At 38.5% G+C, this 69,936-nt stretch overlaps 7 protein-coding genes across 10 annotated transcripts in view; 4 read left to right on the forward strand and 3 right to left on the reverse strand.

Annotated features, from left to right (window-relative positions):
• The window catches only part of cdc23 (CDC23 (cell division cycle 23, yeast, homolog)), a 6,237-nt gene extending 4,795 nt beyond the window's left edge, over window positions 1-1,442 (forward strand). Inside the window, exons 14-16 of the mRNA XM_044370642.1 lie at window positions 1-13; window positions 515-634; window positions 723-1,442. The exon at window positions 1-13 is cut by the window's left edge and continues 66 nt beyond it. Of these exons, the coding sequence (XP_044226577.1) occupies window positions 1-13; window positions 515-634; window positions 723-875 (286 nt within the window). The 3' untranslated portion in view covers window positions 876-1,442. The remainder of the gene's footprint in view (window positions 14-514; window positions 635-722) is intronic.
• A 131-nt stretch (window positions 1,443-1,573) lies between these two features.
• On the reverse strand, window positions 1,574-9,159 carry kif20a (kinesin family member 20A). 2 transcript variants are annotated; one of them, XM_044370640.1, is made up of 18 exons: window positions 8,992-9,159; window positions 8,417-8,542; window positions 8,202-8,321; window positions 7,770-7,908; window positions 7,427-7,602; window positions 6,732-6,831; window positions 6,111-6,323; window positions 5,629-5,740; window positions 5,465-5,539; window positions 5,195-5,338; window positions 4,912-5,080; window positions 4,620-4,772; window positions 4,261-4,400; window positions 3,925-4,027; window positions 3,385-3,583; window positions 3,207-3,298; window positions 2,970-3,107; window positions 1,574-2,297 (listed from the first exon to the last, which is right to left on the reverse strand). In XM_044370640.1, the coding sequence occupies exons 1-18, from the start codon at window positions 9,157-9,159 to the stop codon at window positions 1,923-1,925; spliced, it is 2,742 nt and encodes a 913-aa protein (XP_044226575.1). In that variant the 3' UTR covers window positions 1,574-1,922. The 2 variants fall into 2 exon arrangements, with proteins under 2 accessions (XP_044226575.1, XP_044226576.1); XM_044370641.1 differs by lacking the exon at window positions 1,574-2,297 and adding an exon at window positions 2,444-2,470.
• A 1,987-nt stretch (window positions 9,160-11,146) lies between these two features.
• On the reverse strand, window positions 11,147-17,103 carry zgc:175280 (cationic amino acid transporter 2 family protein). The gene is made up of 12 exons (XM_044370643.1): window positions 17,016-17,103; window positions 15,176-15,546; window positions 14,909-15,064; window positions 14,529-14,685; window positions 14,238-14,371; window positions 13,915-14,137; window positions 13,521-13,657; window positions 13,324-13,426; window positions 12,107-12,240; window positions 11,849-12,015; window positions 11,507-11,615; window positions 11,147-11,396 (listed from the first exon to the last, which is right to left on the reverse strand). The coding sequence occupies exons 2-12, from the start codon at window positions 15,543-15,545 to the stop codon at window positions 11,254-11,256; spliced, it is 1,833 nt and encodes a 610-aa protein (XP_044226578.1). The 5' UTR covers window position 15,546; window positions 17,016-17,103; the 3' UTR covers window positions 11,147-11,253.
• Window positions 17,104-20,226: 3,123 nt separating this feature from the next.
• Window positions 20,227-24,960, forward strand: casr (calcium-sensing receptor). The gene is made up of 6 exons (XM_044371043.1): window positions 20,227-20,411; window positions 20,506-20,812; window positions 21,016-21,855; window positions 21,957-22,187; window positions 23,343-23,466; window positions 23,562-24,960. The coding sequence occupies exons 1-6, from the start codon at window positions 20,227-20,229 to the stop codon at window positions 24,695-24,697; spliced, it is 2,823 nt and encodes a 940-aa protein (XP_044226978.1). The 3' UTR covers window positions 24,698-24,960.
• A 4,261-nt stretch (window positions 24,961-29,221) lies between these two features.
• On the forward strand, window positions 29,222-35,820 carry b4galt4 (UDP-Gal:betaGlcNAc beta 1,4- galactosyltransferase, polypeptide 4). Its single transcript, XM_044370808.1, has 7 exons — window positions 29,222-29,302; window positions 30,840-31,373; window positions 32,169-32,401; window positions 33,653-33,840; window positions 33,963-34,085; window positions 34,224-34,328; window positions 34,446-35,820. Exons 2-7 carry the CDS (start codon window positions 31,112-31,114, stop codon window positions 34,573-34,575), a joined length of 1,041 nt encoding a protein of 346 aa, XP_044226743.1. The 5' UTR covers window positions 29,222-29,302; window positions 30,840-31,111; the 3' UTR covers window positions 34,576-35,820.
• Window positions 35,821-42,372: 6,552 nt separating this feature from the next.
• Window positions 42,373-57,088, forward strand: arhgap31 (Rho GTPase activating protein 31). 3 transcript variants are annotated; one of them, XM_044370479.1, is made up of 13 exons: window positions 42,373-42,671; window positions 42,911-43,467; window positions 46,719-46,821; window positions 47,407-47,551; window positions 49,330-49,412; window positions 49,509-49,616; window positions 49,836-49,978; window positions 50,063-50,273; window positions 50,480-50,601; window positions 51,021-51,077; window positions 51,228-51,878; window positions 51,985-52,133; window positions 52,625-57,088. In XM_044370479.1, exons 2-13 carry the CDS (start codon window positions 43,368-43,370, stop codon window positions 54,704-54,706), a joined length of 3,954 nt encoding a protein of 1,317 aa, XP_044226414.1. In that variant the 5' UTR covers window positions 42,373-42,671; window positions 42,911-43,367; the 3' UTR covers window positions 54,707-57,088. The 3 variants fall into 3 exon arrangements, with proteins under 3 accessions (XP_044226414.1, XP_044226416.1, XP_044226415.1); XM_044370481.1 differs by lacking the exon at window positions 42,373-42,671 and adding an exon at window positions 43,848-43,983 and having other exon boundaries at window positions 43,377-43,467; XM_044370480.1 differs by lacking the exons at window positions 42,373-42,671; window positions 42,911-43,467 and adding an exon at window positions 43,996-44,212.
• Window positions 57,089-62,592: 5,504 nt separating this feature from the next.
• gsx1 (GS homeobox 1) lies at window positions 62,593-63,979 on the reverse strand. The gene is made up of 2 exons (XM_044371302.1): window positions 63,482-63,979; window positions 62,593-63,372 (listed from the first exon to the last, which is right to left on the reverse strand). Exons 1-2 carry the CDS (start codon window positions 63,858-63,860, stop codon window positions 63,020-63,022), a joined length of 732 nt encoding a protein of 243 aa, XP_044227237.1. The 5' UTR covers window positions 63,861-63,979; the 3' UTR covers window positions 62,593-63,019.
• Between the last annotated feature and the right edge of the window lie 5,957 nt (window positions 63,980-69,936).

Below are 69,936 nucleotides of genomic sequence, written 5' to 3' on the forward strand. Positions count from 1 at the left end.
TTTCTCTTGTGGGGTAAGCATTTTAAAGTGTCTGAATACATATGAAAGTTTTGGACACCCTGTCGTCATACTTTTTTGTACTTTTGGTCTGAGGTCTTTCATGGTTTTGGCTAGGAATCTACGTTCTACTGAAAGGAAATCTCACTCCTACAGCATACAATGATATTTTAGACAACAGTGTGTTTCCAACTGTGTACCAGTAGTTTGAGGAAGACCCTTTCCTCTTTTCAACATGCCAATACCCCTATACACAAAGACAAGTCCATAAGGAAGGGGTTTTCTGAATCTGGTGCAGAATCCTGACTACAACCACATCCAACACATTTGGGATTAAATGGAGGGCAGACTGTGAGTCAGGCCTTATTGCCATCATCAGTGCCCGACTTCTCTCACACTCTGCTTCCCAGTAGAGTGAAAGTTGTTATAGAAACCTATGAATGCCCATGAGGTGATGTTCGTGTGTGCGTGTATTTGGAAGAAATCTATTTCTAAAAAAAAAATGTTGTCACCACAGGAGCAACTGGAACATGCTGAAGTGAGCACAGCCCTGCGGTACCTGGGTCAGTACTACTTCAAGAACAAACTGTACGATGAGGCATCTCTCTGCGCTCAGCGCTGCTGCGACTACAATGATGTAAGTGTCCCTACATAATCTGATCAGCTTGTTCTAGTTGCTGTAGTTGAGACACAAACACTTTAGTGATGGTCTTTTCTTTTTTTAGGCTCGTGAAGAGGGAAAGGCTCTGTTAAGGCAGATCTCACAGGTCCGAGATCAGATTGAGACGCCATCAGCAGATCTGTTTGCTCCTCTCTCTAACAACAACACTCCTGTGAGGAGGGTGTCTCCACTGAACCTCATCTCCTTCACGCCCTGACACTCACCCTCCTCTTCACTGGCCTTAAAACGGACAATTTGTGTATCCTGTGGCTTAAAAACGCTTGGCTGCTTGACAGACTTTGCCAAAAGAGCATGTTGGAAAGATTTTTTTGTTGACGCATACAGATTCATTAGTTGCATTAAAATTGCATTGGTTTATAAAATTTGCAATCTTGATCATTTTTGTCCAGGATAGAAGTTCTATGCTGCAAATGTGAAAACAATCCAAGCTCTTGCAATAAATTCTGGGGACAGTTAGCCTGATTTACATACTGCATTGGATTCAACTAGTCTCAGAGGTTTTTCAATAGTTTTAAACACACATGCAATTTTTATATAATTTAATTCTGGGTGTAAAAAAGCACAAACAAATACAATCCCTCAGAGCACAGACCCAGTGCAAAGAAAGGACACCTTGAACTATTTACATATATACACACACACACACACACAAACAATATGTAGAACACACACAAACACATCATGTTTTGATGTGCAGTCACATGATGCCTCAACACTGTATATATGTAAATAGTTTAAATAAAGCATACCAGCTTTGCAAGGACTCTTTGTATTTTTGTTTCATGTTGTACAATACATGAAAACAACAACAGCAGTGAATTAAATGTTACTAGTACAGTGAAAAAAATCTTTTAAAAATGCATCTTTCTTTAGTATTTAGACTACAAAAAAAAAAAAAGTTTTCATAGATTTTATTGTAGAAAACAGAAATGTAGTTAAAGGCATATAGGAGCTGCAGAAGCAGAGATGGTTGATTACACAAATAATCTTATACTGATTCTTATCATATAGTCCATAACTATTCACTACAGAGCTTAATAGCACCTCAATTGCCTTTGTTATACACTGCAACCTCATTTAAAGCATAACTGTTTTACTGGCATGAACATTATAACTGTATTTGGCATGACAACAGTGTGGTAACGACACTGCAAATAGTGAATATATATATATAAAATAAAACTATAAAAATACCATAAAGTTAACAGCAATTACACACTCGCTCTGAAGCTCTAAAGAGCTCTCAGTATTTCCCCCGGAGACTACGAGGGGTGGGGACAGGACTAGGAGGTGGAGACTGCTGGCGAGACCGCAAGATCCGTGAGTAGGGGGTAAGATTTGCTTCAGCAGCAGTGCAGCCGTATTTACGCGTCGGTGTGCGTGTCGAGAACAGAGACTGGAAAAGGGGCCGTTTTTGCGGAGGCCGGTTTTCAGTGTCACTTGGTGCGGCGGCCGCGCAGCCCCTCTTCTTGCATGACCCCGGTGTGGCGGAAGCAGCGAAGCCCGAGGGGGGCAGCTGGGGCTGGTCAGGCTTCATCTGAGCCAGGGTCTCTGCTTTACGCCTTAAATCAGCTTTGATCAGGATCAGGCCATTCTGGAGCTCCATCAGGATTTGGTCCTAAGAAGAAGTCAGCCAACAGGGTTAGACAAGAACACAGGGGGAAGTGAAGGTGATGGTGGGAGGTTGAGTAGTAAAGAACAGTGACGGGGGGAAAAAAAGCCACCCTAAAACATGCTCTAGCACAGTTATCACCTGGTGCAGATGTTATAAATCCCAGTTTAGTTTAAAAGCTGGTTGTGCATCAAGATTGTTAGTGAAAAGTAGAGGGAGAGAAAAAAAAAAGCAAAATTGAGAATTGCACTTTTAACAGATGCTTCTTTAAAAAGACTAATAATTACTGCTTCTCTAAGGTTAGAGCATCCATAATCAGCATCAAACTGAGCAGAACTATAATTACTGTCAACTCTGCCCTATTTGAAGTTTGGTTCAGGATTTTTTCAGAGTTACTTTATGTCTGCAGTAGAGAGCAAAACCTTATTTTACATTTTTTATTTGGAAACTGATCTTTTCCAACTAAAAATGATCATGTTAGATAGGAAGCCTTTAAGTGACATAATTCAACTATTTTGCTATGATACTTATTGTTTGTAAAGAATTTTATACCAATTGGTTTAGCTGAATGTTTTTAGGCACCTTTTTTTTTTTTTTTAGAACACAGAAGCATGGTTTTCAGAAAAGCTCAGTTTTGTTTTGTTTTTAAAATATAAATGATAATGATAATACATGTACCTGTTTGACTAGCGTCTCGTCTGCAGCGGTTAACGCCTGACGCAGCCTCTCCCCTCCTGTGTTGCGACAGCAGGCTCGTTCACCAGACTGCAGGTCTGTCCCGAGCCTTTGTAAATCCAGGCGCAGCTGTCGAAGATTCTGTTGGGAGAAAAAAAATCTGAATTTTAGCCTCTCTGAGGGTGGAGGATCTCACATGAAGTAAAAAGCGATGCTGCGTTTGATATAGTAGTTACTGACCCGTTGACCCTCCTCCAGCTTGCGGTCAGCAGAACTGGTGAGGGTGCCTGTTGAACCTGGGACTTCAAGCTGCATCTTCAGCTTTGTCATCTCTGTACAGGCAAGAACAAGACAGTCAACTACCATTAACAGTATCTTGACAACACATAATCAGAGCAGTCTTTCAGTCAGACCGTACCTTGTGTTGTGGTAAGCAGCTCGGTGCGGCACTGGTTGAGCTCAGTGCGCAGTGTAACTTCTATTTTCTTCTGAGTGGTGAGGCGCCGAGAACGTCGAGGCCCCTCAGAGTCTTCCTGTGGCACTGATGCAGGGACCGATTCAGTTACTTTATTCTTCTCAAGCAAAGCACTCAAAGCTTCAATCTCCTCATCACGCTCCTAAAAGACAGGAAGAAAAGAAAGAATTCATAGCACACACACTCTTATGTCTAATACAGAAAGGTATACAAATATAGATCCACATAGCTGCACTGTGAACATATGATGTCTTTGAATTACAAACTGATGTGTAAATTGTACAGAATGTTGCCTCAAAGTCAACCAAACAGAAAATGACCAGGAACAAGACTCTGACAGACAATATATGCAGTATTAATCACAGCACAGATCAATACCTATTCACAAACTAAATATCAAACAACTTTTGATTGCAGACCTTCATGGGATAGTTTTATTGTGTATTTTACTTTACAACTTAAAGCTGATCATTCAGTTCTCACCTTTAGCTCTTCGCTGTAGAATTTCTTCAAATGTTTCTGCAGACTAGTTATCTTGTCCTCACATCTCTCTTCAATTAGAGCCCTCTCTGCTTCCAAGGTCTCACTGCAGGGCGAGAAGACATCTCAACTTAGTATCTGCATTCATTTCAAAGCTCAGCATTTTCTTATTATTTTAACGTTACAACTTCCCATAGAGGGGTCGTTTTTCCTTTTGATAAAGAATACCAAAAAGGAATGGACAATGTTTGCTGGGTAATTTCTATTAAGAGGGAACTGCTTAGTTTTGCATCTAAACCATTGCTAGAAATACTTTTATTACATGTCCTCAACACACACCGGAAACCATCTTGCATTCCAGATATGACATCCATCATCTCAGAGACCACTTGCTCTCGCACATTGGCCTCAAGGACTTCTTTCTCTTTCCGCTGGCGCTGCACTTCTCTCTTCAGGACATCGATGGCCTGCAGCAGAGCCTTAATAAAGTACAGTCAGTTGTTAGTGTCTGTTTTTGAGACATTTTTAATGTGGTGCCTTCTAAACCCTCACTGCCTGGGTTTTAACTGATTTTAGTTGATCTTAAAGACATTATCTAAATGTGCAAAATTCTGTATGGCAACAGTTTGATTGTTTTATACATGTGTATAAAAGTGAAAAGTAAATATTTTGCTCTCACATATGATAGAAGATATTACCTCAGTATTTAACAAGGTGATATCTCCGTCTTCAACATCACTCTCGTCCTCTTCCTCTTCAATCACAGTGCTGTCATTACCATTTGCTGTTGGCTCACGCAGGAGAGAAAGGATGTAGGCCACTCTGGTCTTTGTGGATGGGCCATGGACAAGCTGAAAAGATATAAGGGATTTTTTTTTTTTTAAATTTCTCATCATTTTCTTTGATCTTATCCCTAAAGACTAAATCAGTCACTCTAAAAAAGGAGTTAAATAAACAATATAAGTTTTTTTTTGTTGTTGTTTTTTTTACCTGGGTGGCAATAGCTGAGAATTTGAGGGCTTGGAGAGTCTCATCATAGATGGAGGCACATGGATTGATGTTGACCACCATGCTGGAGGTTCCTCGGCCACAGAAGAATCCCTGCAGCACCCGGGTCAGTTTACTGTCCCTGAAGGGTACCACTTGAGGGGGTCGTGACCTGTGGATGTTATGAAGAAATTTTCAAAATGTGGCTCTTTCTCAAACAGCTCATTCCAACATAATAAAAACTGATAAAATATTTGTTCAACACAAGTTATGGTCTGGCACATACTTGTTGTTCTGATTGTGCCTCAGAGCAGCAATACAGCGTCCCAGTGTTAAAAGGGAGGTGTTGATGTTGTTAGCCTCCTTCATCCTCTCACCATTACGCTGCTCCTTACAGCGTTCAGACCCAGCCAGATCGCACACAGTCAGTCTACAAAGGAGACAGTAAGAGACATTGTTTGATCACGTTTTACAAATGTGAAGGATAGAAGTGCTCAAAATAAACCAAAACTGAGATTTGGGGACATTTAAGTAGGTAACAATAGGTTAAACATACTCGCTGATGTGCATCGTCTGGCCTGAATTGACCTCTGGGCGGACGTGCAGGACACGGATGGAGAAAATGCTGTGGCTGAGAGGATGATAATAGATTCAATAAGTGTTAGTCGTACAAATCTGTCAAAATAAAGTTTGAAAGGCAAAAGTTTAATGTGCTCCTACCTGCGGCTTGAGTTCTGGTTGAGATGAGTGCTGGCGAAGCTCTGGTTACGACGTCCAGCCCTCAGAATCCTCCAAGCTTCCTCAGCACTGCGGACCTGGATCCAGTTCAGGTCTGATATAACAAGAGGAAGTAGATAAAAATTGTATTCCATCAATGTAAAAAAGCAGCAACAACACAACATGTTTTATGTTTTACTGTACTGATATTTAAAAGACCCATATTAAAATCATAACAAAGCAAAGATACTGCGTCATCATCATCTACTGCAGTGTTTCTTGTAATGTGGTGTTGCACTCGCACCCAAATGGGGTGTGAAAAGACTGCAGGTAAAGTGCAGAAAGAGCCAGTTTACAGTTTTTAACATCATTTCCTGCTAAATGAACTGTAAAGCGCCACTGAGCTTCAAGAGGCTGAAACTGATAATATACTAAACAGTTTATTGTACTACAAAACTTTATTTCTGAGAATGAGTCAATGTTACCCTTCACATAGGGGTTGCCCTGCTTGTCGTCACTAAGCCGCAGTGTGACTCTTTTCCTGGGCTGCATGGAGGGTGCAGCATCCAGTAGGTCATACAGGAACTCGTTGTAGATCTCATAGAAGGACACCCAGATAGAAAACTGCACCCCTGCCTCCAGGTCGTCACCTCCGCTGTGTGAAAGGCTGTCAGGCTCCAGACAAACACTGTCAGTGTCTGCAGGGAGAAAATCCAAAATGTGCCATATTTTAGAAGACAGTAAGAATATTAAGAATCTTCCACTATACACATGTATCTCAACACATTAATGGTGATATCCCTCAATGAAATACATTTTTAAGAATTAAGAAGAGGACTTAGCATGTTGTTTTTTTTTTTTTTAGACACAAGATTAAACATCGCCTTGCAATGAAAACCAAAAACATTATCACAATTTATCATATTTTATACTCACTGAAACACTTTGTGGGGCTGTGTTCAATTGGTTCAATCAAGTATGAATTTAACTGAATGTAAATTGACCTTGTTGTCTATGTGGTGTGTATGCAATTAAGTATATAGAGCTCCAGTCACAATGAGTCATTTTAGTAGCTATAACTGCAACACTCAAACCGTCCTCCTTACCTTCCAGCTGGGTAGCAATGTTACTTGTAGAGGAGAGTCCTCCAATGCCGCTGTCCCAAATCGTAGTGGTGCCACCTCGACGAGAAGTCTGGTTCTCATCCTGTAACACACAAGAGGAGTTCATCAGTACATACAGTATCTATGTGTAAGAACTCAGAAAAGTGTTTTGCTTATTGTATTAAGGGGAAAAGTTTCTCTGTGGTCACCTTAAACCTGAATTTTAAGACGTGTACATACGAGCATGATTGGTGACATTACAACTAGTCTAGAGGCCAATTACAGTCCAATAAACAACTTACACAAGTGTGATGTAGAAATTTGACACCTCCAGCGCACATACACTGAAAATGGACTTTTAAGTGATACAAGAGAGTTGTAAATGTAATTTTACACTTAAAAAGCTGTGTGAGAGTCACGTCATCATCCAAACACTCCCCATAGTGCACTCATTTATCCAACACATCCAACGCATCTAGTTTGGCTCAGTCGATTCTAGCTGGATATTTCACAGGCTTAAAACATAATCAAAACTGAGTGCAGGTTTTAACCGACTGAACAAGATGGAATCCTTGTTTATGTCTGAGTTCAGGATGAGTTATTCAAAATGACACTTTGCAGTGAGAGAAAAGGCCAGGAGTGCGAGGCAGAAATATACAAAGATATATTAGACCTTTGGAGAAGGTTCTTCTGTTTACCTCTTTAAGCAGAGAGTTTCTGCGGATTTCCTCCACCCTGACCTCACCGGGGTCCAGATGTCTTACATCCTGATACATGACAGGCTTCAGGTCCATGCCACCGTAGAGACGACCCTGCAGTTTTCTGAACAGAGACGCTAAAGCCCGTGGCAGGAGGCCAGCCTCTTGACCAGTCCCTGTGAGTCAAAGTCAAGTTTTTTTTTTAAAATGTTTACATTTTAGGTACTTAACTGATCATGTAAGCACTAAAAGCTATATCAGCATCTACAACAAACCCAACTCACAGAGCCGCAAACACTACCATTACAATCAAACCAGTACAAAAAAAAAAAAAAAATCTTACCCTGAATGGTGTAAGTCTTTCCAGAGTTGGTGACACCATAAGTGTAGAGGAGGCGGTTTTCTCCTTGAAGCACATCTTTTACCATCTTCTTCATTGAACACTCATAAAACTGTTGCTGTGTCGTCTCTGGTCCAAAGATCTAATACAGATGGGTAAAAATATCTTTATGTAAAGATTTCTCCAGCGTTAGGCCTCCTTAGCTATTACTGACATTCATAGTAATCTTAGAACAGTGACTACATACAATATTTACCAGCAATATGATCAGTTCTGTTGATTTAATAAATAAATGAACAAACGTGTTAGGCATATCATTCGTCTCCATCCAGGTCACCAACAAAATTAGTCTTTTTTCCACATTTTTCTTTTTGTTTTTATAAAAATCAGCATCAATAATTATATTTACTGCAGGTAAACATGTGACTCTCTAACCTTTGAGAAGCTAAACTTGTGAATGCTCTGAGTGACGCCCCTCTCTGCAGTCCTCATGTTCTGAGAGTCCTTCGGAGCTTTGAGCAGAAGAGTCTCTTCATCTTGGACATTCACACAACCCTACAAGATGAGTAAACTCTTAGCAAACAGTATAAAAAACAAAACAAACACTAGAGGAAATGCTGATAGCTGCAACGTTGTGATCAAAGTCTGACCTGTTCTTCTCCCACTTCTCTCTCTGCCTCAGTAAGTGGCCGAATGCGCAGATAAACCATCACTTTCTCTGAGTTCCCTTCACCACCGCTTCCTTGTCTCACCACTGCAGGTTTTCCTGCCAGTTTCTGGAAACATGGATTAAAAACATTAGAGCTGAAACAATCAATTAGCCAATTAACAGAAAATTAATGGGAAACTCTTTTGATACTTAAAAGCAAAACAAGCAATCTGAAACGTGACCTTTGGTTTTACAGAATAGTGCTTGTCATTTTTCAATACATATATATATTTTTTAACATTTTAAAGACTTAAACATTTAATCTGAAAAATAAGCCAATAATTAAGATAATCAGTAGTTGCGGCCTTAAAACACATCAATGCTTTGTAGGTTTCAAAACATTTAACAAAAGGCTTCACAAATGTTCCCCCAGGTAGGACATTCATTTAATATATCTTCTTAGGTCTTGAGAATACACACTATGCATTTTGGTGAGAGATGATGAATGTAAACAAACCTGATTTGTTTACAATGAAAACTCACAGCACACAAAAGCATACTCCCAACTCCTCTCACCTGTTCTGTGATGGACGGCCGAGTGTCCAGACCCGGAGAAATGACAGAGATCTCAGGTAGACGTGGTCTGGCCAGGCTTCCGAGCTCTGCTGCTGTGGACTCAAACACAGCCATTTCCTCCTCCTCGTCAGAAGGGCATCCACACGGGGAGGACAAAGACAGCGCCATGCTGAACAGTTACCTGTTGCAAAGAAGTGTTCATGAGTAAGTATGAAGTAATTACCTGGCTGTAAACCAGGAGATGCATGTATAGTCATCTTGTAATGTGCCTTTACATATAGCCATCAGGATACATACAGAATACATGGAAACATGTTTATTTGTCAGACTAAAATGTTTGATACAATTAAGCATTGAAATAATTGCAGCAGCTCACTCACAGATGATTAGCAAAAATAAAGGTGTGTCAAGAGAGAGTTGAGAAAACACATAGAGACTGCATGAAGAATACTTCGCCCTTCAAAGCCAAATAGTATCTGCTTGAGTAGCCAAACAGGAACAGGATTTCCCGGGCTATCACCTGCCCTGACAAGTTTAGTTTAGGTGCAGAAGAATTGCACTACAGACGGCAACAGATTCCGCCATCTTGCGGCGCCGCCATTACTGCGGCTGTACACACAAGATACTTCCCCAAATCTTTAAGAAACTGTCAATGACAATTTTACTGTCTTTTAGGTATGTAGAGTATTGATAAACCTTATCATGACGTGGCCAGAAGTCAGGTTTGACTGTTTGAAACCAGAGTATCCCTTTATCTGCAAAAAACTCAACTGTCCTGGCAGTTAATGAAATAGATTTCGAAGCTTAATGTTAACCTTACAAATGCAGTTTATTCTCGCTCATATTAGCTAACCTCAATTATGACCGTTTCAACCTGTGTTATGTGGTCACATGAACCAAACATATGAATGTCGTTACTGTTGGCTAACGTTATCTCTGTATTAGTCCAGTCAGCATTTATAATTTGCTTTATTTGTCTAATTTTTACACCGTCGTCGTGCCTAGCAGGTGTACTGTTGTTTAACATGCAAACGACACAGCTTTAACCAAAAGTTAATGTAACTTACCTCGATTTCCAAAAGTGCTACTAGCAACCGGTTTCCGGCAACTTATCTAATAAATGTTCTTATGTTAACTATGCAAAGTCGCTAAAGCTCATGTACTTGAATTAACTGGCTAACCCTAACCTACAGCTTCGTCTCGGTTTCGATGCGCTCTCTGAGCTGACCCCCAGCTGAGTTTATTTTTTACCGGACTGCGTTTGGTTTTTGAACAATGCGCTTCCCCTGCAGAGCGAGTCGCTGATTGGCTGAATCGCTCTGTTCTCCGCTGTCTGCCATCTGATTGGCTGCCATGCATGGACGTACGAACTCACAAGGTGCTCTATGTAAACTGTTCCTCCTTGAACAAAAAGTCGGCCTTCATGGGTTCCTGTCACATGTTGTAAATTAATATAACGTGTTTTTCAAAATTTGTGGACGTGTGCTCACTTGTTAACTTGTTACCTTGTTCTTATAAGACATTCATGTGGCTAATAAGGTTCTCACACTGGATTTAAGTTATATAGAAAAGAAAGACAGAAAAAGAAAGAAAGAAAGAAAGAAAGAAAGAAAGAAAGAAAGAAAGAAAGAAAGAAAGAAAGAGAAAGAAAAAGAAAGAAAGAGAGAAAGGGGATATTACACTATCACATTATCTGGTAAATGAGAGTGACAGCAGATTGTCCATTCTTATAATACTTCTTCCTCATTACTTTGATGTATAATTCCTCCTCATTACTTTGATGATATGTACGTATGTATGTATGTGTGTATGTGTGTATGTATGTAATAACAGAGTCTGGAGGCAGGAAAGACTCACTTGTAGATCTTAAAACTTAAATTTTCAAGTTTATTTCATGTGCATATAACAAAATGTTACATCTGATAATGGAAAGTGATACAAATATATCAAACAGCGTTGTATAACACAGGATTAGACTATACGTTAGGAGTTTGCATACAGTGGACTACCTGTGTCAATTATAAAAGAAAGTCAGGGAACTTTACCACAGTCATCTCTTTGACCAAATGTGGTATATTAATTACATATTGCAAGAACTAGATTTAGTGGCAGCATTTACCTCCAAGATAAATGTTATCTTTTGGCTCTCTTGATCTTAGAGTAATGTCATTTAGTGGAAATAATTCAATTTTTGATTAATATTGGCCAAGTTTGTATTGCCTGCTGAATGTTTATATCCATAAATCAATCCTGTCACACCGTTTAGCCATCAAAATCTTGTCCAGGTTCAAAGTTTTGCTCCATAGTGGTGGTGATGTTGTGAATACTGACACGGTTGTGTGAATTTTGAAGCCTTTGTTTCTGCACACTGTGATGAACACCATAACCAAAGTAGATTATTAAACCTGTTCAAAGAAAAATCACATCATCTGTGTTAATGCTTTGATTATTAAGTCATTTTCACACACTTTGCTTTAATGAAAGTTTACAATTTATAGTGATATTGTTCACATACCTACTGCCATCCACACAGCATAGCGGATCCATGTATCTGATCCAAGTTGAACCATTAAATAGATATTGACAAAGGTGCTAAAAATAGGAAGCAAAGGCACAAAAGGAACCTGAAAGAGCAGAAACACCATGAAAGGTAAAGCAATAAAGATGACACAGTCTCCATGTTTGGAACTTTACAACTGCAAGAAATGTACTCAGTTTTTTCTGTTAGGAGGGATTTCCAACACTCAGTAATCAAAGTTAATACTTTCCTTATTGTCTCTTCACTGACTGAAATAATTACTGAACTATGTTATTGTAATGTTCTCCCAGAAAAACAGCCCTTAAGATCATGGCATACCATGAAAGCAGCTTTTGTTCTACTCTGTGGTTGTCTGCAGATGATCAGGATAATGAGGACCAGCATCAGTATGATCACAGAAACACAGAGCAGACTCCACCACTCCAGGGCCTGCAGGGAGTCCACAGCCCCGGATATGAAGATGCTTAAGATGATGGCTAGAAAGACTGAGGAGAACATTGTAAGTTCCAGGAATTATTGACAATAAAAATCATCTGTATACAGAACAATAAGGATGATGTGAAGAAGATCACTTACTAATAAAAACAGCTAAAACAGACAGATTTTTTGATGTCCGTGTGGTGGCTTGTGAAGGAGGACATAATATTCCACTGACTGTAAATGGTTCTGGTTTGCTCAAACTCGACTCCTCGCTGAGATCTGCTTGGTACCTATAAAAGTGAGGAGATATAAATAAATTGGGTTGATATAACATTTTCTATTTCTGTATATTGATACAGGTATCTTCAACTTTCTTGTTTCTTTTTTTTGTCCTGGTTCAATTTATTTAAATCCCTGCCTGTAATATAGTTTATGTGCTATTAATGCTTCCAACACACATTACGTCAATCTTATCTTATTTAATGATCCTTAATCAGCCCCTGTGGGCATTGAAATGGAATACAAATTGCATTGTTAATGCAGAAACTGTCTCAGACAGCTGCTAATGACAGTGGATCAGAGTGTACTATTAGCTCATTAACCAGTAGAGTTTCACAACAGCTTTGCAAAACAGAGAGAAACTTCCTGTTTTGTTAAACTCTCCACCTCTTTAAATCTTTAAATACTGTTCTAAATGTTCTTGCAGACATTTCTTGATCATTGTTTCTTGTTCTGCTATCTGATTTCATTACATTCAGTTTCATTTGGGGATTTTTGGGGGACATTTTTGGGGATTATTTCCTTGGAAATTGTGCACAATACAGATGATTTAACATATTGTCAAGTAGTACTGTGTAAGTATTATCAACCATTATTTTGATATAATGCATATATTATGTGTCAAGTCTATAATAATAAATGTCTCATTAATCCCTGAGGCAAAGAATTTTTTTTAAAGCATTTGTAAAGTGAATATTGTTATGTTTGACAAATACATGACCTAATTCTCTGAGAATCTTACCAGACATACTATAATCCACACAAAACTTATACTGTAAGACCGTCAACAGGCATTGAGTTACACATGAACAACAGCATTTTCTCTTGTTCTCACCATTTAACCTGCTTAAAGCTTTGTACATGTGCTATATAGCCCTGCCAGGTGTTTCCACATAGGCATGTTTTGTCACCCACACACACAGACACGCACACACACACACACACACACACACACACACACACACACACACACACACACACACACACACACACACACACACACACACATTCCATTCATATAAATATAAGCTTTTTCACAAACAAAAATAGTAATAACAACTTTCATTGTCCTAAGTATTTATGATGAATCATACCTTAATATGAGAATACATATTGCAACAAGAGTGTAGGCAAAGAGTGTTCCAATGGACATCATGTCAACCAGCGCCTTCAGGTCAAACAATAACGCCATGATAGCTGCAAAGTCATAAACCAAGAATAATTAATATAGATTTAAATAATTTCCTCTTCATCGTCATAAAAAAATACTTCAGATTTTCATGAGTTTTACCTGCTACAACACCTGAGGCCAGTGTAGCTATGACAGGACTTTGTCTGTCACTCATTTTACTGAGAGGTCTGAAGAGAAGTCCGTCCCTGGCCATGGCAAAGAGAACACGGGGCATTGGGAACATGGAGCCTAGTAGGCTGTGGGGAAAAAAACCTCTAATGACTCCATCAATAACCATCTGCTAAGTTGTTTCTGTTTTAATGTGTAATATTGATTCCAATGTTCTTAATTTAAATTATGTACTGTACTGCAGGGATTTTCTGCTGATAAGCTTAAAATACAAATGAACTACCCTACAAACTGAAAATGAAATTAAGTTGAAGTAAAGTAAAACAAGCTAATTTTTCTTTGATTTGTGGAGTTGGGTTTGTAAATGGCACATTGTGTGTCATACCTTGTTGACAGTGCACAGAGGGATCCCACAGCCACTGCATACTTTGCAGGGCCCCAACCAATGTATGTAAAGGCCACAGGCAGTGGGCTGTTAACACTGAGCAAATAGTACGGCATCATGAGAGTCAGGGCAGCAGACACACCAAAATAAGCCAGGAAGCAGATGAGGAGGGATGCCACGATACCAAGAGGGATCGACTTCTGAGGGTTCTGAACCTCCTCTCCTAAAGAGCAACACATTTGATTTTATACTAAGTCTTTTGTGTTATATTGTAATATGCCGTTTAGTCTTGCAGTGTACTGTATCTGTGTCAATTCATTTACCTGTTGTAGCAATGCAGTCAAATCCAACAAATGCATAAAAGCAAGTGGCTGCTCCTGCTAATGTTCCCTCAAAACCAAAAGGGAAAAATCCCCCACTGCCATATCTGGTAGTTCCATTCAGTGATGTATGGTTTCTGCAAAGAATAGACATGTCATTAAGTAATAATTGATTGATAACTACCCACATTTAGATAGATAGGTCACTTATCTATATTATTAAGAGGTGACTGTGTGGAACCAACCATGCTTTTTTCTTAATGGTACAGTATATAGAAAAATAGGAGTCCATACTCATATGCATTTAGGAGAGAATCTTCACCAATGTACCAGTTGTCGATGTCTCCCTTTATGAAGCCAGAAAGGATAACAAACAGCAACACTAGGATGTTAACTGCTGTAAAAACCTTGTTTACAATGGCAGACTCTTTAACACCAAATGCAAGAATCCCTAGAAAGGAAACAGAAAATATACAGCTGATCCTGACTGTAAATACAGCGGAGACTTGTTTGTCAAATATAGAAAGATTATTCAATAAGCATCTCTAGTGTACTGCAAATAATGATCATCTACTAATTGTGTCATTTTCATTAATTTCTTTAAATAAATGAATTACAATTGTACATTTTTACATTTGGAAACAAGTCATAGAGGTTTAGATTGTGAAACTTGCCTGCCAAGAGCATTATGAGGCCAGCTGCGAAGAAGTCTGGGTAAGGAGCTAATCCAGGTAAATCCATCGCAGCCTGTTTGCCCAGAGACTTGACAATGACATTTCCAATGAGGTCATCAAAGGTTCCACTCCACGCTCTGGCTACGCTTGATGTCCCTTAAAAACAGAAAACAAGCAGGAGACACAATATTCACAGAAACAGAGGGGTGTTATGAGCAACCATAAAAAACAAATCTATTTATTTTAGACTTGAGGCTCATTTATTACCTATGACATAAGACAGCAACAAGTTCCAGCCAGTGATAAAAGCCCATATCTCTCCCACAGTCACATAGCTGTAGAGATAGGCCGAGCCAGTCTTGGGAACACGAGCTCCAAATTCAGCATAGCACAGTCCCGCAAAGACTGAGGCCACTGCGGCTATCAAGAAGGAGATTATGATACTTGGCCCAGCCACTGCTCTGGCCACTTCTCCTGACAGCACATACACACCGGCCCCCAGTGTGCTGCCGACCCCCAGAGCCACCAGGTCAAGTGTGGTCAGGCATCGTCGAAAGTTGGACACCTCTCCTTCAGGCTCCAGAGGTTTCCTGCGTGACAGGCTCTGCAGGAATAGCAGTATCTTTGCACCAGACATCCTATTAATCAAAACATTTTGGATTCAGTGTGAGGATTACTTAAGACACAAAATGGGATTGTAGATTGACACAGGGGTGGAGCATATATTTAAAATTTAAGATTTTCAAAAGACAAACCATAAAGAGTGGTTTGAACAAAGGAGAGCTTGTGATTTTAATCACTTTAAACAACCGACTTAATAACATTTTCTGTTCAAAAGAGGGAAACTTAACTTATTCTATCTCTACTTCTTGAAGAAGCTTAGGTCCTTCAATGTGTGCAGCAAGATGTTGCATATGTTGCATGTATGCATATATGCAATTTTCTTTGCAGCCATCTGTTGTGGCAGCAGCATCAGAGCCGGCGACTTTAAGAAACTGAACAAACTTATAAAGAAGGCAGGCTCTGTGCTGGAGTTGGTCGTGGAGAGAACGATGTTGCACATAATGGACAACACTACACACCCCCTACACTCCTATTCCTCCACTGAGTGGAAAAGCACGTTTTACATTTAATTTGCACATTAATAGCCATGTCTTGCCTTAAGGTTTAAAATTCTATTTGTATTAAACTTTTTTATTCTACTTACTTTTATTTAGTACAGTACCTTTTGTATATACTTTTGGTTATTCACACACACACACACACACACACACACACACACACACACACACACACACACACACACACACACACACACACATCTATCTATCTATCTATCTATCTATCTATCTATCTATTGCCCCTATTCAAAAAAATTGCCACAAGTAAGCTCATTTACAAGTAAAATATCTTCCTAATTTTATGGATTTGTTTCATTCCAAATCATTTCATCATTGCGCTGACAAATCTTGAATCCAAGTTTATTTCCAATCAGCTATTGGTATTAATGTAACCACAGATACAGTTTATAATATTATGTCACAAATGATTGTAAGTGTGAGAGGCACACAGGAGAACGTTTTCATAATTTCTCATAACACAACCACGTGATTTTTCTGTTTGTGTTGTGCAGCACATGGTCTTTGAACCTACCAATTACTATGAAATAAACAAGATCACCTTTATATCATATACAATGAGCTATAAGCATAGGCACATACAAATGCATACTGTAAATGAACCTTATGACAAAGTACAGTTCCTGCACAGTAAGTGGTATTCATTCCCACGAACCGTCAAGATATAAATATTGTTTGAGAATATAAGAGTTTTACTCGTCCTTGTCAGACAGTGATTATTTCTTGAATAATCACATTATTCAAGTGTCATTAGTGAGCTAATTAAAACAAGACAAGAATAAAGGAGTTAAGTATACATGTATTATCTTACTGTTTACATGATTTATTGATGATTCATCTCTGACTAAATAACGCATCAGATAATAACCTTTCCTTTTAAAATGATGCATATATTGAATTGACCAAACTGATACTAGCTAACAAACTATGATCACATCCAGTATACTTATTAAGAAAGACATCCTTACCTTTTGAGCTGAACGCTGCCGTGTGTGCGACTGTGTTTTGATGTGTCTCAGACCACACTATTTGTGAGGATAAATCCATTCACTGTGGACTCTTCACAGCTCGACATTTTTTACACATTATGTTACATTTCAGACATACGTGCCACTTCGGAAGAGGAGAGGATCAGAATGATTTGTTGGAGGGCACTACTGGCATGTCAGACAGTAACATACATTTCATAAAGCAGTTGACAAAACATTCAGTGTCTCCATGTATGTGCTGCTGATATGATGGAGGCCTATAAACCAGATTTTGCTTCAATTCCTCATCAAAGTGCTCAGAGGCCTTTTTGAAATGGTCAGTAATTGCTAACATATGACTCCTGTATGAATTTTCATAATGAATGAGTTAAAAAACATTCTCACTTGTGAGTCATATGAGAAAGTGTGGAGAATGGTTAGTAATACCATGATTGACATTTAAAATAAACCAAAAAATAAAGATTTTATTTTATACAATTTTTGATGTTGTACCTGGAATATTAAAAGGCAACAAATTAAAGCAGTGCACAAAATGACCATTTACTGCCATTTAGTTTAAATTAAATACTTGTATAAAATATTGCTGTCACCTTGCTTTAATTAATGAACCTATTAAAAGGGCTCATAAACAAAAGACTGTGCAGGAGTGTCATACAATGTGATTTATTTGTTATGTGAAGCCAGAGAGCATTTACCAAATCATTATAATTAAATTTCATTTTATTTTATTTTGGCCTGAAAACACTGATGTGAAAACAATAAAACACACCACATAGTTCAACAAAGGAGGGTTTCTAGTATGAGTTCATGTTTTGTCTTTTCACTAAAAGTTAGCCTAACTTTATAAAGAATGGAGATTTTGCAGCTGTGTTCATTACAGAAATCTACAACAATCCTTCTACTAAAATAATTTGTGTGTGTGATTCTTCATCCGCCACATGAGGGCAGTATTCTCAGCTCTGCTGATACAGGGTCTGAAAACATTTTATGATCTCTGAATCTCCTGCTGCTAACAAAACTGCTCTATAGGAGTTGTTCTGATTCCAGGTTTGCTTTATAGTTTCTTATTTATTTAATGTGATTCTTGTATAGCTGAAGGGCAAGACTTCCTCCAGCTGTAAAGAAGTTTCATGAAACAAAGAAAAAACTACAAAGCAGATTTAGTGTGCAGACCTTTAAGATCTCTCATGCGTCTGAGGTCTCGTGGACACAGCGTTTGGTTGGGGCACAGATAAGTCAACATGTTGTAAACTGAAATAGTTTTTACTGGAGACATCTGCTCAGCAACAAATTGAAGACTCGTTCATCAGAGCATAAGAAGACAACTAATTGTTTGTATAACATAACGATGCAATCCATTGCTTCTAGGGGTTCCTGGCATCATGAATTAAACCTGCATGCCTGGAACGATGATCACTGCATGTCAAGCACATGCAGACAAAGGCACTAAGAACGACTGAATAAGAAGGGCAAATTTTTAATTTGTGGGTACAAAGAGTACTGAGAGTTTTTTTTTCCATTAATATAGTTAACATGGTTATATTGCACTGTGACACTCAATTTGAGATGTGTTTGAAAAGAGTTTTTCCTTGTTTGATTAAACAACTGACTGAAAACTTGAAGTAAGCCTTCATAAAATGTTGGTATTACCTTTTGGACATGTATGAGAAGGAGAAAAGATTGTTATATTTGAAAAATTACAGAAACACCTGTTTCTTTTATTTCATATTCTAGTTGTTGTCAATGAAGGTAGCTAGTTTGCATGATTGTATTGTTGTAATGCAGCAACAATAGTGGATAATTGCTAATTAAAGTAACCTTCCCTACTCATTCTCATTCGCCACTTTTGGTTGTGGTGATTTTAGTTCAGGGGGGAGTGAACTGTGAGTAGACTTCATTAGCTGAAGGAAATGGACTACCCCTCTCTCTGTTAATGATTCATATGGAGAAAGAGGTCCAGAAACTAACACCATTGTCCAGTGAATTCATTCAGCACCTGGGATATATTGGTTAAAGGCCCCAAAATTCATAGCTGCAGATTGACTGTACTTAAATAACACTCAGGAGTTCAAGCGGTAAGTTCTGTCCTGTGTTATTTTCCATGTTCAATGCTTTATTTGTTTCAGCCTACTTTGTGAGTTAAAAAGAACAGAAGAACTATTTTATAGAATCCAGCATTAGTCAGCGCACTTTATGATTAAGGGTATTTTACTGATTTTACTTTGCTAGAAAACATTAGTATGTTTTAATGTATTTGTATCAATTTGGAACAAAAATGAATTATATTAATAAATATTTGTATTTATTTATTTATTTTTTGGTAATTTACAAAGGTAAAACTTGGCAGGACAGTGAATACCAACTGGATGCTGGATATGAATATGTTGTAGAGTATTTTCCTTTGTTATGAAACCCCCTCTACAATACTTCTTTTGGAAATTAATATTTTAATACAAAATGAGCTTTCCATCCAAAGCAATGGCAGTGAGAAGTTGAATAAAAATTTTAGAGTTATGGTTTTAGAACTTCTCTATAATGGTTAATATGGCAGTGAGTGACTTTTGTAGACGTTACTTCATTATCACAGCTCTGCCCCAGCATTTTTCCAGGAGTATTAGTCAGATGCAGCAGGGCTGCTATAGCTTTTCTCCATGGTGACTGGGTTCACTGGCCACAGCAGCATGAGACTGAGCATTTACAGGAAGGAGGGTCATTAGAGTGTGACTTCACTCTCAGCTCATGTAAATCTTGCGTCTATTTCGGTTCAGATGGATATTTCAAGCAGTATGACGACCCTCTAAATGAATGTGACATACAATCTTTTGAATGTTAAATTTCATCTCTTTGTAGAGACGTTATTAGAGAAGTCAGCTCCTAAAAAAATCTAAACTCTTAAAAAATGAGTCCTGCAAGGTAAAAATAGCCTCAGGTCATGTTGGCCTCTATCGCCTTCTGTTCCTGTCTAGATGGGAAAGTTGCACCCTGCTACAACAATTATTTTTATACCTTGCTGAATTATCAAGAACATAACATGTTTTTTTCTCTTTCTTCCTTCAGTCAAATATTCCCATCAGTGCAAACATGAATAACACAAAACAACACAGCAGGCAGATTGATGAGAGAAGATAATATTTAGAGTATCTTCAATCTGGGGAGTTGTAGGGAATAATCCTACCCAACAGAAAAAAAGATGCGATTTGTTCTGTATTATCTGATACTGTTGGGGTCCAGTTATGTCATTTCAACTTATGGACCCCGTCAGAGAGCACAGATGACTGGTGATATTTTGCTTGGAGGTCTTTTCCCCATACACTTTGGTGTTGCATCCAAAGACCAAGACCTCGCAGCCCGGCCAGAATCCACAGAGTGTGTCAGGTAAAATTTGTGACTGGTTAACATGTTGGCAAAATGCATTTCTGGAAACTGAGTGTGCTCAACTCATCTAAATCCATGCTACGTTGTTTTGCAGGTTCAATTTTCGTGGGTTCCGTTGGCTCCAGGCCATGATTTTTGCAATTGACGAGATTAATAACAGCAGCACTCTCCTGCCCAACATCACACTGGGCTACAGGATCTTTGACACATGCAACGCGGTTTCAAAAGCCTTGGAGGCCACCCTTAGTTTTGTTGCCCAAAATAAGATTGACTCCCTGAATTTAGATGAGTTTTGCAACTGCACTGATCACATCCCATCAACCATCGCAGTAGTAGGAGCAGCTGGATCTGCTGTCTCCACAGCAGTTGCAAATTTACTGGGTCTTTTTTATATTCCTCAGGTGAGTAAGTCAATACTCCACCTCAGGCGTGGCCTTAAATCAGAGCAAATGTTACATGGCAACCCTGTATCCTGAAAATGATGTTCACACACAATACATTTTCACCTGATTATACTTTTTACAGGAAACATACAGTCTCCTGGATTATGTGTTTTATGAAGATGACAAACTTTATGGATGACATGAAATCTTTCCTGTTTCAGATCAGCTATGCCTCTTCCAGTCGCTTACTGAGTAACAAGAATCAATACAAGTCCTTCATGAGAACCATTCCTACAGATGAGTACCAGGCCACAGCCATGGCAGACATAATTGAGTACTTTGAATGGAACTGGGTCATTGCCGTGGCCTCTGATGATGACTATGGACGCCCAGGGATTGAGAAGTTTGAGAAAGAGACAGAAGAGCGAGACATCTGCATTCACCTAAATGAACTTATTTCTCAGTACTTTGAGGATCATGAAATCCAGGCACTGGCTGACAGAATTGAGAACTCAACAGCAAAAGTTATTGTTGTGTTTGCCAGCGGCCCAGATGTGGAGCCTCTAATCAAAGAGATGGTCAGGAGAAACATCACAGATCGCATCTGGTTAGCCAGTGAAGCTTGGGCAAGCTCGTCCCTTATTGCTAAACCAGAGTATCTTGATGTTGTGGCTGGGACTATTGGCTTTGCTCTAAAGGCAGGACGCATATCTGGCTTTAAAGAGTTCTTGCAACAAGTCCAACCAAAGAAAGACAGTCATAACGAATTTGTCAGGGAGTTTTGGGAAGAAACCTTCAACTGTTATCTGGAAGACAGCCCAAGACTCCAAGAAAGTGAGAATGGCAGCACTAGTTTCAGGCCTTTGTGTACTGGTGAGGAAGACATCACAAGTGTTGAGACCCCATACTTGGACTACACACACCTTCGAATCTCCTATAATGTGTATGTTGCAGTTTATTCCATCGCACAGGCCCTGCAGGACATCGTCACCTGCACACCTGGACATGGACTTTTTGCTAACAATTCCTGTGCAGATATAAAGAAAATGGAAGCATGGCAGGTAAAATGTTGTGCATTTACCCACTACCAAAGCAATTAAAGACTTTACTTAATCAATTTATTAATATGTGAATCATCCAAATGTGTGGTTCTGCTTCACAGGCCCTGAAGCAGCTGAGACATTTGAATTACACCAACAGTATGGGGGAGAAGATGCACTTTGATGAGAACGCAGAGTTGGCAGCAAACTACACCATTATAAACTGGCAAAGGTCTACTGAAGATGGCTCTGTTGTGTTTGAGGAGGTTGGATACTACAATATGCACACCAAGAGAGGAGCCAAATTGTCCATTGACAAGACAAAGATCCTGTGGAATGGATACAGCTCTGAGGTATGTCATTCACACTGTTTTGTATGTTCCCATTAATATACTCTGGTGTTTGCTGGTGTGTTCTTCATTCTCTAGACATGATCTCCTGCAGGTAAGCATGTAATCACAGTGAGGAAAGAAGACTTAAAACTTGCTGATAAACAGCTGTTCTGCGGCTGCAGACAAAAGCATCCTCAGTCCATGGATTTAAGGTTGCATTAACAGACTTTTTTGTCCGCTTGGCGGCAATGAAACAAGCTGTAAACACAACATTAAACATATTATCAAAGGTCAAAGATGATGGGAAACAGGTACCCATTAACACATCCAGTAGACACAGACCAACATTAGCATTCACTGGAGTCATGTTGGTGTCCACCCGATGAATTAAAGTTTAATATTCACTCTTCTTTTAGCTCTGTTTTTTGGTCTCTGCCAACTTTTGAGAAAATTATCAGGCTCTTTAGCTAAATGCTCTAAGAGAAATAACTATATTTCAGTGCTAATTTTTAAATTTATTTTCTGAATATGAGAACCACAGGAAGAAAAGAAAATACTGTGTTCTGTAAGACTTTATTAAATAAACTTTCATCTCAACATTAGCACCAAATAAAATCAGTCATTAATTCCATTAAAATAAATCCATCAACATAAAATATAGTTTCATTTCCAAAGTGCCCATTTTTATGTTTGAGGCAGATTATGTCCATGTCTGAACAACACATCAGCTTGTATTCTTCTGACTAACTAAATGCAAACCTCATTTGGGAACATCTGGGAATCGTTTTGCTCAGTCTATGGCAGTAATTTTTGTTGGCGGGTGAGATTTGTCCATCTTCCACCTGAATGCGTGCCTGAATCCTTGCTGAATGTGATGACGTAAGTTACCATGACACAAAATGCAACAATTGGTCCAAATCACAAGAGGTCTGTTGTTTTGGCCATTTCATGTGAAAAAGTTGCAGTAATTTAGCAAAACTCCAAGATCTTGCAAATATTGCGGAGATTTCTTGAATTTACATTTATTATTGCAATCGCAAAATCTCAATTTCCTGCAGCTTTTGGGAAGTGGAACCCTGGTTGTTTTATTTTTATAGAAAATCCTGGATAAATTATAATTGAACACATATTTACATTGTTTATGTTTATTTTTTCTGTCTGTTTTATATCTCGCAGGTGCCATTCTCAAACTGCAGTGAGGACTGTGAACCAGGCACAAGAAAGGGGATCATAGACAGTATGCCCACATGCTGCTTTGAATGCACCGAGTGCTCAGACGGAGAGTACAGTTATCATAAAGGTACTGAGAAGCCAGACATTCACAATCTCATTTCTACTACTGTTACAACTTATGAATGTTGCAGTTCTAACACAAATGACTTCTTATTTATACAGATGCCAGTGTTTGCACCAAGTGTCCAAATAACTCCTGGTCCAATGGGAACCATACATTCTGCTTCCTGAAGGAAATCGAGTTTCTTTCCTGGACAGAACCATTCGGGATAGCTTTGGCCATATGTGCAGTGCTGGGTGTTGTCTTGACAGCTTTTGTAATGGGAGTGTTTGTCAGATTTCGCAACACCCCAATAGTGAAGGCCACAAACCGAGAACTGTCTTACGTCCTTCTGTTCTCACTTATCTGTTGCTTCTCCAGCTCTCTCATCTTCATCGGAGAGCCGAAGGATTGGATGTGCCGTTTGCGCCAACCTGCCTTTGGCATCAGTTTTGTTCTTTGTATTTCCTGCATCCTTGTGAAAACAAATAGAGTGCTTTTGGTATTTGAAGCCAAGATCCCAACAAGTCTCCACCGTAAATGGTGGGGATTAAACCTGCAGTTTCTTTTGGTGTTTCTCTGCACATTTGTCCAAGTAATGATATGTGTGGTCTGGCTTTACAATGCCCCTCCTTCCAGCTATATGAACCATGACATTGATGAGATTATTTTTATCACCTGCAACGAGGGCTCTGTGATGGCTCTTGGGTTTCTTATCGGCTACACGTGCCTCCTGGCGGCTATATGTTTCTTCTTTGCATTTAAATCACGAAAACTTCCAGAAAACTTTACAGAGGCCAAGTTCATCACTTTTAGCATGCTCATATTCTTTATTGTTTGGATCTCATTCATTCCTGCCTACTTTAGTACTTATGGCAAATTTGTTTCAGCTGTGGAGGTCATTGCTATACTTGCATCCAGTTTTGGGATGCTGGCCTGTATTTTCTTCAACAAGGTCTACATCATTCTCTTCAAACCCTCCAGGAACACTATCGAGGAAGTCCGATGCAGCACGGCAGCCCATGCTTTCAAAGTGGCTGCCAAAGCTACACTAAAACATAGCACAGCATCAAGAAAAAAGTCCGGCAGCATTGGTGGATCTTCTGCCTCCACTCCGTCCTCATCCATCAGCCTCAAGACAAACAGCAATGACTGTGATCCACCCTCAGGAAAGCATAAGCCAAGGGTGAGCTTTGGCAGTGGAACAGTTACTCTGTCCTTGAGCTTTGAGGAATCAAGAAGGAGTTCTCTGATGTGATAGTGTATGCACCAGTAATCCCATTAATATCGTGTATTTTGGACTTCATTTTGAAATTTATTTACACATAGACCTTTTCTTTTTCCCATTTTTCTCCTATTTTGTCAGAAAGATGACATGTTACTTGCAGGAAAACAATATCAGTCCAGCTAATATATTGTACTGGAATCCTGTGACTTTTATTATTTTAAGCCTAACATTGATGTACACTAAGCCAGATATTAATAATACATATTTTGTACAATTAAAAACATTACATTAGATCCTTACCTTGTTGTTTTTTGTGTGGAGGGTTATTCATTCATCCATCAAGAAAAATACTTAAGTATATTCTTATGGAATCCAAAAACAATCAACACACGGCACTTTTACATGATAATATTGTAAAACAAAAATAAGAGTTCTGAAATCCTGCATCTTATGTTTGACAAAGCCCACCTGACCTCTATTTTATCCATGGCTCTAGGGATGGCAATGTTGGGATGTCAGTCGGTCCACCACTTTGGTCCAACTATTGAAGGGATTGCAATGAAATTTGGTACAGAAATCCATAGTGCACAGAGGATGAATCCCACTGACCTCGCTGATTCCCTGACATTTATGATTTTGAGTGAAATGTCTCAACAACTAGCTGGATTTGGTACAGACAGCCATGTCACCCTCAGGTTGAAATGTAATTCCCTTTGGCGATCCCCTTAATTTTCATCTAGTGTAATCATCTGGTCAAAATTTTAATTTGTCCAATTATGACCAAATACCTGCAAAACTAATGACTTGTTTGTACTTAGTGTTTAGTGCTAATTTTAGCTAACGCACAACGATTAACATGGTTCACATTCTATCCGCTAAGCATCAGCATATTAGCATTTTCATTGTCAGCATTCAGCTCAAATCACTGCTGTGTCTAAATACAACCTCCAAGAGCAGCTACACTCTTCTTATTTAGGTGTAACTGACATTAACTCAGGGTAAATGGTGCAAGGTTGTTGAAGACCAGATACATAAACATAAATCAAAGCTTGGTTAGGACAGACAACTCAGGCTCACTGACAAATCAACTGTGTAGTTAATACAAAGTGTTCAGCATGTAGGCCTGATGAATAATATGGGACAACATTTGACCAGAGGACATTTCAGGCTATTTAATGGGACAGATATAACCAGAGGATGTATGAGTCACACCATACACACATAATTACAGGATGAAAGCAGAACATAGAATACTAAGTGATTACGCTTGTTACAGTCACTCACAAGATAACAAAAGAAATGGAAGTATAGTCTTTCAAAAACAGGCTGTCTGTCAAGGTCAATTGCCAAGTCAATGCCATCTTATTTGGGGTGTCTTTGGTTAGAACTAAATTTCAATTGAACTTTGTAAAGAAAAGAAAACAAAGACTGCAAAGAAATCTATTATTAACTGTAATAAACATGAACCAACATGTCAGTAAAAATGTCCAAAGTCCTCTCAGAAATAGGTAAACTGAAAAACCCCAATAGTATAATAATAATAATAATAATGAACATGCTGATAGAGGAGGTCTGCAGGACATTTTGCTGTAAATGTTTTAGAGAGATTTCTCTGCTTGCTTATCACAAGTCTCTGACAACTGCAAACAGTGCAGGCCTGTCTCACATGTTAATGTCATTCCCAGTATAGGCCTACACTACACAGTCATGCCCTCACAGTATGCAGGAGGTAAAGAGAAGAGGGAGGAGCAGCTTGAGGAAGGCTCTATTCAAATTTAAATACACTCTATCTGACCGTCAATTGTGAATAAAACACTAAACTGTGACAATTTCCTGAGTGGACAAGACTCTACGAAGATCTTAGAAATTTACACTCTCAAAGATGGCTTGTTTCTCCTCAAGCTGGATATAGATACAGTAGCAGTCAAAAGTTTGGACTTTCTCATTTAAGTGAATGGGAAAGTGTGTCCAAACTTTTGACTGATACTGTGCATTTACTCAAATACTATATACTTCAGTACAATTTTGAGGTACTTGTATTTTATATCCCTATTTCCATTTTATTCTGCTTTATACATGTTACTAGTTAACTGCAGTTTCATATTTTACATAAGAGGTAATGTGATCATCTTAGAAAATATGCTGCATTGTTTAAGAATTAAACTAGCACATAAAACAGTTAAAATAATGTTCATTATGACTAGCTGTAACATTTAGACTTTACACATTACAGTAATGCATCAGTAATATCAAAACAATGTATACATATTTAGTACAACAAACAGGGCATTCTGAATTACCCTAAGTATATTTATCTACTTCTGTATTAAATTAAATAAAAAACTGAGTTTTTCATCAACTCTGTAATTCTTCTAATGAATTATCCAGCAAATGCTCCAGTAATGAGAGTTAAATTATTATCTCTTGTACAGTAGGTTAAATGTATTAATGTGAATAAAAGAAAGCCAAGGCTTGTGTATTTATAGCTCAACAACGCCATCCTCGGAATTGCAGCAAAGGAAAAACTGCAAGGAAAAATCTGTAGAAAAATCCACCACATGCAACGGGAGGGGCGTGAGGTCTTGAGCAGCTGCACAATCAAGCCACAAAATTCTCCAAGAACAAGGAACAGGACAAAAAAATTTAAATCAAATCAGGTGCCTTATGGAGATGGAAAAGCCCTTCAAGTAATATATAATAGAATTAAACCAAGAGGAAACACAATCTTGAGTTAAATGAAGGGTAATAAAAACAGTACAAAGCAGAATCCATTGACTCAAGGAAAGTAACTAATATTGAACATCGTATAACTTTATGACAAGGATCTTTCCAAAAAGAAATTCTCAGCAGCTGAAGGAAACTCTGTTAAAAAAGAAAAAGGAGGGCAAAGGGCTTTTGAGGAGTGCAGGACTCCCCATGTGGCTCAACAGGAGGATGACATGCTGAGACATCCAGGATCATGGCTGACCTGAAGCAGACTGAAGAGCAGCTGGACAACTACCTCCTCCTTTAGCAGAAGGAAAAGACCTTTATCCACAGAGCCACAGAGGGAGCCCAGCAGAGAGAGCAGCATGTTGTCCATGTCTGATCTGCAGGATGGGATGAGACGGATATTCTACAAAATAACCAGGGAACATTGCTGGGAACATTTGTCACAGCCCCTGGTCCTGGCAAAGAAGGAGAGGAAGAGGAAAAGTCCACTTCCAACAAAGGCTCTGACAAAGTCCTGCAGTTACTCAAATGTGCAAACAAAAACTTTTTTCCACAACTCAAAACTCCAATATATGGCCCATTCAGTTTCAAATTCCTTTCACTGCTTTACTTGAATAATCACTATTATAATCAACAATTATTAAGGCTATTGCTTTTACATTTCATTTCAATAAAGTACTGGGAACATTGAAGGGAAAGCTAGGTAGAGATAAAACAGTTGACAATTTAGACAAACATATTTGAATCGATCCATATGATTTACATATCGCTAAAGTCAGATTTACATGGCCTTATTAGTGTTACAAATGGCTCAGTTAAAATGTTATAGATATGTATTATTTTGTTGCCATGCTCAGCCATATAACCTACAGTATCTACTCAGTACTGATATTGATTAAAGGGTGTTCATTAACATGGAGGCAAGGATGACTGTTGCAAAATGTTTAGGTGAATATAAATTGACTCGTAACAACAATATGTAGTGGCGGACTTGCAGTTTTGCCCCCAAAATGGACATATGGCTATATTAGAAGTGTAGCAAACTGTCATGAGGAGCGAGGACCTTTATTTTGAAAACAATATACCGGAAGTATTTATACAACACATACCACCATAGATACCACGCGCTGAACTTTATCAAGCTACCTAAAAAAGAACAACCTTTTCCTGTTTGTCGACGCTGCCTTCAAAATCAGAGCACTTCCAACTACTCACTGTGTTAAAATAAATAAATAAATAAATAAAACGGGTACAAAGACATCCTAAGGTATTTCTTACTAAACTCTGAACACATTTTTGACTATCTTTTGTAGACTATTTTGATATATATCACAGTTTAACACAAAACACAGACCAGCACATATCCTGGGCCAAAAACAAGGTCAACATCATTAAAACAAATTTTGGCAGAAATGGAATATAGTATGGAACATAATATTCATAAACATGTTTTAATTAGTGTATAATCACCTGAAAATAAGAATTGTTGTATTTTTGTTAGCTTAGAATGAGCCCTTTATATCTACATAGGGAGCGGGTCCTCTTCTAGGGAGTCCGCCATGTTGCACCACCATCTTTCTACAGTAGCTTCTACAGTAGCTCAGAACTGACAAACCTTTCACGTTTTCGCAGCCACCATAGGTTCACCTACACGCTTGATGACACTGAACCCTACACACGGCACCTTTGAGGCTATATTCTTTGCTTCCCAATATCCTGTTATGGTCAATGTGAGTTTCATCTGTGAGCTGTGCGTGAGGTTTTATTGTGAAAAACACAGCGGAAGTGCGTGTATTTATGTTGACCTCACAGGTTTTATTGTGGAAAGACACATAGGCAGGTAGGTGTATTTATGTTGACTTGACAGTGTTGTCGCTTGCTACTGCGTTGACAACCTGGACAGGAGTAACGCTAGCTTGAAAGGTAAGATGTGCCAACCAATATATTAATAATTTCATTAAAATGGAGCAGATGACAGACTCAGGCTCGTACACACTGTGCTTGTCATACTGTTTTTAACCTTTCGACTGTTAATGCTAATATTTAACTTTAATATCAGTTTAAAGAAACTCCACACATCCGCGTTCGTCAGCTGCCGTTAGCTAACAGCCAAGTTAGTTCAGCCAACTCGCTTTTACTCCATAAAACATGGACAGTATTTAGGAGAAGAAGGAGCTGTCGATGATGTGAAAGGTAACTGTGTGTCCTGTCTAGTGTCTTTATACGAATAGAATAAGTATTATGGTTGTTTAGAGCTAGCCAACGTTAGCTCATCAGTCCTCAAAAATACACGACAGACACGCTCAGATGATGGAGACAACCAGGGGAGATCATGTCAAAGCTTTTAGTTTTAAGTTTTCCTGCTAGATACAACAGATAGTAAACACTGGACAACGAACACTAATAAGCTAAAATGAATAGAAGTAGCTTCACTAGCTTATGTGTTTTCTAGTCGCTGGTTGTTCGTACGTAAATTTAGCCAACGTTAAAATACAAACCAGCCCACAAAACCTGCCTTCAGTTCAGTGTTTTTTTTTTTTTGTTGCCTTATTGTGTTTGTATTGTTAAGTAAGATTAACCAGTGTTTTGGGTTTTTTTGTTTTTTTAGAAGGCAACTGTTCATGGTCACTGTTCTCTGGTGTATAAACTGGGCAGCTTTGTTATACAAATATGTTGAGACGTTTAGCCAATTAATCAATAATTTACACAGAAATATAATGACGTGCAATGTTGATTACTAGTCTTTAGTGTAAGTCATTTATCACGTTAAAGGGCCACACATTCTCTGCTTCCAGCTTCTCAAATGTGATGATTTGCTGATTTTCTCAGACAAAACAATAAATTTGAAGAGGGTCACCTTGGACTCTGAGAAATTGACATTTTTCACTATTATCTCGCATTTATTTGACCAGTGATTAATTAGTCTCTCACTAAAATAAGCAACAGATTAATCGACAACAAAAAATAATAGTAAATTGCACCCTTACTTAATATGAGCTAACAGCGATCACATGTGAGAGTTCCGTTTCATGGAGGATATTTGATGAAATAAAAACAGGAGAGGAGAAAGGTGTGGTAAAACAGCCCTGCAATATAATACTAAACTTTGTCAGGGGACACAGACAGGTGTGTAGTTACTCAGTGTTACATTACCTTTGAGGAAGCCTTGTCAATACAGTGTAACAGATTAAATGACTCTGAACACAAAACTAAAGAAAAGAAAAATGGGCAACGTGGAATAAAAAGCTCCAAACAAGTAACTTGGTTTGTTTTCTAAGATAACATCTCATCGGGTGCTTTTTGTCCTCGTATGAAAGGTAACAGATATATCTCTTTCAAAACCAGAACCTGCCCTTTCAGGATGCAGTTTTACACGAGAAGTCGAGATAGTATGAGTGATTACTGTGCAAATATACCCATTCTCTGCGGTAACATTGTTCTCTCTTTATCAATTTAACAGTTGACGGAGATCTCAAGTTTTTGTCCTCACCTCCTGAAACTGGATTTTGAGAGTTCAGCGATGGATTTTCACCAATAAGTTTTCCTTACTTCATAGTGATCATCATATATTGATTTGTAATTCAGCAGCATGTTTCATCGCCATGGGATGACTGGTCAGTGAAACTGTGGCTGTCAGTATTTTGCTGAGATGTCCTGCACGGAGGAGATATCTTAAACTATAACTAACAGCATCGACAGTCAATACTTTTATCGTTTTCACATCAGACAGCCATGGGCTTCTGTTCACCCGTGTGCAAGATTTTGCGGAGGGGGAAGTACTTTGTGCTGCTCCTTCTCTCGCTCTCGGTATTGGCATGGATTGCAACGTTTTCAGGTGAAACTGTGAAATCAGTTCAGGTTTCATCTGCGACAACACAGACTCTTGTCAAAGGAGACAATCTGAGAGATAAAGTTAACGCCCAGACGCCAACGCAAGATCGCTTAAATACTCCAGCGTCAAAAGTCGGATGCCCTCAGGAGTCACCACTGCTACGTAAGTTTAGGTTAAAGACATGACAGACTTTCCGTGTATAGGTTGTTATGGTTTTACTGGGTTTAATATTTGGCTAATTAAAAGAAAAAATGTAGTCATCTTCTTAGAGGTAAATTAAATATGGCTGCTTGCTATATAGGAACGGTGTGTTTGCAGTTTCTGTAAATTCTCCACAAAGAATCTACTAGTCTTTCATCACTAAGTAGATGAAAGACTAGTAGATTAAATAAGTTCATTGCTATCTGATAAAAAACAGACAAGGGTTTGTGCCAATCAATAATCTATGATTAGAATCACTTTGATGTGCTTAGTTTCTCAAAAATAAAGCGATGGTTGAAATTGTGGGATGCATAAACAAAAATGATGAGAACAACATTTAAAAGGATGTAAGATAATAGGATTAAAACTGGGGAATCTATTGTTTAATTTATTTTAATTTGTCATTTAATTTTGTGTTATACTTTTTTATGCTAAATATTTTTACTTATAAGAAGAAAATATGTTAAATTAATCTACAGTTCAGGAATTTTCCCCAGTGTTTCTCAAAACATGTGTGAAACGCAGTTGTAGGTGCTACATGTTATCCTTCCTGTTTCCTGTATAAGATCAACAAGGAAGCAGACTAGTTGAAATTTAACGGTTAGAAGAAGTTTTTAAATAGTTTATTCTGCAAAGCCTCATTTAAATCTGATACTGTGCACATGAATTATTCTGATTATTGTTTATATTGAATCATGTTTAAGACACACATGAGGCTCAGATTTCTGATTAAATTGTTTAACTCTGTTTCTACAGAGGGGGCTCTGAAGCTGTCTTTTGAATCCTCTCTGAAAATGAAGGACGTGGAGAATGGGAACAAAGGAGTGACTGAAGGCGAGTATGAGCCCCCAGACTGTACAGCGAGGCAGAGCGTAGCCATACTCATCCCTCATCGCAACCGAGAGAGACACCTCCTCTACCTCCTGCACCACCTGCACCCCTTTCTGCAAAGGCAGCAGCTGCACTATGCCATTTATGTCATCCAGCAGGTATCGCTCTCCACCATGCTCAGTCTTATGTCACAGTTTTCATGTGAAAGAAATTATTATAATATCAGGGTTGATGCTTGTTGAACTGACATGATTGGCTTATCTCATCAAGAGACTGCATTGAAGTTGAAAGTTCTTATTTTATGATTTATATAATTATTAGTGTTAGTAATTGTTTTAGTGGAAGTCATTGCAGTTAAAGCTCATATCTGAAACCATTTAACTTTTAGTTTTCTCCTTTTAACATGTTTGCTAACTTTCCTCTAAACCAGTTTATTGACCAAAAAGTGAAAATTTGCATGAATGTACAGAATATTGGATAATTCTTAAGAAACTGATTATCAGTCCCGGTAATGTACTGTCAATCAAATAGAAATAAAAACATGTGAGACCAAATGTGATGTGACTGCACCTAAACATAAAACTTGAAAGGAGAATGAAATTGGCTTGTGTAGTGTTTTTCTCCAAATAATTGAAAATCTGTTTTAGCTGGTAGTTTTCATATCAGTGCATCTCTAATGGAGACTTAAAACGTGTAACACTTGTAGGCTTTAAATATACAACGAGTCATTTCCAGCAAAAAAAAACAAAAAAACACTGAAATTGCTGCTGGAAACAAAGATACAAGTGAGCCAAAACATTTTCTCATGCCAAAGGCAAATCTTCTGCAACTAAATAACATTCTTAGTACTTCAAGAGGAAATGATTTTTTATGAGTTACCAGAAGGAAAACTATGGTGCAGGTAAATACTGTACCTAAGGGCTGCGTGTATATGTGTGTGTGTGTGTGTGTGTGTGTGTGTGTGTGTGTGTTATGAAAGTATGTTTAAAAAAAAAAAAAAAAATAGACAAGCAAATCAACAGTGCATCAGTGTTCACACACAGCCACATATTTATCCAAATTAGTTTGTTTCTTTTGTGCCTTCATGTATGAAGCGCTTTATGTTTTGGTGTCTGGTATATGGAATAGAGCACATTAAACCACATTCACTTGCTAAGCATACTATTTTCCTATAATATCCTGAATATGAAGACGCCATCTCTACAATGAAAGTTACTCAAGAACAAGACTGACCCTGTACTTTGAACCTCCTACTTATTAAAACATTTGCATTTTTTTATTGGATAACATAAGGAAACATTAGATGTAATAGAAGACCACATAAATCCACACTGAACTTTGAACAGCACCCAGTCTATAAAGTACAATAGCAGATTGTAATTTTTATTGTTCTCTGTTTTTTTTTAAAGGCTGGTGATGCAACTTTTAACCGTGCCAAGTTACTGAATGTTGGGTATTTGGAGGCACTGAAGGACTATAGTTGGGAGTGCTTCATCTTCCATGATGTGGATCTGGTTCCTGAAAATGATTATAATTTATATATCTGTGACAAGCAGCCCAAACACTTGGTGGTTGGCCGGAATGCAACCGGGTACAAGTAAGTATATGATGAAGAGTAAATTCCTGTAAGTCATGAGTCAATGGTTTAACTTTATATTTGTTCTGATATCATTTTTCAACCAAGAAATGTATTTTTTCTTTATATTGTTCCATTCTCAGGCTGCGTTACAAAGGCTACTTTGGGGGAGTCACAGCCATGACCAAAGACCAGTTTCTTCAAGTGAATGGTTTTTCAAACACTTACTGGGGTTGGGGCGGAGAAGATGACGACCTTCGCATCAGGTGAGACAAAAACAAGTGATGGAAACAGTATTTAGGATTCGAAGTGTTTGTTTCCACCCATGTATAGCACATGTGGTATACTGTATATTCCTTCATTCATTCATTCATCGTTACATGTGGGTCTGCTGTCTTGCACAGGGTTGAGCTGCAGAAAATGAAGATTGTGCGGCCGCCAGCTGATATAGCTCGCTACACCATGGTGTTTCACAAACGAGACAGTGGCAATGAAATAAACAAAGACAGGTCAGTGAATGTAGAGATGGGAATCATTTGTTATACTTGTTTCTATATGTTGTGGCTGACTTAAATGTATTTGTTTTGTGCTGCTTCATTTCTTTCTTCTTATTTTTTACCTTCCAGGATGAAGTTGTTAGGACGAACACCACAGGTATGGAAAAAGGACGGACTCAATAGCTGCTCATATAAGACTATGTCATTAGAAAGGCTGCCTCTTTATGTGAATGTTACTGTGGACATTGGTAAGCCGTAGAGTTGAGATTTCAAACAGGAAGCCCTGCTGTGACCAAAAAAACCAAACATTTTATGGTATATATTTTATAGATTATGTTTAGGCCCTTGAGTGCAGAAAAGTTACTACATATGTGCAGGATTATAGCACATATCAAGCACACAAAATGCACATTGTTTTGTTTACATATTAAAATTAAGCTCAGCTGGCGACCGCAGTCACTGAAGAAGTTGGCCGGCTCGTCTTTGCACAGTTTTGCACATCATGCTGCCTTCATTTATTCATATCAATACCAGTTTTACTCCAGGATTTCCTTTTCATGCAGCCTGCCAAAACATGTTTGAAAGAAAAGATTGGCTTCGGCCAAACAGAGAAGTTGGCTGATAAACTAGTCTTTGTATTTGAAATGTATTGCTAAAACACTCAGCTGTCAATCTTTGATTAATATATGCCTTATTATTTGCCTCAGCATTAAACATGCTGACATTTTTATTTATATAAAAGCCTACAACATGTGGACAATGTGTATTTTGTGTGCTTTCATTTGTGGATGCAGTGACTTTCTCTAAAACACTGCACACCCATTGTCCACCCACACAGGTGTTGTCACTGATTTTGCTTAGTAAGACCTCTTCTGAGGACTCTGTGGGAGTTTATTGACTGTGATTAATTGCGTTCCTCATGCTCATGTTAAATTTGACACTCCTGTTAAGGAAGGACACTTTGCACCTTTAATATTTCTACTAGTACATAATGTGTATTGACCTCACACATTTCCCAGCTCCTCCCAACTTTAACCTGCACAGAGGTCTGGTCAGCCACATAACCGAGAACACCCGTGAGAGTGTGCAGAGCCTATGAGCTTAAAGTTAATGATTAGGTTTGATTCAAGGCTGCTTGAACTCTTACAAGCAATGAGGCGTTTATTAGGTAGCTGAGTAGAGATGTTTGTTTTATTGAGACTGATATGTTAACTACAAACTGTAGACAATGTGTAATATTGTGTAAAGAGAACACTGGACCAGTTCATAAAATTATATAAAGCTGTATTAATTGATTATATTTTTTTACCACTAGGTGGTAGAAAAACTCACAACAACAGAGCCTTGTGATACTGTTGGTGTATCACATATTAGAAAACTATTGCCTTCTTTCAATAACTATAGAAATTGGTCATCCTCGTTTACTTGAATATTAACAACTCTTAATTTCCAAATGAAAATAGATCTCAACAAATTGATCCAAGTTAAGTAGAGTTATGAGAAATGGCACATCAAAATCACATCAAATTGAGGAAGTGTTTTCAGGTTAAATTAATGTGAAAATGTTGGTTAGTTAATGTCCTGTTAAAGACAACAACAAGACAAAAATGCCAAACTCAAAGCCAACGCTACAAAAGGTTTGCTGTTTCTGGTGTTCTGTTGATAGAAGACACCTTTTTAAAAGATGAATGAAAGACTAAAAATTCCCCATCTAGCAACTTCTGTCCAATGCAAGACCTCTATTTACCGTAATTGTTACTGATTTTTATCACAAATTAAGTGATAGAAGATGGAAACGTAATTACTTTGAGAAAAGAGTAATGATATATAGTAGTTTTGCATCAGTCCTACAGCAGACAACAGGTGTGCATAATGCTTAAAGGCATACTGCGTAGGATATGTCCATTGCTGATTGTAAACACAACATTCAACGACACCAGAAGCTCCCTCAGTCAAACAGACACAGACTGAGAGCAGAGGGCAGAGTCTCTGTAGACACAGACACCACCACACACTTTTAGTTGGTCATGAGTGATGATTGAGAGGGATTATTTTTGTACGAGTCTATACATTGTTTTTAAGGAAAGTCCTACACAGTGTACCTTTTAAAGAAACAGAAATTCTTTCAGGTTTTTTTTTCAGAAAACTCAAGGACCATTGAAAAGCAATAAAAATATATGTAGGGCTGATCATATCAAGTGATATTCTGTTGAAATATGTTATAATGAAAAAAGTGATCATGATTATTCACAGCAGACATGTTGATGTGTCTTAGCAGGAAACACAGGTGTAAGTAATGACATTAACGATGGCTCAGGGACCTGGTTAGCTGAAATGAGATGCAGTCATCATTAAAGTTATTAATTACACCTGTGCATTTCCTATTATGACATTTCAAAATGTCCGCTGTGAAAAAGTCCTGTTTTGAAAAAGTCCTCTGGCTAAATAAACCTATAAAATAATAATAATTATTAGCGTTACACTAAAAAGGCCTTGGTTGCCTTTATTTACGGAACTTAAGGACCTTGACCGTCCTTGGATGTTTTTTTCTTGAAAAGTAGTTTTTTGAGCCATAATGATACAATATGATTTCTTATACTGCATGTTTTTATATAAGGCCTTACATGCTTGATTTTTAAAGGAAGATTTGATGGGTGGTGGATTCTTATTTATTATTTTTAGTTTCTAAATTATAATCACAGTCTTTTAGAGACCAATCAAAATGACCTTATCTTACTATGTAGTATGTGAAGAAATTTAAGTTTAGAGAAATCTGCATAGTTATGCTCTCATTATTGCATGTGTCTGATACACTCATATCAAATGTATTAAATAAATGACTTCATTTTACTTTGTTTATATTTTACGGTAGTGTAGCTGCTGGTATGTTGCGACTACAGTATGTTTTGACTTTATTTATCTGACCAGCAAATCATACTCTCTTCAAGACTGAGCAATATTACTAACTGACAAAATTTGTTAGTTTACATGAGCCACTCCTTGTTATATATGCATATTCATTACCGTTAGACTAGAGCTTCATAGTAACTACATTTTTTTTCGAAATTTTCTGTGTGTGTGTGTAAACTGTTGATGAAGTGAACTTCCCTTCATGAAGCTCTTGAAGGAGACTTAGCATTGTTAAAGATATACATTTTTAAATACCAGATTACAAGTTTTCTGTTACTGGTGGTCTGACCGTCCATTAATTTCATGGTCGCATCTCCACGCCTGAATGAATGTCTTTGATTTTTTGTTTTTTCTACTGTGGGTTCAAAACTTTTATATGTGAAAATAATGTAAGTGCACAAGTTAAACTACAACTTCTCAATACGATATTTCGTTAACGTTTTTTTTGAATTTGTGCTTTATATGAACAATTTTTAAATGAAATTAAATGTGATGCCATAATTTGGGGGGGAATCTTTTTGAATGTTTGTGTGTTGATTTTGGATGATGTCATGTTTTGTTTGTGTTTATGGGAGAAGACAGATCATGGCAGAGATGAGAGATTGCATTTCACTACTAAATGATTATTTTCTCTCTAGAACACATGTACAATAAATCGTATTTTTTCTTATCAGTTGTCTTATGGTTTTATGCATTTCCGCTTTCCAATTTTGGTTTATCTGATAGTATATGCTCCTGATTATTTTGTTTTGTTAGTGACAACCATGAGTGCATAAGGATGGCAATGTTTGGGATATATTGATGGTGCAATAAAATATTTGTTATAAATATTAATGATATATATTCATATTTATTATTATTTACTTTCAGTATGTTTTATATCCTTGTTTTTTTTAATAATGCTTCAGATGGGGGTATCATCAGTTCTGTAATTTAAACCACACATCACACTTTTTTTAGGAGCCTAGTGTATTGTCCTTGTGTTCTTTTATTACACTGTATGTGTCCAGTGGTAAACAAATAAAGACCAGTAGACAAAGAACAGCTTTGCGTGCAGGAAAGCACTCAATGTGAAAGTCAGCAGTGACTTCATTGATCCTGAACATCTTTATCTGGAAATGTAAGTTATGACCAGACCCAGACCACCACTCCCTGCCCCACTCTCAAATTCCTTTCTATGGATAGTTTCAGGGTTCAAATGAACCCCCTCTAAAAAGTCTCTCCCTGCTTATTTGGAATGGCATAAATAACTTATGAAAGGTATGATACAGGTTACATAAAAGAGGCACAGTCCCACAAGGATGGCAACAGACTGCAGTGCAGGGATCTGACCACTGGGGGGCCTTGAGAGCACAGTATCCATTATTGCAAACATGAGTGAAGTCTCTTGTTAATTACTGAAAGATTGATTCTATTTACAGGCAATTCGTGAACATTAGCCTTAATGCATAACGATAACCATATGATTAAGTTCTGTTTGGCTGAAAAATTGGACAGCACAGGAGCAGACCATTTAAGGGAAAATAAACAAATCTTAGCAAAAAAAAGAGAAAAGAAATGAAAACACATTTTTAAACCTATGTCAGTCTGATGTGACAGTTTTTTGACTTTCAAAAAACAAGGACAGAAACCTGTGGATTTATTCTGTATGATTCTTATAATTATATGATTTGACATGATTAAATAGGGAGTTGTTGTGATATTTAATTCTCCAGGCTTTGAATGTGAGTGCACAGTGATGAATGTTTCCAGTTTCAGAGTTGGCTCGAATTGTAAGAGGGCTTGAACACTGTCCATTATGAGTCAGCATCATCTTGGGCAATAAAATCAGCTCCTCATTTTTAAAAGTAGTTTACTCTCCTTTATGGAGTACTCAACACTTAAATTATCAGAGGATTATACTGTGTTTTAAATATAGACAGTGGTATCCCAAACATGAACTGTCACCATGCCTTCATTGCGTAATGGTGCAGTTTTATTTGTTTGGAATCACACAGTAACCGCATTATTTATAATGTCACAATGCCAGCCCACAAATTTCTGTCAAAATTTAGGCTAGCTGTTTGAGGCATGAGGACAAAATGTTTCCTGCACTCTTGACGTTATGTGTTGCATATCAATACAAGAGAAGAAGCCAGAAAAATAATGCAGGCATGAAGCTGCATGTCACACTAGATTTGCATGTCTGCTGGAAACTTGGTTTGGTTTTGTAGTAAACTGCATTTTTTTTTAAATTATATATTTCACACATCTGTTTTGGTGCAACTGAAATAAGAATGAGCCAAAATGTTATAAGAAGGGTGCAACCAAGTGAAAAAAAATCGACTTGCATCAGTCAATCCTGGATTTATTCTCTTTAAACTCTGAACACTTTTTAATGAGATTATTTCCATCATGGAGTAGAGTTTTTCATCACAAGTATTGACTAGACTGTTCTGCTCTATCTCAGTGAATAACATGAACTGTATTATCAATGAAATACATTATCTTCATCTTCAAATCAACAACAAAGGAATATTTTGTAATTTGAATCACTTTCCCTGATTATTGCATAGTTTCCACTCCCTCACATTTAGCAGAAGCTAAATTGTGCTGCAGATCTACCAAGATATTGCATCACAGTGAGGACATGTACTAAAATTAAGGACAAAAGTAACCCCTTATTATTCAGATCTTCTCAGCATAGACTTCTTTTTTTTTTTTTTACCCGTGCAAAGAAAGAGCGGGATGTCTGAGGCTTTGTATGGACAGAATGATGTCATCTCCTCTTCCTATGGTGCAGAAAGAAAGCTTTGTCTTGTCGAGGCCAGGCCCGGTCATCTAGCTCACATGTGACATTCACAAAACACTTTCAGCACAAAAATATCAACTCTACAAGATAGAACACTGAGATCTACTCTACAAACTAGTCCATTCAGATATGCTAAAAGAATGCCAGTGGTGATGTGTGCTGTATTGTTCATGCTTGTAAATATAGTAACTCTTGTACACAAGAGTGTATGAATTCATTGGTGGGATGTAAATGTCTTGTAATTGCAATAATGTATGGGAAAGAAATACGTACAAGATTGAATATAAAATCCAGACTTTATCTAGACTTTAGTTGAGTTCACACATGTTCTCAAAAGATTCAACTATTAGATGTAAAGTAACCTATTTTTAAATTGATTTATCAGTCATGCCTGCCAATGTCAAACTATTTCATTGCAGTATATTTTTACAGCAGCCCAGAAGCACATTTGTGTGAATTTCCCCTGGATGCTCCAGTTTTCTCACACAGTTCAAAGTCATCCAGGTCAGGTACAATGGAAACTCTAGATAATGTTTGTACATTGTGTGTGTGTGTGTTATCAGTTGTGTTTCCTTTGAGACAGTGTATGCTATGATAGGCTCATCCATAACCTTGAATAAGAATAATCAGGCAGAGCAGATGGGTGGTTGCAGTGCTTAATCTGCACACAATTTTTTTTTTCCAAGAATACAGGCAAAATTAACTACAATACTTAACTAGCATAGCAGTTAGCATAGCAAAGTAAACTAGGTGTTGCACACCATCCTTGTTATTAACAATGGATCACATGATTGCTTGCCTGTGAAAGGTGTACAGAGCTTTATACCGTAGCGTCTTTCAGCTCATTATTTTGGTTTTCCAAGTTGCAAATTTTTGGTTTACTCTCACTGCTCTCATGCAGCAGGCAGCTGGTTTCAGCATAAAACCCTAAAAACCCACTGTACACTCCCTGCTCAGCACCAAACAACAGACAGACAGTGTTAGCAATTAGCTGGTGAACATAGTGGAGCATTTTTAGAGCAATATTTTCCTCAGGAGTTAGTGAAAACCAAAACAGAGCTAAAATGAGAGTGAATATTGGATTTAACATTAGCCTGTGCAATGGAAAAAATACAATATGTTATACTTATTCTGATACTTTGCTATCTACATTTATACTTTGGTGATGTTTTAGTGAAACTACTTTGCAGAGATAACAGGCCGGTTGCACCTGTCCGTTGAAAGGACAGTGATGGACTGTGCGTGTGTATTCTGTTGAGAAAACAATAGCAAACTGTGAGTGTAGAGATAACTGAAGAGGATGTTGTCCATATCTATCTGCTAAGAGTATAATAATGGACTGCTCAGAGCATAACTTTGTACTTCACTTAAGACAACTCTATGTATCTGTTGCTGGTATTGTACCCGCTTGCAAGTGTATTAAACCAAGAAAAACATCCTCTGGTTTGTGAGTCTTTATTACAGAAATTGCCACCACACCTGGTAGCCAGACACACGACTCCAAATGAATGCTAATGCTGCGCTGTATCTGCTGGATGTGAAAAAAGGCAACTTTCAGCAAAGAAGTTTGTCATATCAACTAAAAGGTGATAATATGTTAATGTTCCTCAGTGGCCAAAAAATCCGTTATTGCAGGTTCAAATATGCTAAGGTTTGATATGCTCTTAAGGCCTGACGGATTTAGGAACCGTACTTCTTGTGCATCATTTGAGTCTGCAATTTTACATTTTTCATAATGCACTAGATGTATGAGATCAATAGCACCGTACTGTATGCCAGTGGCTGAATAACCAAGCCAGCATAGTATTGTGTCACATTTGTAAATCAGAATATGTGAAACTTTGTCAAAAACTTCTGTTTACTCCCAAACCAAACCAATAATGCAGCAGACATGTAAAGCTATGCTATGATGCCTGAATTGCTTTTCTGCCTTCAGTTCTTGTGTCAACTTTTAATTTTGAAAAATCCAGTAAATCATTGCGGTTAGTTGTGGTTTGACAGTGGTCCAACAGGGGTAAATATACTGCAATCAGTGATTAGGTCTTAAAATATCACCACAAGGACAGTTTGGTATTTCACAGCTGCAAAATTTCAAACCTCAGTTTATGGAATTTGGGTTTTAGAATCTGTAATTTTACATGTGAAACCGAAGTCTTCAAATATGAGGAATATGTCATCACTTCACATGGAGTTTTTCATGATCCCTCTTAGCCAACACACTGCAATACAATGATGTAATAAGACTACATTTGCTTAAGACAGGAGGTAACAGAAGTTTACTGGGGGAAAACTTACTTTACTTCACAAAACTAACATCAATACTTCACCTTTAATGCAATCAACTATTTTTTTTTTATAAAGTTGTGGTCAAGTTTTAAAAAGATAAAATGTGTTGCAGTTAGTAATGAGAACCATGTGTCCATCTCGTCACCCCAACCCCCCCAATCTCCCCCCATTTCCCATCTGTGCCCTTCAGGCCCTCACTTCAGTCACCTCCCACTTCCCTCTTCCTTCAGAACCCGTCTGTTTTTGTTTTCGAGCCTGGGCTCTTTGCACAGGAAATTGTATACATTGGGAGCATTCAGGAAGGCAGAGAGCAGCTTTCCCGTTAGCACTGAGTTTGGGCACATGAGGAAAAAAACTGGATAAAAGAGGTCAGTAATTCCTAAACCAGGAGAGAAACAGAAGTCAGCTGTTCTCCTCCCCTCACTTCACTTCCCTCCCCTTTACACAGTCTCAACATTTCAAAAATCCCTGCCACACCACTGCCACGAGTCCATCTCTAAACATAGAATACAGTATTAGAAAAATCTTAAAAGGGAAATCAGATTAAAAATGAAGTTCTCCTGAGATGATTTGCCTCTCTCGTATTGATTCATGTGTGCTTTCTCAGCTACAGAGAAGCCAGTGAACAGGGGAGACTGTGTGGAATGAAGGAAAAGAGGAGGAGATATAAAGGAGCAGAGAGGACTGGCTGGGGGTAAAAAAACAACAGGAAACCAACCGATTCTAATGCTGTTTCTGCAAATCCTTCAGAGATAAAGCAGTGGACTGCCACGTCCCAGCGAACCAACAGTCACACCATGTCTTTTCTTTGATCATCACTCAAAGTAATGCCTATCTAAAGGACTTAAAGTTAAAAAAGTGACGTCACTTCTGCTCTCAGCCTCCAACAGTGTGTGGTTAGTCAGAATGTGAGCGGATGCAGACGTTTGGGAGCTGATTGCTGGGATTTCTATGTGGCTGCTTTTTGACCTACAAACTCACCCTTTCTCAGGCTCATATGGATCGATCGCTGCGCTTCCAAGGATCTGTTTGTTTTAATCATCTGGACTACTAACTGGAGCCACATGAAGAATAAAGGGACTAAGCAGAAGTCCAAAAAGAAAGGAAGTGAAAATGCGTTCGGCTGTGACCTGATAGAACATCTCCAGAACTCAGGACAAGATGGTAAACTTTTTATTTTGCTTTCTTTGAAATCTAACACTCTTTACAAGCAGTTATCATCAAAGTACCTCCTGTTTCTTACATCAGTTACTTGACTCATACAGAGAAGATAACATTTATACTGAAGACTGAGTTTTATTAGTCATTTCCTAAATTAGTATAGTTTATATATACACATAATATGGTGAAATTAGGACAGTAAAGACAAAAAAGTGTCTTTACATAATACAGGCTTTGCTTAAGGATTACATATATAGTATGAATTGTGAGTATACATGTGTTTTACATTTAGTAAGACCATTCATTCAACTATTGGCTGTATTAAATAGCCATTGGTGACTTTGGGTGTGGCACTTTAATTTTTTTGTGTCAATTTCCTACAGTGACTATAGTTCCTATGACGAGTTTTGTGTCTGACAAAAGACTGGGCGGTGCTGCTGCCTATAGAGGAGAGAAAATAAGGAGCCAAAGAGAGAAAAAAAGAACAGAGGTTGATCACATATTCAACTATGCAGTCAGGTTTGCTGTAGATGTTTATTCTCTTTACTTTTATTTAGTCTTTTCCTTCTGCTGATCATATGTTTTGTTCTTTTCTTACAACCATCATCTGTGAGTTTTTTTGGCAGCAATATGATGTCATGAAAAGAGTGAACAGAAATCTACCACGTGCAGAGTCAACTCAGGCATATGGATAGCTGTGTTGAGGATAACTTTGAGGAGGACCTGCTGGGGTGGACATATCCACAATGTAAGGCGGGGCATTCAGGGCAGGAAGTGAGGGAGGAGGTTTGGATACCCCTCCGTCATAGATATCCGTCAGACGTATTGTGTTTTTTAAATTGTAGGAGCATTCGTTTGTTACTGCATTTTAATGATGAATACCACTGGAAGGCACTGATTACCTAACACAGACACAGAAAGTTTAGATACTAGTGACCATAAAAAAGCCTTTAACTTTTATTTTAAACTTTATTTGTGAGCAGTGTAGCTGATGCCCTAATATTGCCTGTATAGCTGTATAGAGTGTGTACAGACAGTGTTTGACAACCAGTGGATCCTTTTTTAGCATCACAACTGCACTGATAATCCAGCACAATGTTAAGTTGCATGCTCAAACACTCACAGTCTCATGATATTATTGAGGATCTTTACATACAGCCAGAGATAATTAAGTACATCCCTCTGATAAGATGAATATGAATATATCCCCATTTCTTTAGTAATTATAATACAATAAAACCTGACAGCTAACATCACACTCTCTCCACTTCAGTATAACACAAATTGTTGATAATCTCTAAGATTTGTCATATAACAGCGATATAGAGATATAAGAAGAGATATAACAAACTCTTCAAAGAGCTAAAAAATATCTTATTGGCAATATTAGCATTTGAGGGTGATTTCAAATGCTGTGTCGGACAAAAAAAGGTATAAAGCTCACACATCCTGTCTCATGAGGACAAAAATAATAATTGTTAAGCTCTGCATTTTGTTTAGAACATATATGTCATGTCCCTATTGCAAAACTACCATTATTTTAGAAGCAGTGAGTCAACTGTCCTCTGGAGGAGGGAAATGTTGCAAATACACATACACAAAGGTTTGGCGAAACTGGTCATGAACCATTTAAAAGTGCTTTAGTCATCATACAACAATGTTACCATAAAATGTTCCTTGTGTTGTTGCGTAGGCAAACTTGTAAAACCTGACAAAAGGAGAGAGACTGGGAAGGGCTGTTAAGGGTTTCTGTAAAGCCAACCACTGAGCAGCAGCTGGAGCTTCAGCATTTCATGGAACATTGAATATTATTGCAGAAACAAACAATTTGCATCTGTTGACTCCGTGCCGAAACTGAGTCTGAGTCACAAAGTATCTTTAAAAATCAGTCGAAAGTCAAACTGTATTTTGTTGCCACTACATGAAGCAGACATCTTCCTTCAGTGCAGACTGAGAGTCACTAAATGAAGGCTCCAGAGTTGTTCATCATCCAGCTTTCGACCACAAGCATGTAATTGAAAGTCCAATTAAGTCTAACCCATGAGAATGTAAATGGCAGATTCTTGGTGTCCATGGTGATTACGGAGAAATTAGCCATTGCCGAAAATGTTCATTCATTTTGTGGAGGATGGATTCTACATGTTGTCTGCAGGATGATCAGTTTGTACTTACCACCATGAGACATTTAACATAAAAGTGTAATTAAATCCTGGAATAGTCTACAACTGGGTAGAGGAACCACCGATAAAACAACCAACTATATGGGCATCATGAAATAAAATAAAAACATTCATTTGTACAATCAAAAGGTTTAAAAAAATATCACATACTGTATAACCTAAACACTCAAAGGATATTAAGCTTCTTCTTTGACGCATCATTACTTACTCATAACTTCATGATATAATGCGCTACTGAGAAGGTAAAAGTTGACGCATTGGTCCATGTGAGACACTAAATTTGATCCAGTTGAAGTTGTTATTCTTTATATTTGAAAATAGTTTCAGCAAATAATCCATATTTGATTTTTTTCTAATCTGCACCAGTCTGCGCACGCTATGGGAAACTATAGATAAAATACTGCTGATCTTAAGTTTGGTCATCAAAAAATCCCTATGTGATCATTAATACAACAAAGTCAGCTTCAGATTTGCAGTCATTTGTTATTTTCACTATTAGCTAAAGGGAAATTGTGGTTTAGACTGAATCAAAGCATGTGATTTAACAGACACTGAGCAACAGCTAAATCTGGTGATTTAAAAAAAAAAGTGCATCCAAACAAGGTTGTGTACAGAGGGTGATGTACTGTAGTCCAGGGAGCTGTGTAGGTCAGTGGTAACATTTCAAAAGCCGTTTTCTATTAGAGGAAATGTCGTAAGTAATACCAGCTACAAGGACTGGGTGTGTCAACCTTCCTCTGAAACAAACAAACCATTTTTAACTTCCTGTCAAAGTCCACCTACAATCAGCGGCCCTAAGGAATAGAAAACGGCCATAGTGGAACAAACCCCATACCATGAAGTTAACATTATGTGCATTGTTACCGTTGAAACATTACACTGACAGTCGTTTCCTTCTCCTGCTTTTAAGATTTCATGTGGCCTGAATCACCCACAAATCCAACAGTACTTGCACTGTCAAAGAGCTAAAACAGGAGGGAAAAAATGTGTTTAAGTTTCTCCAACATGCCTCCCCAACAGTGTTTACATGTCAGAGTGTTTGCAGAAATGACTAACACAACCTTTAAACTTAAGTTCCTCAGGTTCTGAAGAAATGTGCAGAGTTTATTGAGGAGCATGGTATTGTGGACGGGATCTACAGGCTGTCGGGGGTCACCTCAAACATCCAGCGTCTCAGGTACTAACTTCATGCGACGCGTTTCTTGTACACTAATGTTTTTCTCAAGATTTGCAATACTAACAGCTCTTTCTGATGTTACTGTACATCAAAAACCTCAACTCATAGAAAATATTAGACATTGATACAAAATAAAAAGAATAATTTCATGATACAGAATGAGTTTTTAAAATCTTGGTCTACCGGTTGTGTGCTGTATGTTCTTCAGGCCCGTACTATTGCTTTACTCATCCTCTGTAATCACTGGTGTATACATCCTGTTTGGAACAGCTCCAATTATCCTCAGTTAAATCACGAAAAAATTGATGCTAAGCTAAATCAAATATTATCTCAAATCATGCCTATAAATGTCTGTCCGGCTGATTTTCTTATCTTCAGGGTCCAAAATATATTAATAGACATGGTATATTTATAATATTGTTTTTTCAGATTATCACTGAGCTTTCTTTTTTTGGCTATAACAACATTAGTGGACTGGATACACTTTAATCTAGCATACTGCAACAGTACTTAGCAAGGGTGTTAAACAATCAAAGCATTCAGCTAACTGCGTGTGTGTGTGTGTGTGTGTGTGTTTGTGTGCAGGCAGGAATTCAGCTCTGAGGCGTGCCCTGACCTTACAAAGGAAGTGTACCTCCAGGACATCCACTGTGTGGGTTCCTTATGTAAGCTGTACTTCAGGGAGCTACCCAATCCTCTGCTCACATATGAGCTATACAGCAAATTCACTGTAAGTACAAATCACATTCATGTCACATTTACAGTTTTGCTAAAGGGGAGAAAAAAATATCTGTGTGACCCAGAAGTGGTTTGACAGTACAAAGAAGTAATTATTAACAGGCAGAATGGCAACCAAAACACCAGATGTCAATAAGCACTATTTATTCCACACAGTCCCTCAGTATATTTGTGTCAGCGCTATATCGACTGTATTTATTATCATTTTTCACGACTGTAACCTCAGCTCTCTGGCTCACTATTGATCAGCTCTTTAAATCTCCTCCCTGGAGAAAATAACACCATTAGCAGATGTCAGCTGAACTGTAAACAAAGCATATGACTTGGCTTGCTGCCTGTCAGTTTGGCTTATTATCGTTATCATCGTTATCATTTAAAAGTTTAAAGGTTTTTCTGCCTCATAATCATGAACATTTGTCCCTCCATATATGACAAAATAGACTGTAAGAAACTGAGTGTTTACAGTCTATTTTATTCTTCCTTTTTTTCTGATGCACATACATGTATATGACTTAAGAGCTTGACTTAAAAATTAAAAACATTTTGTTTTTTTACCCTTTTTGGGTCACATGAGGGTTTTGTAATGAAGCAAGAGCAAAAACACTAAGTATACTGAGATCTTAAAGTCAAATTCACACACAACTAGCAACCTGTGTGGCCAAAATTGTGAAGATACGATCACTACATGTAGCACCAGAGAGAAACTTTAAGGCAACATTTTCTGGATGAACTGCGTGAAAGAGACTTTAGAGAGGAGCAGGAGAGAAGGGAACAGAAATACCAAACTGTAAGGCCTGCTTCAAGCTTTCTGTGTAGCTTTCTGTGTACCTCGCCGAGCCATTTGCATAACTTGGCATTCGTACATCTCGTGCTGCTTGTGTTTGCTTCGTGCCTGAAAACTCCAGTGTTTTAGGAAAAATCAGTTCCTCACATGGTGTAAAAAACACACACACAAGAGCCCTGTTGTAAAACTTTTTTTTTTTTCTCAAGTTTTGTTGGAAAGAATATAGTCATTCTCAAGAACATGAGCACTAAGCAGAGTTCCTTGGGTGTCAGATGGGCTGCATATTTGATGTTGTGTGTGTTATTGAGTAAAACACGAGATATTAATTTTCGCACGTTTGATGCGGCACCTTTTGGGTGTAATATTTAATTTGAAGTTAATTTCAGTGTTTCCCATCCATTCTCAGATACTTGGTTGGCATGGAAGCTTTTGTGATATTTATTTGTCATGCCATACTTAATGTTAATTATCCATTTTGGGGGAACTGTGTTTCTGCCACAAGACTGCACAAGAGCATGTTTGAAGAACAACTTATGTTTATGAACTCACACATGACTCACAAATGCAGCTAACTTGCTCAGCTGTTTGGGCCTCAATCACATTAGTTTGACTGCACGCACACCAGCATGTGTTTGTTTACATGTGTTGAGCAGGGAAGGTCCAGGTCAGACAAGCTGTGCAGTGAGATCATAGCTTTACTCTGCAGTCCATCAATGCATTGATCTTGTTCACTGGTAACCTGAGAAAAACCAGATGTTAGAGGTCATGTTGGTTTAAGGGTATGTATGGAGGTTTTGTGGACAAATTGAAGATAATTCTCAGGCTGAGACCACAAGCTTGGGAATTCAGTTCATATTCAGGGTGGAGTAGCGATTAAAATCTACTTTACTGTGTTTCATAAACTGAAAAGAGAACATGGATTCAAGTCTCTTTTTTTACCAATCCTGGAGTTTTGTTGACATGATATGTGTCTATTTTACATGCAGGAAGCGGCCTCGGTCCGGGGAGATCATGAAAGACTTGTTCACATTCAGAAGGTCATCAAAGAACTGCCGACCCCTCACTTCAAGTGAGTTTTAGCCCTTTTCACTCTCAACAGTTAAGACAATTGTACAATTGATAGTCCTGTTTACTAAGTTTTACTTATTTTGTCAACTGTTCTCAGGACTCTGGAGTACCTCACTAAACACTTGGCCCACCTTGCAACCTTAAGCACCCAGACAAACATGCACACACGCAACCTGGCTCTGGTTTGGGCTCCAAATCTGTTAAGGTGAGTTTCATTAAACAGATGTGCTTGAAAAACTTTTTTTTGTTAATGCAAAATGTAATGTAATGTAATGTTACAACCCCCACCCAAAAGAGGATTTTTTAAAAAATCTCATTTGCTCCTTTATACATACATAGCTTTCATGAACTTAATTTGCTTTTTTTGGAATATATGCAATAGGAAAAAAATCTGAAATTCAAGTTTTTTTTTAATTTTTCTTAGATCTAAAGATATTGAGGCTTCTTCTGGTAATGGAGACATGGCTTTCCAGGAGGTGCGGATACAACAGTCAGTGGTTGAGTTTATTCTTAACAACACAGAGCAGATCTTCAGCGATGATTCTGTGGAAATCAAACCCAAAGAAGGTATGACATTCCTAAAATACAAACAATCACCACTGAGCCCTTCAAACTGGTATTGGAATGAACTGACTCATTATACTTCTCTAGGGCCAACTTTGATGTGTGGGGAGAAGAAGTATGCCACACTCCCGATCAGTGGTCAGTGTGGGCCGATGAAACTGATGAGCCTGGAAGAAGCCCAAGCCCGCTCCTTAAGTCCAAACCATCCTGTGCATAGAGAACGTCAGCGAGAGAACAGTCTGCCTGATACCAGCACTGCAACGCTCTACCACACCGTCATAGACATATCAGACAGCAAGTATGACAGATTTGGGTTCAGTCTATTGAGTCATTATGAGTTTAATTTACAAACCATATGCTTCAGGGTGTTTGATGCACTTATGATTTTAGGTTAATCTGACAATAAATGTGTGCACATGTGCCTAATTCATGCAAGTGTATTTCAGTGTATTTCTTATTGAAAGCAAGCTGTCTGACACTTAATAATCTCTCCTTATCTTTTAGGAGAAAGTTTTCTGGGAAATCTAAGAAGTGGAAGTCCATCTTCAACCTGGGAAGGTCTGTCGACTCAAAGGGAAAACTGAGCCGAAACGGCAGCGTGTTCATAAGGGCACAGGGGATCACAGGTGAGTGTCTAATAAGAATGTCAACAATAATCAGTGATACACATTATGGGTTTTTTTTCTCTGATATTCATTTTTGCTTTTCTTTTCTTGTGAAATACAACATAGTGTCACCTCTTGAGGCCTATAGAAAATATATAAAAATATATTCAAATGAAACCAGTGTGATGGAAAAAAATCATTTTTTGGTTGTAGACATGAGTGGCAGCGTGAAGATATCACTGTGTATTAAGGCATCACAAGCCAAACAGGCAATGTCAAAAACCATTTCCATATTAGTGGAAATTTTAACAGTAACTCAGTCCATGTGTCAAAACATGTTCTTAAATTTTACAGGCTACAACGTTGTTCTCTGTAAATGTTGCAGATTCTTACAATGTTCTTTGAAAGTATGATAATGTTACTGTTGTTTTTTTCCACAGAAAAGGCAGCTCTTCGTCCATCCAGGAGCATGGAGTCCTTGTGCTCCTTACCAACAGGTAAATCCTTGATATATTAATTTTCATGAAAATATTACAAACTACAACTTTGTCTTTGCCTCTTTATAAATTGGTGTTGTTGAATCTATTACAGTGAAAATATAGTTTTTACAGTTTTTATTTATCTGTTACATTATTGTTACTCCACAGATGATGACAGAACAGGAAACAACAGTCCAACTGGTGGACCCGGCAGCATTTATGTTCCAGATGTAAAATCCAGAACGCTGGGATCTGACTCGCTCTATGACCTGAATGAACATGACCAAAACTGGGAGTTTAAAGGGAAGAAAGCTGACGGGGCAACAGGAGGTTGGAGCTCTAGTATGAACCAAAAGGGGTCACCGGGTGCTTCTTCTCCCCCTCAAAAAACACTACCAGAGCAACTGAAGGTGTTCAAAGGTGATGACGGCAGCGGCTACAAGCCCACGTCTCCGAAAAACAGGAGGATGTTGTACTCAGGCTCCTCCCACAACAGCTCGTCTCGACCCTCCTTCCCAGGAAGTTTCTTCCCTCTGGAGTCCTCGCCGAGGCATCAGCGAAGAGCCGTCAACATATCCGAGCCCTTCGCTGTGTCCGTGCCACTGCGCGTTTCCGCTGTTATCAGCTCCAACAGCACGCCGTGCAGAGGCCACGCTAAGGAAAAAGCAGCTGCAGCCGCTCTGAAACCTTGCAAGGAGACTGCGGAGCAGAGCAGCAACAGTGGAAAGAGCAATACATTCCCCCAACTGGAACCCAAGAAGCAGGAAGGAACAGAGAAGAAAAACATGGAGGAGCCGGCGTCTAGAGTCCCACCAGAGGGTGAGGGCTTCTTCCTTTATCACATTTTAAAATGCTTGTTGTTATGTTTCATATTCAAGTCATAAAATGTAGTGTACAGACAGTTAAAAACATGTTTTCCCCTTAGATACAAGCCAAGAAGTAGTGCAAGAAGGTCAAGAAGGGATCAACAATTCTGAACTGGAACAGCCATCCATTGCAAATGCAAGAGAAGGCAAAGATGCAGCGCCATCTCCTGGGAAAGAACTGCACAACCAGCCTACAGCAAAGCAACAGGTAAATCATTTGCTGTTGAACTTTAGCTTATGGTACTTCTACTGGAGCAGAATTACAGACATTATCATTCATTGGTGCTGTTGATTTATGATAAATTAACGAATTCAAGTTCATTAAGATTTAAAAGAAACAAAAAAGAGTCAAAGTCTGAAAATTGCGGACCACGTGGTATTAGATTTGGCTACTTGTCAGTGCCTTCAAATTCATCACTGGTCCCTGCAACTCTCCAAAGTAAAAATGGCTGGGATTTACTGGTGAAACAGTAGCACTGTATTCTGATTTCACATATTCCTGCATTAAATTAAGAGATCTTAAAGTTACGGTAGTTGTGTTTTTTCCAACTCTTTTATTATTCAGTTTTCTAGAAAGGTAATGAGAGCTGTGAAATCTGCTTATATGGTGACTATTTGTTTTGTTTGAGAAATGAATTGTGTCCTCACTGTGGTTATTTTAATCTTCTGTTCTTTTGTTTATTATTCATTACTTCTCAGGACATGGGATCCTCTATTGGGAAAGAGCTGTGGTCTGATCTTAATCAAGAACTGAAGATAACTGAACCTGAAATTGACCTGCTGGATGAGACTTTTAAGCCTGTTTCCTCCTCCAAGAACACTTGTGAAAACATGAAGTTAACGATGGATGTGAAGTCAAAAAGAAGCCGCAGCTCTCCGTCTCTGACTTTGTTATGTAGGGATCTTTCGTCAAATACCTCTCTGAGTGATCACTTTATCGCCACTGGATCAGCCTCGGCAAAGAAACAACCCTCAGAGTCAGACATCCCATTTTCTCTTCACAAAAACTTTGATGCAGTTGTCGGTGGAAACACAGAAAATGTCTGCCCTGCTGCAATGCTGGATAAAAAAAATAAGAAACTGCATCAGATCTCCCCAAATATAACATCCCTGAAGAAAGATGATCCAGCTTATAGCCAACTTCCTTTTAAGGAAACCTGCTTAACTCAAGTTAAAAGTCATTTGACGTTAGAGGATGCTCCAACAGTTCGGGGCTTCTCAGCAGCAGATGACCCCCACAAAAAATCAGAGAAACATGAAATTCCTGAAGGAGACAAAAACGTCTCCTGTGGTGGAGTGAAGAAGACTGTGATTCCTGAGTTGGAACTCATTCAGAGGCTCTCAGTATGTTTGGAGGAGAGACGTAGGACCTTGGAGCTGCCGAACCTCGATGACGACGAAGGAGGATGCGGAGCAACCTCAGAGGAGCTGGACTTGGTGGAGCCCTGGGAGGATCTTAGCTCCACCAAGCAGTGGGTTACCAGTCCTCTGCACTCACCTGACGTGGAGGAACTGTTTAAGCAGCTGTCACCCTTTGGCTGTGTAGCGGAGCCTTTGAGCTCAGAGGAGGGAAAGACGTCATCTCCTTCATTCGATAATAAACAATCTAATAAAACATCTCTCGTTAAGAGCACTGAACGCCTCTCAGGAAACATTCCTCAAACTTCCAGTTGCAAACCAGACACAAAATGGACGTATTTGCCATCAATACCTACACGGGTCAGTGTGAACAGCAGTAATGCAACACAAGCTCACGCAGGGAAGAGCAACACAACAAAACAGAAGTCATCTCAGAGGTTTTACAGACAGATTTCTTGCGAGTCAGCTGCTTCAGAGAGAAGAGAGGAACAGAGCTTTCCCAGACAGCACAGGCCATATTCTCTTAACTTGGACCTGGGGCACAGATGCATTAGAGACATATCTAATCAGCAGAACCGTAATTCATCGGAGTTCTCCTCATGTCAGAGAGGATTACTGTCCTCAACTGGAGCTGTAAATAACGGGCTACCCTCGGAGTTGGAATTGTTTCTGAATGATCGCCAGGCGCCTCTACGCCGAAATTCAGCCCCGGTCAGCGTGTCATCAGTCCGAACCGCCTTCATGATAAAAACGTGCCAGGCCAAAGCTGTGCCTGTCGTACCTCCAAAGGTGCAGTATAGTCAGATACCTCACTCCAGACATGAGAATGATGTCGATGCAGCAAAGGAACAAGAAAAGGAATATCCTAAAATGGTCGCAGAGAAAAGCAACTCCGCACCTCCTCCGATGATGTCAGATCTAAAGGAGGAGCTGGAGAATAAAGAGCCGGCTCCCAAACACCAAAGACACCCACATGTAGAGAAATCTGCCGAGTCTGCGAGGACCACGTCCACTCCAGAACTGCCAGTCATAACAAGGCGACATGCTCCCAGTCTTGAAGTCTTTGTGGATTGCCCCAGACCAAACAGAACCAACATCATGCAAAGGCCGTCGTTCAGGAACAGGCAGAGGCCGCAGAGTCTCATCCTGCTCAGCCCTCCCTTTCCCATCATGGACTATCCGCCATCAGGCGACGACGGCAAGCTTCTGTCATCCATCAGGAGCATGAATGACACATCAGCTGTGAATGCGTTTTCTAAAGAGATGGCGGAGAATTTCAAGACGCCGGAGGGGATCGCTCTTCAAAACAAAATGACTATTCCAAAAAGTGGTCAGAGACTGGAAACGTCGACCAGCTGCTTCTACCAGCCGCAGAGGAGATCGATGATATTTGACAGCAGGAGCCACAGGCAGATAGAGTGACTGGAGGCACAGTCACTGATTATGAGACTGGGTGTTTGTACATAGACACAGAATATAAGGAAAGTTTTATGGAAACTGAAAAAAGATGATATGATAATCTGTTGTAAATCATAGTATTTTGTTTTATATATGTATTTCTTGAAGGATGAAGAATTTGTTTAAAATTATGATTCCTTTTGTAAAACCATGAAGTATTTGAGAGAGATTTTATAACTGGTTTCCCATGGGTTCCTTGAAATCCTTGAAAGTTTGTGAGAGAAAAAAATCAAGGCCTTGAAAGTTTTTGAAAGTAGACATAAATAGACATGGGTCATTGAAAGTGCTTGAATTTATATATTTTGTTCAAGAATAGAATATTGTGCTATATCTGTGCTGTGTTAGAGAAAGCAAGAGACCACATAGTCTGTGAGCATCTGTAAAGTTCTCATTGTAGTTCTCATAAAAATTCTGTGTTGTAACAGTAATTAACCATGATCCGTGTCTCAACTATGCTGTGTTGGGTCCTTGAATTTGAGGGAATTGGGCCTCAAAAGTCCTTGAATTTGATGTTGAAGAAGATGTGGGAACCCTGTTATAAAGCCATGATGTATTTGAGCGCTCTTAAAATGTGACATGAAGGAAATGTTTTCAGAGGTGACTTAAGAATGACAGACATTTAGTTTCACGTAAGGCTGCAACTAAAAAAATGACTGTTACAATTTGCCAGAGTCAAAGATGACGCCTTGAGATGTTTTGTTTTTTCGAACCAACAGCCAAAAACCCAAAGAAAGACAAAGAAAAGCATGAAATCTTAACATTTGTGAAGCCAAAACCAACAAATTTTCTGCATTTTTGCTTAAAAAAATGACTCAAATGATTATTCTATTATCAAAATAGTTGCAGATTAATTTCCTGTCAATCGACTAATCGTTGCAGCTCTAGTTTCATACTCAAGTTACAGTATATCTGATATTTGGACATTAAAACATGTGGTACTACACAGTCACAGTGCATCACTGCCAGATCTGCTCAGAGCCTTTGACTGTTGAAAATCACATCTGTTAACTAACAAATTAGCAGCTGAATAATGGTTTACGGACATCATACTTAAAATTCATGAAGATTAGTTGCTTAAACTTGACTGAAAATCATTTTTGTCCAGGATTCAATTTTGCGAGCACCAGAAAATGTTTCAATAGACGTTATTCTGGTTTGGTGCAGTTCCAGCATCTTCATAAAGTTGTGAGGGCCAAGTTGCATTTCTCTCTGTGTCAACAATGTTATGACATGCTGATGGATTGATTTTGGTCACTGTATAAAGTTCATAATGTATTAGGTTATTACATCTTCACATAAATATTCATGCATGAGGTCATGAGGTGGACATTAAGGGCTCTGAATGCAGGAAGTGTACAGTAAAGGTTAACAAGAAGTAAAAAGGTAAACTGACGATTAAACTGTTAAACAGTTTAACAGCCATGAATTTGATCATGTAGTTTGCAGGAAAGATATTGCTGAAGATGTGTTTATTTATTCCTTTAATAACTTACACATAACATTAAGTAAAATTTATACTTGTAAAACAATATACTGTATGTAACTTTTGGCTCTGTGATAAGCTGAGATCAATGTGATTTTTAGCTGATATTTAAGAGGAAAATCCTTTTTCTGATATACATATATCAGAAACTTAATAGTATTTACCCACAGAAGGACTTTAATTCATGTGTATCTTTATTTTCTGTAAGCTTTGTATTTTAAGGCAGTTTTTAATTTGTTGTTTTTGACAATAATGAGAAACCAGCATTGTAGAAAAAAAGCAAAGAGTATCTATGTAAAGTAAAATCCTGGAGCTGCTCCCCTGACTGTAAACTGGAGGTTGACTGTGTGCACGCTGACTGTATTCAATGTGTTTGGACCTTGATGGTGCTTTGAGTCAAAGTCTGATGTTAGCATCTGAAAAAAACAGGGTTTTGTTTCTTTTCTTTGCATTTTACAAACACGGGATCTGATATGATTACCATTTGTGCTATTTGTGGGTGAGCACCCTGCATGTAACATAGTTTGGATGTTGAAAGAGGTCACAGTGTATTTTATACTGTAGTTTGAATGGATTGGACAAATGATTATAGTGTTTATTCAAAAAAAACATGTGTATGTTAATGGGGATATCAGTGTTTTTTCTTGGTTTTGTAACTTTTGTATACTTGTTGATACTGAAAATCACTGAGTGAACTGTCTGTATTCACAGGAGGAAAAAAAAACAAGTGAATTGAGGATTTTAAGGTGGAGTTTTGCCTTAATTATCCTGATGATGGCACCTGAAGCAATGTACATACTGTAAGACACCTGGTGAGTTTTGTTACAACAAAAAATTATGAGAATAAAAAGCTCTGAAAATCACATCAATCAGTGGTTCTGCTAATGTGACTCATTCACTAAAACCTAAAGTGTCAAGCTGTGACATTGTAACAAACTGTTAAAATTCAACTCACCTGATTTTTGTTAAATGTTACTTGAGATTTACAGTTTTACAGTTCAGGGAACTCTGAGCCACAATAAAGCAGGTCAGTTTAAAGATTTTTGAAACAAAATAAACAGCAGTTGTGTGATTTACACTGTGCACTTTGATAAACATCATGAGAGATGGTAACGACTGGATAACAATCATTGCAACAACATGTTATTTGGAGGTGTTGTTGGTTTCATTTGGCACTCCAAATCACCTTGTTGTCAGACTTAAAGACTTAGTCAGAACTCAGAGTGAGAGGAAACTACTGATCGCAGTGTTTTTGACAAGTGAAACAGGCTTTACACTGTACATGACTCAGGTAATTAAGCATTTGTCTTTTCTTCCTCTTCCACCTCTCTCTCTTCAAATCTTTACTTAGACACTTCTTTTCTGTATTTTGCTTCTTCTCTCATATTTTAAGTGAGCACATATATGGGAATACAATCACACAAGTTATACATATTTAAAGATATTGTCAAAAAGTATCTCTGAGTATCATTTTTACTACTAGCATGTAGTTCACTCGCTTAGCTGTCTAATTTTAGCCTTAGTGACTTTGATTTTTTCAGTCCAGTTGTTAGTAACCTTCTAACAACTGAGGTATTGAATATATTACATGGGTGTACTAACCTCTAATTTTTCTTTAGAATTTCATGAATTTCATACAGTCCTCCAGAAAGCAGCTCACAGAGAGGGGCAAGATAAAAGAGATTGTGCTACTGTGTGAATGAGGAGTATTCAAGGGGCCCCTGAGACGGATGGGGCCCATTGGAGATCAAAGGTTATACTGCACCCAGTTATATGTGGTCTGGCTGAAACCTAGCAGCACTCCTGCTTTTTTCTTCCCATATCATACAAAAATAAAACTGCTGACTACAGTGAAAATATTGAGCATGGCGGCTGCCTTGAATAAGTCAAACATTCATGGTTGCGCCTTTGCCAAGTGCAGTGAGAGGTTTACAGTCCCTGCCAGTTCCCCATGACCTATTCTCTGGTTTTACAAAAATAATGTTTATTTAATTATCAATAAAACAAAGTTTTTGGTTTTTTTTCTTCAAAATTCCCCACAGCAAGGTTGTGTATTATCTATTGGTAATGAACAAAATCTCCAAACTGTGTCTTGTCTTTGCCACCAGATGGCGCTCCTGCACCACACTGCAGGATTGAGCTGCGTGATAAACAGAGCTACTGAAAACATGCTGACAGACACGATGGTGTGTGCTGTAGAGACATAAATGTCCCAACTACTGACAAACACTGTGGTCGAAATGTGACAGTTATGACGGAAAACGCCATCTCTTTGCGAGCCATATACCAATATGTTTGTGCGTCTAGTCATAGGTTGTGCGCACAGTAAATAACTTGTACTTGCCTCTCTGCCGTCCTTTTAAAAATAACTTTTTACTTTACACCGCGTGCTTCCGTATATTAAAACCACAACCAAGTCTAATCACTGGCACACTAATTCAACTGAATCCTCTCGGCTGTTTCCTTAAGTAGAGTGAGGCTGCACAATGAGATAATTAAAAAAAAAACTATTATGGACCCACAGGTCAAGTTGTATTTGTATTAAATATTTGTTTGAAACAATCAATATCCTACTAATACAGAGTGAAGGCCTGCTGCAACAAATGTACATAAAGTACATTTTTAATCTACGTACGTAAGTCCAAATAAATAAAATTGTTTGTTTTTTTTACCTGGGTGTTGGAGTATCACTGATCAGCGCCTGTTTGCATCTTGCTGAGTCTATGTTCACATGTGTACTGACTGAAGGTGACAGCAGTCAAACACATTACGATGGCAGAAAAATACTAATGTAATTTTACCCAAATGTCACTATTATATATATATTTTTAACAAAATCTCCCTTAGAAGCATTCATTCTGGACGAGCGGTGGCGCTTGCAGAGGTCACTTCCATGTCTGCGCAGTTCATTATTTCTCGACCTTTGACACTGCTTGTGTATGGACCGAGAATTAAAAAGGCGTATTCTCACCACGCTGAAAAAAGGCAGCAGCGCGGTGCGCGCGTTGAATATTCAATTAGAGGGGCGAACTGAGGAAAAGTGAAGCTGCGTGCCAGTCCTTCATCTTACATTACTGATTAGCTGTTAAACAGATTATGAACAGCTGAATGGGTTCAAATGTTGCAGCAGAAAACACTCGGGAGTTCAAGGCAATGACGAGCGGTTTCCTTCCCTGACACTTGAGCAGGATGTACACACTTTGTCACCACTAACAGTTCCATAATGAGACGTGTTGCTGTTGAATTTTCCCACTTTAACCACAGTCCTTTAAAAAAACATCCTGAGCAAATTAAACTGCTGCCGTTGCATCGATCCAGGTCGAGTTGTTAGTGTGAAGTTGTGCCAAAATATAGGAGAAAGTACCTGTTATAGAATTTATATTTAGCTGCCTTCTCTGTATTAATGCAAATGTAAAACTTTTGCCATTTCAGATAAGATAAACATGCTCAGATTTCTATATTTATGTCAGTAAACTATTTTCTTCCAATAGGCTGTTTATTGGCAAAAAAGCAGCTGTACGCAAAATAAAAACCGCCACCACACACATAAAGTTATGACATGTGAAGATAAAAACGTATTGAAGCATTTGATGCTTTTTAAAAAAAGCATCCTCTTGAAAATAGTCTTCCCTCTCCCAACAATAACTCAGTACTTCACATTTACAAGCGAGGTTTCAAGCCTGGAGCAGCAGGCGTTTGTCCTGTAAAAACGAGTAAACAAACACGTTATAAATGTGCTAAAGTGTTTAAAGGTTTATAAAGTATTTTGTTAAAGTTATCAGGTTAACATGTTGGGTTGACTACACACATTTATTAAGCTGGATAAGTTTAAAGTAGTTGAATGTGCAGTGCCACAGCAAGCCACGCGGGTCCAAAAGAGCTCTCATTGAGAAGCCACGTGTCCGTTTCCAAAGCCTCTCCAACTTAACCACCTCCTTTGTACGACTAACCCACATCGGCAGCGTCCCTCCACATAAAGGGATTTGCAATTTCAAGATATTTCAGCTTAAATGTTTTTGACAGTTCCCTCGCTTTTACCTCGGCTTGGTTATTTTAACTGTGCCAAATGGGTCACCTTGGGTTGCTGTCTGCGCGCAAAGGGCTTTTGCGCGCATTCAGTCTGAATTTTTTCCAACTTTCCTTGACGGGGAAACCAGCTGCTGGTCGTGAAAAGACGGCTTATTAATTGTCCTTTGTCATGCAGAATTGCTTGATTTCTAAAGAAACGTACAAAGGCTCTTTTTCAGGATTCAAGTATTTTGTTTCGTGCGTATTTTCAAACCATCGAATCAGCTGCAGCGCCGCGCCGTCTACCAGACTCTCAGGTACTGACTGCCTGCTCCCTTTGTCCCCTTTTAATGCTGTTGTAAATCGTGCAGACTGATTTGTTACAAGCTGTTCTTTTAATCTGATAGATAAGAGACATGTCAAAGAAAAGCCGTAAATAAAAAATTAGCCAGAATAAAGACAGGGGCGAGTCTGCTAGATGGGCGCCTGTTGACTCAAGCGGCTCTCCAGCGTCAGGGGAGCCCTCTCCTCAGCTCCGTCAAGGTTACGTCCACAATTCCCTTTTCTTCTTTTTAAAAAGACACCGTAGTCCTTTTTGCTTCAATGAATTGATCGGCACAAAATTAAGAATAAATAAATTGAGCATTTGGAGCACCGAGCGTATAAGCTCCCCCAGGGCGCATACCCCCGGGCTATTGAATGGATAAAGGGCGCTTTGCAGAGGACGTTGTGAGCAAAATGGGGCTCTATGGTGCAATTAACAAAATAGTCTAATCCCATATCTTAACAAATGCAAATATTAGAGTTTTGTTAAAATGGTTAAGTGAACAATTAAATGAAAGTTTACAAGTGAAACTTCACGTCCAAAAAAGGCACACTGATGCAGATAACGTGCTGTACGCAATTTAAGAACAGTTTTTTCTCCCTTTGAAAAAGTCCAGAGATACGTTTCTAAGGAAGCAAATATAATTTAAAGCCTATTCAACATAATAAATATCATTTTAAGAAGCAAAGATTCAGCCACAGAGCAGCTGCAGCGGTGCGTAAAATAGGCGAACAAAACTGGAACTTTACGCTAAACCAACAATAGTATCCTCTTTTTGGACATGATATTCATAGATATTTTAAACTACAGTAAAAAAATATATATATACATAATTTTAGACTAATTTAACCAGAATAGCCTGCAGAAGTACTTTGCCTAAAAGACTGGATTTATTTCTTAAAATGTTGCGTATTATTTGACATGGCACAGTATTTCATTTTGTGGTTTTAATTATTTTTTATTAACAAAATCAAATGACATGCTAATTAACAATTATGTTTTTTTATTTAAAAATAATATTGGCTGAGTAGAAGAGGCTTGTATTAGGGCTAAAACACACCTGGAGCTCATAAAAGCGACAATAAACTTGAGCACACTGGTGCGTTAACAATAGAACAATGTGGGCCATGGACACCAAACTGTGTCTTTTCCTCATTTATTTTCATGTTAGATCGATATCTTAAGATATGCACGATCCTGATGCACCATTATACACCCACGCTGATTATTAACTCAGTCACACGAGACAGATCATTTCAGCCGGGGTGAAACTTGAAAAGAGCTCCAAAGGACCAGGCAGTGATATCTGGGTTGAGTGTCCCCCAGGGAAAGCCCATAAGAGGACCCTTTCACAATGTCTTTATCACCTCTGCGTGATAAAGATTACCGAGCATTTCATTTACTCGTTCAGGATGTAGTTCAGCTCATATGGCCTAATGTACCCAGAATACACAAGCACATTTTATTTGTCTGCAATGTGCAGGACAGGCTGGGAATCTAAAAAAAAAATTACTATCCATCCCAATTTCTTTTTGGCACTTTGAGCAAAAATTATGAACCTTTTCTTTATCTTCTCATAACATGAAGACCAAACACTCATTGTGCAAAGCAGTTTTACCTTAATGTAAAGTAATATTAAAATATATATTGCTTAAAATTGCAAAGAAACTGAGTCTGAAATATCTGATAATGTACTGCACATCCACACGTTCCCACATACAGCGCAGCCAGTTTAAATGTGTAGAGATGTAATTAATGTTACCATTTTTGACCAAATTATCACACAGTATTGTCATTATCTAACATTCACAACACCAACTTTTTCCCTCATTTGAATTTCTGCAGCCAGTAAAGTCCAAACTGCTCATATCAACCTGGCTGAAGTTTACCATGTGCGCCACTGTGCGCGCTCAGTGGCGCGTAAAGACCAAAACATTTAACTCACAAGACAACGCAGTTTATACCGCTCAGAAATATTTTTATTTAAGTATCAACATTTTTAAATAAATAAATATTTTTCAATTACACTGAAGATATAATTTTCAGGGTGATCTCAGCGATGTGACAGTGAGGGAATTTCTCTCCAGCTTTCCAAGTTTGAAGTCACAGTTCCATCCACACAGAATGAATCTAACCAGTATTCATCATGTATACAAAATACTGTCTTCCCCAAAATACTAAGAAACAATGTTGCTATTGTTTTTTTTGTCATTTTGGGTTTGTCTTTACAAATATGCCTATCATACTCATAGGATTGGCAACAACAAATGGACCGTTTTCAGAAAAAAACTACATACAAAACGTACAACATGTATACAGCTATACAATAATTCAGGGCAATTCCCTGATTAAATATTCTCTTTCTATGTACAGACGACTGAACACAAGTGGAACAGTCTTTTTTTGGCTGTATTCAAAACCATGAGGACCAAAATCTTTCAAAGGGGAGGCAGGGTGGAGTTCATGGAGAGACGGACAGGTCCACGTCGTCTTTTTCGGAGGAGGAAGGAGATATGGGAATGTCATCCTCCTCTTCCTCCGAGCATCTCGCGGTTGACAGGGACGAGCATTTGCAGTTATGTGATCCAGTCCTTTGGCCGCTGCTCTTTCCCTCCTTTTTGTGCTTCACTCTGCGATTCTGGAACCAGATTTTCACCTGTTTCTCGGACAAGTTCAGGTATGTGGCGATCTCGATGCGCCTCAGTCTGGACAGGTACATGTTGGAGGTGAACTCTCGCTCCAGCTCCAAAAGTTGTGTGCTGGTGAAGGCGGTGCGCATGCGTTTGCTGCTCTGAAGTTTGCCGTTGCTGTTTTCTGTGAAAATAAGATGGAGAATGAGATGGTCAGCCACGCAGATATTATGAAAAGCAGGTGAAATGTGGCTTTGTTTACTCAGCAGCACTCGTTTAGTCAAAATACTCACCGATTGAGATGCAGTGGAACTGCCGCGGGTCTGGGACTGAGTACGCAGCTTGATATATCCCCGGTCCGTGGCTGAGGTTGACGCTGTTGGATGAAGAGTGTTGCCTCGACAGAGCTGAGTGGCAATACTGTGAGGTGAAGGGAGGAAAAGACGCTTTCAGGAGCGGCAGTGTCGGTGGGGACGGGTGGAGCTGGGGCGCGGTCATGCACAGCGGGCAGAAGCACAGCAGTCCGGCTTTCCTGGAGTGGCAGGAGCCCGGCAGCCCGTGCGGGTGGTGAGGCGAGTGCACGGCGTAAGGAAATAAAGGTGGATTGTTCTCGTTTCCTTTGTCGCTTGCCTCCCTTAAAATCAAGGAATCCACGAGAAAAGATCTCGGCATGTTTGCAAACTTGTTGCTCAGCGTGGTTGAAGTTGAAGCCGGCGCGTCGTGGTGTCAGCCTGCTCTCCTCGGGACTGTGGACAGCGAAGTGGTGCTGAAGGCGCACAGCAGCTCCTTAAATAGCCGCCGTGGACTCGGTTCGGCCATGTGACGGTTACGCTGTAAGCGGCCAAGAGCTCTCAATAGGGTTTTGTGCCTTTCTCTCGGCATTCCCACTGCACGCTTCCCCATTATTTCACTTGTTAACTAAATGAACTGCATAATGTAGTCTATTCTTGTCAGCCCCACCCACGCCGCAAGAGGCGGCACTGCCCATTCTCCCTTTTATCATCACTCTCATTTTATCATAGAGCACAGCTTAAATTTGCGAGAGAAAACGTTTCTGTCACATTCGGAAAGCCAGTGTATGTATTCAAGTTTTGTCTTAGACATTAAGCAGCCTATTAGGTATGTGTACGTGTAAGTTACTATATCTTATAGTCTTTAAACTGTGTAGCAAAGGCAGGGAGGAGAATACTCGTGAAAACTTTCAGAAAATTCACATTTTAATAACATTTCCCATCATTTCTTTCAAAATTATATGTTCATTATGCCTGTACTATCTGGGGAGATCACGAGAAGGTAAAGCCAGTAAAACATATACTGTTTCATGTCTTTTTTTTCCTGAATAAACAGCCATCATTCTTATATTAATTTCTGTATATATGTGTCACATGTGGCTGTGGTTAAATATTCGTTATGTGCAGCCTGACGGGTCTTCTGTACATGTGTGGCTACTTTACTGACAGCGCAAAACATAAATGCAACAGCTGAATGTAAAGTTTATGCATATCCATTTTAAGGTTAATGTGTCATTTCTGGGCACAAAAAAAGGGACAAGTCATTGCCTGAAGGCAGTGCTGTTAAAGAGCAGTGATTAATTCCTTTGCTCGGGCCCCTGCCGAGTCGGGGGAAAGAATATGTAAAAATAACCAGGTTTTCACTCTGTGGCCCTTATTGAATGTCATTGTGGAGGGTTTTCAATGAGAGAGAAAGAGAGTCGAATTAAAGTGTGTGACAGCGGCGGATAGACGCAACAAAGGCGACTCTGTCATAGAGGAGCCCAATGCGCGGCGCGTGAAGCCCCCGCCTCGCGCTCTGATTGAATTAAGTAATAGGAAAACATTTTCTTTCACTTTAAGGCTCTCTGAACAAGACTTTCAAAGGGACGGGACCCGTAATGTGTGAGTAAATAGTGGAATGTGATTTCTCTTCCTCCGAGTTTACTTTTTTTTTTGTCTTTCTTAGGTAGGCGAACACAAACCAATAATCTGTTGATATCTTAAAATGAATGATAAATATATTAGCTACATCCTTAACTGGGCTCAAGCTAACGCCTCGGGACGTTATGTTTGCACGAGGCCAAAATAATGGTGAGCTAGTCGAGTCCACATGCATAACTGCAGTATTCATTTTGATTTTTTGAGGTATGTGTTGTTTGGGGTTAATTCATGATCTGTTTAGATTTATTTTAGTCACCTGCAACATTTCCCATAAATTATCACGTCCAGGGAACGAGCCCTTCAGCTACCAAAACATACCCACATGACGGTGTGATGATGATCTGTTTATCTCCTCATAAAAGAGGCCTAATGTGCTCAGCTTCACACCACTAATCTTCCATAAAGACAGGACCTGTAATTAGGGTGCGCCATTAAAGTAGGTACAAATTAGGAGCAGTTAAACCCTTTAACGAGATCTAGTCATTGGAACAAAAACCTGTTATATCTGCAAGAGCCATTTTCAATTTTTTTATTAGTCTTTTCTTTCATTCCCTGCCAGGATTTTTTGCCATTTAGCAGTCTGCCAATCGCGTTGCAATGTCTGAAACCTGTAAATACAATTCTATCAGATTCTTAATTAGTTAATGAGTTAATGACGTGTTTAAAACAAACCATTAAAAAACACCATTGTTTCTATTATATGTTAAAGCACTATTTCATTCTCAAGAGTTTGCCAGATTGAATAAAACAGACTAATTTGTGTGTAATTTGGCTTAAACAAAACGCAGCTTTTTCTACTGCGTGCAGACAGGCTGGATGGCCGCTGGCAGCTTGATGTATTGCTCAACATAAAGATGTTATCAAAGGCTCTAATTTTCAAATTATGTACAGAAGTCACCCCGTGGATAGGAATAGAGGTTTCATGGGTCGTCACGCAGGGAGGCTCATCCTAATTTGCAATCCCAACTGGAGACTGACAAATAGTTTTGACCTCCCTCTGGAGGCGCGGGCCAGAAGTGCAAAGAATCTCATTCTCCATAATCACTTGTTACTGAGATAGATAAATAATCGAGGGAAATAGCCCACTCACATTATAAAGACTCTATTACATTTTTTTTGCAGTACTTCCAAGCTACAAAAATATACATCTATAGCCACTTATGATAAGATTCATCATCACATCTGTGTTTTCCCTCCTAAAGCAAAGAGCCAAACTAATTCAGCATAGCTTCATGTGTTCAGTAACTAGCATACAGCTGTGTGGTTGGTAAAGCTTCTTAACGTTAGTGTTTGATAAGGGGGGGAAAGCAAATGCCCCTGAAATAGTAAATTATTTATAAGATATTAAGTTGGAACAATTGCCATCACTCAAATTCACCCCTGATGATAACGCTGACCAGTGCCTGCTGTGCCTGTTGGAGAAGCACATTTTCAGGGGCTTTTATGCAATTATATCCAAAGATCTCGTGCCTGATGACATAAAGAGAGCAGTCTGTTTATGGAGATGTAGTCAATATCTCCTTTTCTTTTGGTATGAATAATTCATAGTTTAAGATACTATCCCCCCTCGCTTAATATGTACACACACTTAAACACCCACACATCTCTAATACAAATGATGGTTTTAGCTGACAGTGTAACAGGATTTAAGGTCCCAGTGGGGTTTGGCCCAGCCGCGGATGGGCGCTGTGACTGTCGACGTGACACAGAGGGCCGGCTGCCCCTCCTAATCTCCCCCTGAGGCAACATCACAGACTGCAGATCCTGCTGCACCTCTATGGACACACAAAGGCCTGATTATCATTCATATGCTCACCACAAACACCAGTCCAATAGATAACAGATGACACATAAGTACCGGCTGAATGGTGCAATATGTTTAGGCTGCTGGAGTCTATAGGGACTAATGAATCCTTAAGAGAGAGGGAGACTGACAAAGAGATGCAGGCAGTTGAGGTAGCATAATGTGACAGAAATAAGGGCTCTACAGGTGAACATGGACTTGAGTGAACATGAAGAAGTTATATGAAAAATATGTTTGGTTGTAGTTGTAAATACAAGGAATTAAAGAACCAACAATCTTATCTTTTGTATGTATTTTATTATGCTGAAAAGTGACTGATAGCATCTAGAATCACGAGGTATTTCATGATAAATGTATGATTATTTTGGGTTGGAGAGATATTTAAGTGATCATTTTAGCATGGCCTCACAATTAAACACATCTCATAACATTTTACTTTACCTTAAATAATAAGAAACATCGAGGCATTGAGCAAATCAAACTGACATTTTTCAACACACAAGAAGTTGTTTTCAGATGTTCTTTTTTAAAACATCATTTTATGTATTGCGTTTGAAAATGTGGTTTTCGACCATGTTTTTCTTCAGTGTTTAATTGATGCAGTGGCCGAAATACAAAGAATGAGGTTTGTTACCACATTTTGGTTAACAACCAGTTGAATGCTCACTTAACCGTGACAAACTAGATATCATTCAAAAGCCCGAAGTCTCACAGTTCTAGCTCTATGAACCTTTTTGCGATCCAAATTTCACTGACACAACAGTTACTTTTTTTGCAGCAGGAGTGCATGCAAAACATGGCAGTAAAAATCTTTTTAAAAAATAGGTGTAAATTTGGTTCACTATTCTTTAGATCAATCCAAGACCAGAATCAAGACGGGGTTCAAGAAAAGAAACCATTTTATTTCGGGTTTGCCATTTTCTGGCTTGTACACAGAAAAGTGGGTGTTTGATAAGGTGCTCACCTGTTTAAACGGCCCTAGAGTGGTAATTTGATTTCTGACTGAATAGGAGTGACTCTCTTTAAAAGCTACAAATCACAGGATGAGAGATCTCTGACACATGACTGAGATTTAAAACCTGGAGGCACTCTTTTTTGAGTTATTTGTTGTGATTGAATTTAGCTGAAATGCTTCTATATTTTTCAGAAATTTTCAGGTACTGAGATGCTCCACCGGAGAGACAGCTGTTATATTTCATCACAAAATATAGCTTTGTAAATTTCTTACTCGTAATACAGGACTTGTTTTCAGCAGTATTAAAGTTGCTTAAATCCAGAGTGCTAGTTGCTACCTCAAAATCATAATGCAAGCAACAATAGCTTCAGGTCATCCTGAAGACGAGGTCACAAGTGCAAAGGACTGTTTTTAGATACTATTAGAAGTTACTGATTTTTTTTTTTTCTTCTTGGACTTATATTTAGCTCAGTTCAGTCCAGGAACAGATTATTAAGCTGAGACCAGCAAAAAAGAAAATTAAAAAAGGGAACAAATTAAAATGATGACAACAATCATTGAAAGTGGTGAAAATAAGCACGTAGGAGGTTGCAGATAAAATAAACTCATTATGGCTAATGGAGGTCACAAACTGATGCTTCTTCTTTTTAAATGTCAGACAACACAACTGAATCACTTGTTATACTCTGGTTCCTCCACAAATGTCAGACAAATTCAAAGCAAAGATACATGAGCCAAAACCATGTTAACAATTTTGATAGGTTCCAATAAAACCTCCAAACTCTTTGTCCCTTCCTTAAAAATATTCTTCTGTGGTTTTTACTTTTTATTTCATGTGCTTTTTGTTGATTTAAACTGTCCCCTCTAAACTTTCACTTAACTTCCAAAAAGCCATCCAATAATACACCCTCTAATCATCATTGACTGACTGTCCACATCACCTTTAGAAGGCTGATATTACAAGCCAACCTCTTTAAATACTGCAAGATACAAACATAAGATTCAATCACAAACACAAAGCCAGCAAGGTTGAGTTGCTCTTTGTCGTTTGTGTTATTTGTTGTGTATATTCACTCACATATAGGCTTTAGTATATTTAATTTGTAGGATTAATTCTGGTGGGAATGTTAAATTACATTTGACACACACTCAGCGCACACACACTCAAACTTAATAACACTTCCAATGAAAAGCAAGAGGCCACACTACACACTGAAACATCTCTGCGGCGTGAATATGACAAACGACGCGTCATACGTCATGCTGACACTTGCAAAGTTTGAGCCGTGTTTCACTGAGGTGGTTCCTAAAAAGTCTCCTTAGCAACCTCCATCATGGACCTGCAGTCCTCGCAGTGTCGGAGGATCATAGGTGTGAGCATGTAAATGTCACTTCTGCAGTCAGCTGTGTTTGAAAATGTAACTTAAACAAAATTGAAACACATATTATTGTATTCAACCATATTCACTGAAGCTTGCATGCAAAAAAACAGTGTTTATAATGAAACTAAGAATTGTTTTTGTTTATGCAAATGGTAATTCATGACAAAAAAGCAGCATGGAACTGCGCAAGTTGTAAAGCACATACAAAACATGCAGACAGCATCAAATACAACTGCTCCTGACAAGAAAACAATAGAATGGTCGTGACTGACATGTTCAAAAGTTTGGTTCATTCAAATGTTTTTCCTTTTCAATTTGCATTTCACAATATTTTTCTCAATGTGGTTCTTCTGGCTGCTAAATTTATGGCTCAATCCGCCGTGTAGATCTCTCTGATGTGGTTGAGTCCAGGTCAAGTGCTGTTGCTAGGTGCACCCTCACAGCTATGCCTGTCTGAGACTGGCCTGACAGTCTCAGTGTGGTTGTCAGATCTGAAACTGCAGCAGCCAAGTGTATTGTATGAATAACTAATTATCAAAAAAAGTGATATCTGACAGAGACCTTTGTTGTGAACAGATGTTCATGCAGTAATCATAAAAGTCAACAGTCTGAGAGAGAAGATTGGTTTTCAAAACAATAGAAAACTAAACTGCCAAGCTTGTTTGGTGCAGTC

The sequence above is a fragment of the Thunnus albacares genome, chromosome 13, assembly GCF_914725855.1.
Source record: "Thunnus albacares chromosome 13, fThuAlb1.1, whole genome shotgun sequence".
NCBI classification, from domain to species: domain Eukaryota; kingdom Metazoa; phylum Chordata; class Actinopteri; order Scombriformes; family Scombridae; genus Thunnus; species Thunnus albacares.

What these genes read in the sequence shown, in the direction of transcription:
- kif20a (XM_044370640.1), bottom strand. Translation starts at nt 9,159, where the DNA reads ATGGCGCTGTCTTTGTCCTCCCCGTGTGGATGCCCTTCTGACGAGGAG. An exon ending in GAGAAGTGGGAGAAGAACAG is followed by an intron (nt 8,322 to 8,416) that starts GTCAGACTTTGA and finishes CTCATCTTGTAG; the next exon opens with GGTTGTGTGAATGTCCAAGA. An exon ending in GGAATGCAAGATGGTTTCCG is followed by an intron (nt 4,028 to 4,260) that starts GTGTGTGTTGAG and finishes CTCGCCCTGCAG; the next exon opens with TGAGACCTTGGAAGCAGAGA.
- casr (XM_044371043.1), top strand. Translation starts at nt 20,227, where the DNA reads ATGCGATTTGTTCTGTATTATCTGATACTGTTGGGGTCCAGTTATGTC. An exon ending in AGAAAATGGAAGCATGGCAG is followed by an intron (nt 21,856 to 21,956) that starts GTAAAATGTTGT and finishes TCTGCTTCACAG; the next exon opens with GCCCTGAAGCAGCTGAGACA. An exon ending in AGAGTACAGTTATCATAAAG is followed by an intron (nt 23,467 to 23,561) that starts GTACTGAGAAGC and finishes TTATTTATACAG; the next exon opens with ATGCCAGTGTTTGCACCAAG.
- arhgap31 (XM_044370479.1), top strand. Translation starts at nt 43,368, where the DNA reads ATGAAGAATAAAGGGACTAAGCAGAAGTCCAAAAAGAAAGGAAGTGAA. An exon ending in AGCTATACAGCAAATTCACT is followed by an intron (nt 47,552 to 49,329) that starts GTAAGTACAAAT and finishes TTTTACATGCAG; the next exon opens with GAAGCGGCCTCGGTCCGGGG. An exon ending in AAGGGCACAGGGGATCACAG is followed by an intron (nt 50,602 to 51,020) that starts GTGAGTGTCTAA and finishes TTTTTTCCACAG; the next exon opens with AAAAGGCAGCTCTTCGTCCA.
- b4galt4 (XM_044370808.1), top strand. Translation starts at nt 31,112, where the DNA reads ATGGGCTTCTGTTCACCCGTGTGCAAGATTTTGCGGAGGGGGAAGTAC. An exon ending in CGGAATGCAACCGGGTACAA is followed by an intron (nt 33,841 to 33,962) that starts GTAAGTATATGA and finishes TTCCATTCTCAG; the next exon opens with GCTGCGTTACAAAGGCTACT. An exon ending in AATGAAATAAACAAAGACAG is followed by an intron (nt 34,329 to 34,445) that starts GTCAGTGAATGT and finishes TTTACCTTCCAG; the next exon opens with GATGAAGTTGTTAGGACGAA.
- zgc:175280 (XM_044370643.1), bottom strand. Translation starts at nt 15,545, where the DNA reads ATGTCTGGTGCAAAGATACTGCTATTCCTGCAGAGCCTGTCACGCAGG. An exon ending in GTTGCTGTCTTATGTCATAG is followed by an intron (nt 15,065 to 15,175) that starts GTAATAAATGAG and finishes TCTGTTTTTAAG; the next exon opens with GGACATCAAGCGTAGCCAGA. An exon ending in GAACAAAAGCTGCTTTCATG is followed by an intron (nt 11,616 to 11,848) that starts GTATGCCATGAT and finishes CTGCTCTTTCAG; the next exon opens with GTTCCTTTTGTGCCTTTGCT.
- gsx1 (XM_044371302.1), bottom strand. Translation starts at nt 63,860, where the DNA reads ATGCCGAGATCTTTTCTCGTGGATTCCTTGATTTTAAGGGAGGCAAGC. An exon ending in GTTCCACTGCATCTCAATCG is followed by an intron (nt 63,373 to 63,481) that starts GTGAGTATTTTG and finishes TTATTTTCACAG; the next exon opens with AAAACAGCAACGGCAAACTT.